Genomic DNA, 72,089 nt, shown 5'->3' on the forward strand with positions numbered 1-72,089 from the left:
ACTCGGCTTTAAATATTTCTACAATCTAATTTGAGATAAAAGTTAATAGGTAGATTTTCCATTAACATTGTGATTTCCTAATGTATTGTACTCAAGGGCTAATCATCCTCCATCTACAATACTTAGGGACTCGCCAACATTAGAAATGGCAGTAACATCTATATACTATCACATGTGTCTTGATTAAGGCACAAGCATTCACCCTTCAACATCCTTCATTTGTGATACTTTAACACAAGCATAAAGTTTGTTGTACAACAAAATCCTTGTAATTTGGAAATAAAAGCTAGCTAAACAATCTAAAAATGAGAATGTATTAGTTAAAAGAGACTAAAATTTTATCTAGATTTCATGTCTCTTGTTGTGGCTCAATGCTCTATTATGCTAGGATTGTGAGTGATTTTTGATATCTAAGGTTTACCTAGAATTTTGTTATATGATTGTTCAGTACACTTTTTGCAAGATATTGTTGATAAATATGACATATCCTAAGTCATATCCTATGGTTGTATGTATCTAAAGTAGAAGCATATTAAAGTGTCTCTAAGTTGAGGGTATCTCACTGGAGTATACCACTTGTAGTTGACTCTAAGAATGGAAGAAGGATAATGAAGGAGAAGATAGCAGGTAGCTCCTGACCACCTCTGCTTGCTCCATCTCTCAGACTCCCTCCACTTAAGCTTATCAATTGGTATCAGAGTGGGTTCAAGAATCTACTATTGTTGTTTGTCTACTTTAGCATCCTTACTTGAATCTGAATAGCCAATCATAACTTCTACTTGCTGTCTATGCAATCACTGTACCAATCGATGGAAAAATAGGCGTGACAATGCAGCAGGGTGCTGATAGTAGGTCTACAAGCTTCTCAAATAAGGGAACAACTCTTAATGGGATGTTATGCACCTCATCAGTTTTTGGCAGCAGTTTTTGGTAGATCAGTGGCAAATGGAGGGCATTTCCCCCTCAATTCTTTATATGAACCCATACCCAGGCGAGGTACAGCAAGTTGATTGAATCGCATTACAGTCTTTGTGTTCAAGCACGATTGGCAAATGCTAGCGTTTTTTAAACGGCTTAATTTGGGCCTCAAGTTCAGTTATATTGGTTACGTTCCTTGCCTCACTGTCCACTTCATCTTTCTCAACGACGAAAGCAAGAATAGTATAATCAGGCAAGCATAAAGTATGTATCACGCAGCATTGAAGGTGGATTGTGAAAGTAAGATGCAAATTCAATAGTCTATTGTCTGGAAAGGAATCGTATACTGAAGCAGAGCTAATTTGAGATAGGGAGCTCCAAGCTCCAACATGACAAGGCGGGCCGAAGCTGTTATCTGAGATAAAGGCAGTCGACTTGATTGGCAAGACTTCAGAAGGCGGCTAGAAGTAAGAGTGACCTGAGAAGTGGACGTTAAGCTAGCCAACAACCCCATCATGGTTGCACTGTTGTATGTGGTGAGTTCATTTTGCATGGAGTTGTTGCAGCTATTGATGAAGCTCTCATTTTGAAATGGGCTTAATCTTCAATGAGCTGTTGTTTTTGGTCACAGAAAAACGCATGTCTGTGGCAACATACATATATGCTCAATGCTGAGCTATGGCAGATGCTATAAGCTGGTTGGTTTGTTGTCACGAGTGGAAAAAGCTGGTTATGTGTGCAAAATCATGGATGCTCAATCAGAAAGGCATGCTACAATCAAAAGTAACTAACAAACAGCTACCCATCTTAGCAAACATACTACAACTCTACAGGTTGTGGGGATGAGTTGCTGTGGGCGACTTCATGGCTGTTACATGCAATCGGAGAGGAAAGATTTCTCACATTTCTTACAGGAAATGATGGCGAGATTTACGCAAAATGTAATGATGCATATGACAGTTTTTGGACACATTTATGATAGTCATATTGCTGGAATCTATTTTTTACATGCATTTTTGGGCCATTTTTTATGTTTTTTGGTCTCGAATTGGACCATTGATGTTCCGGATTTGGGCATGCTGTTGAATATCATTTGTGGACAGTTTGTATTGCTGGTTTTCCTAAATTTGCAGTAGCCATAATGTTTGACACGGCACAAATCACTCAGGTTGTGGGAAACAAATTGACTAAAGATAATTATAATGTTTGGTCTTATAGGATGGAGAATTTTTTGATAGGTAGAGGTCTATGGGACCTCATAACAAGTGATGATGAATGTCCAAAAGTTCTTGAACATCCAACTGAAGAGCAAAAGAAAGCGTACAAGGATTGGACAAGGAAGAACAACAAGGTTTTACATTGGATCTCCATATGTATTTTCAGAAGCCTTGATTCTTCATATAAAAAAGGCAAGTACTTGTAAGGAGGCATGGGAAATCATAGAAAAAATGTATGAAACATGTACATAGGCTCGTAAGATACAACTCAAGGAGAGATTACATGGTGCATGGAGAGGCAATCGCTGTATCAGTGACTATGTGGCAGAAATCAAGCGAATTGTAGAAGACCTTGCATCCATTAATGCACCTGTTGATGATGATGATTTAGTGTCAGTGACACTAAATGGACTTAGATTAGCTTTCAAATCTTTGGATACCTCTATTTCAGTTAGAGGAGGCTCTATGCCTAACTTTAAGGAACTTATTGGATTGTTACTTATAGAAGAAATCAAGCTGGGATTGAATGCATCTAGTAGTGGCAAAAATGCAGGTGTGGAGACAGTGTTTTCTATCACCAGAGAAGTCGTACTAGCTCATCTAGAGCTAGAGGCTCTTCACTTAGTCATGGTGATGATGGTCTTGCTCATGGAAGAGGTAACTTTGGTCCTAGTGATTTCATGCATAGAGGCAGGGAGAGATCTTTCCCTAGAGGTAGAGGACGGTCTAGTCCTTCACAGAGAGATGGCACTTGTCATTCTTGTGGGCAGTTTGGTCATTTTGAGAGGGATTGTTATCACAAAAAAAATGCTATGTCTACTAGTGGTCGTGGAAGGACCCAATATGGCCACTATGTAGGCACTTATGGTGGTACAAGTTATGGACCTAGAGGTGGATCGCCTAGAGGTTACCTATTTGCTATGGAGCATGTGCTTGGGAGCATGACTCACCCTCTTTGTTAGAATGACTAGTTTTTGAATTCAGGAGTTACAAACTACATGATTCATCATGTTGAGTGGTTTGATAGCAAGGAGCAAATGCAGAATGAGGAATATGTTGCCACTGGTGATGATACTTTACATAAAATCACTCATATTGGTAGTGTGCCATTCGTTACTAAAGATGGGATTGAGAACAAGCTTGGTGATGTACTTTATGTGCCCACAATAATTAAGAACTTAGCATTGGTTGGTCAAATGACAAATTAAGGTTTGTAGGTGAGATTCAATAAGTTTGGATGTTTCATTGAAGAGTTCCATAATGGAAGACTTGGCAAGGTGATTGCTCATGGTAAAAGGAAAGGGAGATTATTTGCTTTGGATGCAGGTACTCCAGTGATTCAAAACTCTATGTATGTTGAGAGAGGACATGGGCAAGATAAGGATGTGGAATTATGGCATAGAAGGATAGGTCATGTCAATTTGCAAAGATTGAAGCAAATGCAATCAAGACCAGACAGTTCGTGGTCTACCACATTTTGGATATGTGAATTTTAATCATGTATGTGAGGCTTGTCAATTTGGCAAGTAGTCCAGATTGCCATTTCCAAAGAGGGGGAGAATAAGCAGCTATCCTTTGGAAATGGTACACTCAGATATTTGGGGCCCATGTCAGAATGTTTCCATGAGTGGAAGATGTAGATTCTATATCACCTTCATTGATGATTTTAGCAGAATGACTTGGGTGTACTTTATGTAGCATAAAAGTGAAGCATTTGAAAAGTTTTTACAATTTAAATCTATGCTGAAAAGCAGTTTGGATGCTACATAAAATGTTTGAGGTCAAATAATGGTGGAGAGTACATGTCATATGAGTTTTGTGACTTCTTGAGAGATCATGGTATCAAAAGGCAATTGACATGTAGGTACACACCTCGGCAAAATGGTGTGGCTGAAAGGAAGAATCGGATCATTGCAGAGGCTGCAAGGGCAATGATGAACCAAATGAACATGCCATTGTCATATTGGGCAGAAGCAGTGCATAGTGCAGTTCACATTATGAATAGAACACCTACAACCTTGACTCATAATATGTCACCATATGAGAAAATGTATGGCAGGACACCCACTGTTGCATACCTTAGAGTCTTTGGATGTGTGTGTTATGTTCATGTTCCGGATGATTTGAGAAAGAAGATGGAACCAAAGGTTGTAAAATGCATTTTCCTTGGATATCCTGATGAGAAGAAGGGATACAAATGCTATGATCTAGTGAGTAAGGAAGTATACATAAGCAGGGATGTCAAATTCAGTGAATACGAATCATGGTACGAGCCCAAAATTGCAGTGGATGTTGATTTCTATGAAAGCAGTGATGATGATGGATATGGAAGGAAAATTTTAGCAAATAAGAAGGCTAAAAATCAGCATGTGGAAGATGCTTCAAGACCTCAAGAGAATGTGGAAAGCAGTGGCACTTACAGTCCATGGAGTGGTAGATTGAGAAGTGCACAAAGGAGTGCAGAAGTTGCGAAAGGAAAGAGACCTATGGCTAAAAGTTCAGAAGATGAATCTATAGATGATGAGTATGGCATTCCGCATGTTAAAACACTTGGCACTAGAAGTGCAAGAAAGTATGTTCCACCGCACGCTAGATCAATTGAGACACATGGTAGTGCACCTCAATTGAGAAGGTCAGAAAGGGTAAGGTATCCAGTTGATAGATTGACCTATAATGGGTTCATGAAGATGCATTATGCATACATGGTTTCTTATGTACAACATGTGGAGCCTACTTGCTTTGAAGAAGCAGTAGAGAGCAAAAAAAGGAGACAAGAAATGGATGAAGAGATGGATGCACTAAGGAAAATCAAGACTTAGGATTTGGTGAAATTACCTCATGGCAAGAAATCCATTGGATGTAAATGGGTTTATAAGGCCAAATGTAAGTCGGATGGTTCCCTTGAGAGGTATAAAGCAAGGCTAGGTGCAAAAGGATATGCACAAACTTATGGTTTGGACTATGAAGAAACATTCAATCCAATAGCTAAAATGATGACAATGAGATCGGTGATTGCCTTGGCTTCTATGGTTGGAAGCTTTATCAAATGGATGTGAAAAATGCATTTTTTAACAGTAACTTAGAAGAGGAAGTGTACATGGATCAGCTAGAGGGCTATGTAGATCCAAAATACCCACATTATGTATGTAGGTTGAAGAAGGCTTTATATGGATTGAAGGAAGCACCAAGAGTATGGTGTGATAGAATCGGAAAATTCTTATGCAGTATGGGATTTTAGTAGAGCAAAGCTGATTATTCACTTTATGTGAGGTATATAGAAGATGGTATGGTTGTTGTTGTCATCTATGCTGATGACCTCATTATTACAGGTACATTTGAGAAGGATATTGTTGAAGTCAAGCATGGGTTACATAAAGAGTTTGATATAAATGACCTTGATTTGTTGAGATACTTCTTGGGTATTGAGGTTATTGGCATCCCTCATGGTATATGGCTGATACAAAGGCAATATGCACTGGAGATGTTGGAAAAATATGGCATGACAGGATGCAAACTGATTGATACACCATTGGATCAAAATGTTAAGTTGATGGATGATGGATCTTATGTTCAGGATGTCACTATGTTTAGAAAGATGGTTGGTAGTCTTATCTCTTGACCATTACAAGACCAGACTTGAGTTATGTTGTTGGATTGATAAGTCAGTTTATGCAAAAACCATGCAAATCACATTTGGATATAGTGAGAAGAGTTCTTAGGTATGTGAAGAAGACAAATGGCTATGGCTTGTTTTATGAAAAAGGAATCAAGCCTACATTGTTTGGATACGCAGATGCAGACTGGGCAGGTAACTCTATGGATAGAAGATCTACTAGTGGCTATGCATTTTCATTTGATTCGGCCATGGTAAGTTGGAGCAGTAAGAAACAACCTACAGTTGCTCTATCAAGCATTGAAGCAGAGTATAGAGGCATTGCATTGGCAGCATGTGAGCAGACATGACTGAGATTGATCTTATATGACATGGGGATAGAGATTGATGGTGGAGTCATTATGTATTGTGACAATGTTAGCATCATTATGTTGGCAAAGAACCCAATCTACCATGCAAGGACAAAACACATAGAAGTGCACTATCACTTCATTAGAGAAAAAGTCATTGATGGAGATATTCACTTGGTCCATGTGAAAACAAATGACCAAGTTGCTAATATCTTTACCAAAGCATTAGGTAAAGATAAGTTTTACTTTAGGAGTGCACTTGGAGTCTTATGTGCGCAAGCTCATTCTAAGCTTGAGGGGGAGTGTTGATAAATATGACATATCCTAAGTCATATCCTATGGTTATATGTATCTAAAGTAGAAGCATATATAAAGTGTCTCTAAGTTGAGGGTATCTATCACTGGAGGATACCACTTGTAGTTGACTCTGAGAATGGAAGAAGGATAATGAAGGAGAAGATAGCATTTAGCCCCTAACCACCTGTGCTTACTCCATCTCTTGGACTCCCTCCACTGAATTTTATCACATCTGTGCTTTTATTATGTCTCAAATTTCACAGTCCTTGAACATGCATGTAAAAATTACAATTGGTACAAACCAACTTAGGTGTACATTCTTTGAGCCAATGCTTGATTTCATAACATTTAATATATCTATTGAAATCTTTGTGTTGCATATGTGTAAAATGTCACTACTGCACAATGGCCATTCTATGCTATTGAGATTAAGTACAATCATATACTCAAGGGTTCCATATTCTCAACTCGCCTTAGGCGATATGTATTTGGAATTGGGCGTACACCTCTAAAAAAGAAATCAACTAATTTCAACGTGGTAACATTTGAAAGAACTTATAAAACTCTCAACACTTTGCCATCACTACAATCAAAAGGATATACTTCTATAAACACAAGACAATTAGTTATGCATATATCATCAATTCGCTCATTCACAATGTGATACAAAGACTTACTCTTTGTAATGTTTTGTTGAATGGTTACTATAGGTATGACATGTATTTGTTCACGCAAGTTAGAATGACAATAGATAAGTCGTTTTAATAGCTTAGTGCTAAGTTTGTTTCACCAACACCTCTACTACAAGGTGAGAATTGGCCTTCCTTTGTTTGAGAGCTAAAAGGGGGGGACTAAAAGCCCAAAAGAGAGTTCATTTTTTCCCAATGGCAAATTGAATAAGATGCAATAGCTTTTTACTTGTTGCTTACCCACTTGCTTTTGCACTCTATCACCTTCACCTCAACCTTTGATTGAGTTCTCATAGCTGTGGGATAGCTTTGATACTATGTAAATAGACAAGAGGAGAGAGACATTAAGCAACCAAGATCACACATACACAATCAAGTGTCGAGCACAAAGAGTAGGGCTAAAGTCTTCTTCTTCTTCTTCTTCTTTCGTCATCTTCCACACAAAAAGACTTAGTCTACAACGATAAAATACTAATATTAATTATTGAAACATATGCATATGTGATTACTAACTATGAACTCGTGAATGATAGATGAGGTGGCACAATGAATGTGCCATAATCAAGAGTCAACTATGTGGGTGTAGTCCAACAATAGAATTACTAATATATTCTCCATGTTTATCACCTATTGCAGCTATGAGGAAAGACTTGCCATATCACCAAGGCGTGTAGTGAATGCCAACTCGTGGAGTTCGACATCTTAATGGAGTTTACTAGTTTAATTTGCATTAAATTAGTTTGTCAGTTGTTTGGCCAATTTCTCATGCACAACCTATTTATGGCTTCTACCACTCTATCCTCAATCATCATTAGTATTAGCCCTCCTTATCTTTCTCATTCCTTGCCTCCATCTATCACCCTTACTAACATTTGGTGCTTCTTGTAGGGATTGATAGGGTCTAGCCATGTATCTTCATGATCAATCATCTTTGTTCCTTTGATTCCATTTTATCTCTCTTGTCTCCACCTTATCTTCTCACTCTGACTTCTTATTCTTTTCCATTATGCACTCGTATAAGACTTGCCTAATACGAAGAAAAGGAAAGAAGGAACAATTACTTATAGAAACCCTTACTATGAAGGCATGATGGTTGCTATTGGTTTGAGCTACTAGAGAATAATTTAATAGAAGATATTGTGGATGCTTGCATGTGCAAATTGTCTAGATAAGCACTTGTTTTAAAGAGGAGGAGAATATTGAGAGAGAGAGAGAGAGAGAGAGAGAGAGAGAGAGAGAGAGAGAGAGGTTCACTTGCAGAAGCAATTGCTATGAAGGCATGTTCACTGTCATTGGTCCACCTTGCAAAGAGAAGATTCTCATGGAAGTTGTGCATATACTAGGAAGGAAGTACAATGTTCATAAAATTCGGGAACGATGTCTTTCTTTGGTGTTTATGGAAGCATGCAATAAAGCAACAAAGAAGGCCTGTATGAAAGATGCATACAATATTTGTAGACAACAAAGGTAAAGCCGACCATAATAAGAAGGGCAACATATGCATGAAGATAGTCCAGGTCTAGTAGTGATTTGAACTTGATTTGAGGGACGAGAAGAACAACATTTCAATAGTTGCATGCATAAAATGAGTCCATCGAAATTAATCACCCACATCATCATAGATACGTAAATAAGAGAGGCATACTCATGAACTCAATCGTGCATGAGATGAAAGCTCTTTGACAATTGATGAGATTGCTATGAGATGAAAGCTCCTTGACAATTGATGAAATTGCTAGGAGGCTATTGGATATGAGACATGTTAAGATTGAAGCTTAGATGTATTGAGAATGGCTGCTCCTGAAGGCTTCTTGTAGATGGCGAGACTAGGGATGCTTTGGACTCTACCATGGTCCCGAAAGATGGAAGCCTCCTTCAATGCAATCTTCAAAAGGGCTCCTCTTTGGGACCTCTTTGCTAAAAACAAGGAATCACTTGCTTTCGAAACATTCGAGCAGTTCGCCGTTTCCAGCGATAATCAGAAACTGTTCCACATGCCATAACCCGCTTTTTCTAGTCTTTGTAGAGAACTCTGGGAAATGGCTTCCTAGGAAACTGCCCCGGGTGAACAGGCCTCTGGTAGTCATAACTCAACTATGGTTAACGTTCAAACTGAACCACAGTTCACGTTGTGATGAGAAGCCGTTGTCCCATGACGAGGAAATGTCGCCGTCTCAAGAAAACCTGTCACCAGTGTTCCCCGCCATAGCCAAAAACCAAAAAGAAGAACGATCTTGAATTTCTGTCTGTCTGTCTGTCTGTCTGTCTGTCTGTCTCTGCGAATCGATAGTGCATTCTTTCCTGCTTTCTGTGCTTCCTGCCGTGACTAGAATATGGACCTCCTCCCTTCGTCTGCTCATCGACCGCCTCTGTAAATGGAGCATGCGGTTTACCCGATCTCCTTCTTCTGTCGCAATGCTCGCCTTTCCTTGCAGAAGGCCGCGCATGCTCGCAAGTCTCACATGGCCGCAGAAGAGCTGGAGCACCTGCGCAACTTCGAGTCCCTCGTGTCCGAGACCATACATGCGCACCCGGTCTACTCGGCCAAAAGAGGGGAAAAGGAAATCCTTGAGCTTGAGTTCTATCTCTCGGATGTCATCAAGCGCTTGGCAGAACTCAAAGGGGAACACCCGCCCGTCCGGTCTCCGTCCTCTCTCTCGCACCACGGCCAGGGTTTTGGCAGGTCCAAGAGACACAAGGACACCTTCAAGTCGCAGCCAGCCGCCGCTTCGGTGGACGACCCTCTGCAAATGCACAAGAAGTGTCTCAGACGCTCTAGAACAAGTAGACTGCAGCCGCATGGCTCGCCTTCGTCCTCTAATTCCTCATCCAAGAATGCGATTCCAGCTCTGCGAAAGGCTGCCACAGATCGCCATGGCAAGCCTAGGCCATCCTGCAGCAAGACCAGCACCCCTGTTGCTAGGTCACCCTTGCAGAGAGACATGTCAGTGCGATCAACAAATTTGCGGAAATGCAAGCACTCTGGTAGCGCTAAATCAAGATCTACATTGGATAAATATGTAGATGAAGTGGGACTGCCTTCTCGTGGCTTGGCCATGCAGGATGATGCCATCAACACATTAATGGAAGGCTTTGTTGTCCAGACTGACGAGTCCGAGAATACAGAGGAGGAGTTCAGTTCAAGTTCTTATCTTAAAGAGTTTGGCTGGCAAGGGCTGCTTAATGGGACGACAAAGCGAACACATGGTGTTGTAGACATTTCTAGTCATAAAAACACAACAGATGCTCATTGCGTCTCTGGAAGTTTAGATGGAGTAAAAGCTTCAGATGAAATTTCCAGAAATTTGAGAAGGACAGGAAAAGAGAAGGGAACTCTAGATGATTTGCATTGCCACTTTCAAGAACTTGCTTCTGCTGTGGAGCATTTTGGTCGTCAGAAAGGGGATGCAAATGGTAAAAGTGCTAGAGGTAGAGACTTAGGTAGTAAAAGTCCTGAAATGGAGGATTCTTTCGCAGGACTAGCTTTGAGTGAGAACTTGGAAGAGACACTTAAAAGGCTTGGAAATTTGCAGGACAGTTCTGAAGGTACTCAATCCTCAGCAAATGAGGAGAAGATCCAATCAAGGTCAAGCATATTTGGATTGGACACTCCTACAACGGGAGAATCAACTGATAGGTCACCTGCAGGGGAAGAGTTGGCAGCTAGTACTGGTACAAGCTTGAGAAGGGCCTTGCTGAGGAAAGGTTTATGCAGATCGGGAGAACTTGGAGTAGATATTCAGGGTTCTCAGGCATGGCCTGGCAGTTGTGGGAGCAGTAGTTGTGTAGATTATGAAAGTCTGGTTTCAAGCTCTGCTGTAAACGCTGTGAAAAGGACAAATCAAGACTACGGGATACACTTTCACAAAAACAGTCTCAGGCAAGTGCAAGATCAAACTGTTAGAATATCCAAGTTACAAGAGCAACAAACAGATATAAGCTTTTCAGATGGCAGGACGATGCATGATGGGGAGCTTCTTTCCCAGGAGGATGCACAAGATGATGAATCTGTACATGCAGCTGACAAGGAGCTAAGCATGAATGAAAAATCTGGGGGAAAAAGCATCAAGGCTAAGAAGGTGAAGTTTGAAGACTGCAGAGAAGAGAGAGCTTCTGAGAACGGCATGGAAAGGAATGACAAATCTTTAAGTGACAAGACCCAGCCTGAACTTGGAGGCAAAGGTCTCAACAGATACAGCACTGCAGGTACAGGTGATGCAGTGTCTCGATTAGAGAAATTTCAAGTGAAACACTTCCTAGGCAAGGAGGAACACACACAACACGTTGATGATGAGAATGATGAGGGAGAGCTAGACGGCAGGCCAGCTTTTCAAATCCCCAATACTTCTTTACTCTCACATGACATTAGATCTTCCTCTTTTTCATCTTCTGCTGCATGTGGTGCTGTTCCGTCTTTTTCCTGCACTGAGAAATTCAGAAGCCTAAGCCAAATTTCGCCACCCTGGGATTCATCACACGTCAGCAAGCTTGAATCCCAGTCTTTCAACCTCCCACCTGATGAGGCTGATTCTCAGTTCTATTTGCATCAGATGGATACTTTCGATAATCCACAACAGACGACATTTTGTAACCCTGTTTTTGATTTTGACTCCACTTTGAGCGGTAAAACTTTTCCAGAAAGCATTCAAAGACCAATGTTTGATACTTGTGATGTTGCTGGTGATGCATCCTTTCCTTACAAGATGTGCATATTCATCTAGTGACGCTTAATGACATGTTTTTTTGAGAGTGTATTTCCAGTCAACATTTGACTTTTGAATTTATGGTGTTTTGTGTTAACAGATGCAGGATTGAAGTCTGTACTTGGAGACTGCACATATGCTGCAAACCAAATCCAGGAACTCAAAGGAGAGAACAGTTTGAGAACAAATGATCCTTTTGAAGCAGATCATGAGTCTTTGGATGCTATTCATGAAATTAGCTTTGTGCCAAATGGCATTCGCAAGGAGTTTGTAGACTATTCTGCTTCTCAAATAGATTCAGTTCATCTTTTAGAGTTAAAAAAGAAGATGGAAAGTTTCCAGAAGATGCTTTATGATTTGAAGGAAACAGTGCAGTCCTGCTCAACCCAAATTCACGAGCAGGTTGATTTATGGCAGGGTAGATTGAAGGGGGTAGAAAGGGAGCTGGATATTGTAAAACTGGAAACAAGTTCTGAGCTTCTTGGCTTGAAAATGCTAATCAAGAACAAGGTTAACCTGAAGACAGGAAAATCTACTGAAGGGCATGATACTAGAGATTTTTCTAGCAGATTGACATCAAATAGTGTGATCATGGATGAGAAAACAGGTAGGAAACTGGATGAATGTGCTTCAAAAATTGACTCCCTTCAGAAGCAGGTGGACTCTTGGCTGTCAACTATGCCATCAGATATAGAAAAGGGAGTGGAACAAGCTGTGGCAGAATGCATGAAAGAGTTAAGCAGCACTCTGAGAAGCGATATTGAGAAATTAGAGCTACAAAGGCTTCGTGACTTCGGCAATCTAAAGAAGGAAATAGCACTCAAGCTTAATCTCCATGAAAATAAGGAGCAGTTAAACAAAAGAACAGAAAATCAATTGGACTTTATTGTTGAAGAAATGCTGGAGAAACAGCTGTCCCGCCTCGTGGAGAAGGTATCAGCAGGGAAGGAAAAGGTTACTGCAGAAATGAAAAATGAGCTTGCTGTTCTTCGTAGTGAAGTTGAGGCACTTCATGAAGGCAGAGCAGAAGTGCAAGGTCATATTGAAGTCATGACACGATTTGCAGAAGGAGTGAAGTTCAAATTAGATAAAGATGACATATATTTAGACGAGGACCATAGCATGTTAAGGAAGCAGCTGCAAGTGGTGAGAAAAGAGGGGATGCAAGTGAGATTTCTTGTTGAAGGGATGAAGAGAGAGACAGATGCAGAAGTTCAGGACATCAAGCTGGCTATTGAGAAATTGAAAGTTGAGGGTGCAGAGTTCAGAGATAAAATGATGGCTTTAAAAGACATGGAGGATTTGCTAACAGAAGAACAAGCAGATCTGAAGAAACTTGTGCAAAATATAGAGAAAGAGCAGAATCAAGGCCAGTCTGACATTGTGATGTTGAAAAAATTCAAGGATGAACTTGAGAGAGAGAGAAGCAACCTGAAGAGTGAAGCATTTTCAGAAGGGACCTCAATCATGGAAAAGGTAGAGGTCCTCTCTCAGCTTTACTTAGGTGGTCTAGAGGAGGCAAGGACAGAACTTCTGAACTTCAAGAATGAATGTGGAGATAGGCTGAAAGAACTGGAAAGCCTCTGTGACAAATCTATGAAGTCAACAAATGCTTCCCTTGTGAGGAGCCTGGAAAATAGAGTAATTGAACTTGAAAAGGAGCACAACTGTACTGAAGCTCTGGAAAGCAAGGCAGCCGACATCCTTGCCATTGCTGGACAACACAGAAAACTAGCTTCTGCTGCAGCTACGGATGCTGCTGCATCAGCTCATAAAGCTGAAGAGTCCCTTGCAGAATTACTGGGTTTTATTAGTTCTGAAATGAACAACACAAAACAGAAATACAGTAAGCTGGAAGAGAGCCTAATATCTGACAGGGAGACTTCTTCAACCATTCTGCTTGAAATGATGACCATAAGTGCAGACATCCGTAAGGAAAAGGATGTCTGTCTAGCTACAACTTCTGCAGCAAAGAAAAAAGGCCAAGAGTTAGTACAGGATATTGAAAATGACCTGGCCAAACTGAAGCTCAACCTTGCTGAAGTAGAGAAGGGCAAAGACTTTGTCGACAAACTGGCTACAGAGATATCTGAAATAGCAACAAAGGCGAAAGGTGTTTTGCATGAAATGATGGAATTGAGGAGGAAAAGTTTGGATCTTTCTGATGAAGTGTTGGCTGAGTTAACATACACAAAGAGGAGAAGCACAGAGCTTGCAGAAGAAGTGGTGGCTGAGATGGCCAACATCAAAAGGAAAAGTGTAGAGCTTTCTCAAGAGGTTGTTGCAGAGATAGCCAACACAAAAAGAAAAAGTTTGGAGCTTGGCCAGGAAGTTCTAGGAGAAATAACCAACACAAGAAGGAAGAGTATACAACTCCAAGAAGCAGCAGCAAATGAAATAGCATCCTTGCAATCAAAGGCAGAAGAGTTACTGACAGAAATTACCCGCACGAAAAGGAAAAGCATGCAGATTCAAGAAACTGCAGCCGCTAAAGCTGCTGCTTGGGCAGCCAGAGCTGAGGAGATAATCACAAACATCAATGACACAAGCCACAAGACTTTGCAGTGCAAGGAAAGTGCTGTAACTGAAGCAGCTGTGCTTGCTGGTAAGGCTGAGGAAGTAATCACAGACATGATGAATATGAGATGGAAGTCTATGCAACTTCATGAAAGTATGAATGAGGCAATTGGGAATGCTGTAAAGCTGGTCCAAGAGCAAAGTGAGAAAGAGATAGCTCGACTAAGAAATGTTATGGAAGGGGAGATAAGGAAAGCAAAATCTTTCAGTGAGGAGATTGAGCAGGTTAAGATGAACTCATGGACTCCTCCAAGCATGGGTGTATTGGTGTCAAAAGAGGAGTTCCTTCAGTTCGTGACACACACAGAATCCATATTGAAAGAATTAAGAGAATCTATGAAAGGATTGAGCTTTGATAAGCCAACTACTGTTGAAACATCAGCAATCAATTTTAGTGATGACCACGCTCAGGTGAAGCATGATGTCAAACATTTGTATGAAAGGGTTGAAACCATTGCAAGCATGCTGGAGGCCATTTTCCACCTTAATGTGAAGTCTGCTGGAGAGCAAAAACTTCAGGATTTACTACCTGAATGCTTACATCTAGGAGACAGGCTGTCAGTTCTGGAGCTAGAAAAGAAAATTATGAGTATGGAGACTGCACAAACTGAATTAGTTGGTAAGTTTGGAGAAATCCGTGGAAAAACAGAGGATTTGGAAAAGTTTATTGCAGTGTGGGTGCCAAAGTATGACACTGCTGCTAGAGTTTTGAATGAAGTTGAAGGCAGATTGGGAGCACTTGAAGCTAATTCAGAGAAAAGACTATCTGAGCAAAATGAAAAGGATACTTTCCTGAGCTTTTATAAGGATTTGACTGGTAAAAATCAGTCACTGGATGGAGAGAGAACAACTCGCAACATTGACACAAGGGACAAAGGGATGGTCAAATCGCTTGATTCAAGAGTGATCATCCTTGAAAGTCGAATAGAACATGTTGCTTCTGCAACATATACAAATCTGCGGTACAAACTTCAGCTCAAATACTGGAATTGAATTTTCGACAGAATGCAATGGGTTCATAACAGTTTTAAATGTACACCTTAGGTGCTCGATTCTTTTTATTTCTGGTTTCCTGATGTCTTGAATTGTTGAGTCTAAATGATAGACATCGTGGTCACCTTTTTATAACACAGTTGTTTGGCAGTGTGCCTCTTGGCTTCAATTCATCTAACTCTTGATGCCTTCCAGTTGGGTAGGTTCCAACAGAGGGAGGGAGGGAGGGAGGGAGGGAGGGAAGGAGGAATAATTTGCTCTGTTTATAAGGCAAACTGCTTGCCTGCTTGCAGTATACTTGATACAAAGGTTGAACATATCAGTGGCTGCTTGGAAACAGCTTTGGAAAGTGCTACAATGGCAGGGAAGAAATGTAATCTTCTGGGAGCTGAGCTAGTAAAAGTTTTTCGTATACTAGCCAACTCTGGTAAAGCAAGTCCTGAGAAGCCATCCCCAGGTTTAAAAACTAGTGAAAGCCGTTCTCATTACTCGAATTCACGTTTTGTAAAGCCTGACATGCTGTTAGGAAGGAGGAAAGATCAAACTTCAGCAACTCGAATGCATCAAAAGAAACCGCCACGAGGAGAAAATAAGCTGCCAAGTGTCAGTGGAACCAACAAGCTTCCAGAAATCAGTGGCCAAGGTGGTGCCTCAAAAGTTTCTGCATTGGAAGAGAGAGGCAAGTTCATCAGCAAGAGTGATGCATATGGTGATATGGGCAAAAAGTGCCAGCACACAGAGACACGATCTACTAAAAACATACATGCTGGTGCAAGGAAGTCAATCAGTGTTGTCCGTTGCAATTTTGAAACCTTTGAATCGGATGATGGTGGCTCAGAATGTGAACTTAGTACGGTCCAAAATGGGAGGAAAAACTCAGTTGAAAAATCAAATTTTGTTCAGCAGGATTTTAGTAAGATAGATGAGGCTGATGAGACTGTTAATTCTAGTCACTTGAATTCATTGAAGAACCCTCAGAAAGCTGATTTTCACATAGGTTCGGGAAAGATTCATGTGAATGTTAGTCACAGATCACATTTATTTTCCTAGAAAAAGCTTTTCCGCATTACTTTCCCAGAGCATACCTCATAAAGCCAATCTCTGATAACCAATGATTTTCAAGGCAACTTCTGCTGCAGGTAAGTAGTGCTTTGCCTGTTTTCTTCGATGTTCTACAGCTTGAAAGATTTGAATATTTATGAGATATGTTTTCCAGGTGGGAGGCCAAGACCTGAGGTATCTTGTGAGGCATATTTGTTATTCAGGAGTCCTCAATTCGTTGCTGCAGGTGAGCTCTTTTTCTGCCTATGATAAGTAAGAATTGATGTATTTGTATAGAATATATTTTAGTCTCTGGAGTGTTTGCATTACTAAAGTCAATCTCTGGTAACTAATAATTTTAAGGCAATGATAAGCAAAAATTGATGTCTTTGTATGGGATATATTTTAGACTTTGGAGTGTTTGCATTACTAAAGTCAACCTCTGACAACCAATAATTTCAAGGCAACTTCTGGTGCTGGACATAGTGTTTTGCCTAGTTTCTTTGCTGTTCTACAGCTTGAAATATTTGAGTTTTTATGAAATACTTTTTCCAGTTGGAGATCAACACCTGAGGCATTTTGTGAGGCACACTTGTCATCCAGGAGTCCTCAATTCATTGTTGCAGGTGGGTTCTTTTTCTGCCTATGAGGAGTAAGAATCGATGTATTTGTAAAGGATATATCTTAGTCTCTGGAGTGCTTGTATTACTTCTCAGATTTAGCAGGCATGTGCTGAATGTTGCTTATGCTGCATAACAAGTTCTTTAGATTAAGTGTATTGCAAATTCTTAGGCTGAGAGAGAGAAATAGATTACCTCCACATTATGACACAGAAGGAATCTTGCTGCAATTTTGACACATGTCCCGTTCTACATGAAATTTCCAACTCCTCCAGTTAGCTTCTGCAAACTCTGATTACGCGTCCTCCATACCATATCAGTGCCTTAGTCTTCAAAGTAGAATGAACAGTATCTGCAGCGCATTACTTGTTTTGTTTGCACCAATCACAACTCTTAACCTTTAAAATGTCTCATTGATTTGGACAAATGTCAAATACAAAGCCATGATGTACAGCATGTCATGTTTCAACCTTATAATCTATTCAAGGATATCTCATAACGAGCCTCAGTCTGAGTTAAACAAGGACGTTAGGAGCTCTGACCATCTTTGTCCATCAGTTTATTTGTCCCACACACTTTAGGTGGAGGTCCTTCTTGTGTGTCACCAGCCAGCTGTTTTCCCTTGTTCTGGGAAGGCATCATTGCCATGTGGCAGGGCAGACATCTTTGATTCAGGCGGGCAGCATTTTAGTGAAGCATTTTGCTCCAGGTGGCTGATTTGACCAGTCTGACCTGCATTAAATGCAGGTTGGCCAGTCTTCTGGTTGGCCACTTTTGTGGGCTCAGCCTACGTATAGCTGCCCCCAGTCCATCATGTCTTCAGTTCATCCAGATCATTGCTAGCCCTCATCAGTTTGTCATCATCAACATTCCTTGCCTCCATCTGGCACCCTCACTGATACTGCATGTGGGGGCTGACAGTTGCAGCCTTGTACCTTTAGTTTCTGTCAGTCTTGTCTCTTCGTTTCCATTGCATTCCTCTTTTCTCCATTTGTTAGTAGTTTAGTCAGCTCATGAGTGAGTTTGGGCATGTGCAGTTGTGGGCTGGGCATTGCAGACTATTTTAGGTACTTTTTATTGTAATTTGAGCTGAATATATAGTCATAAATTTCCAACTACATATTTATGCTGACCGACCTGTTATTTTGTTGGCATTATTTTATGACTATATATTCAGCTCCCTCCTCGGTTTGTATCATCATCATCCACTTGGAGATTCTTAGTGCATGTCTTGTTGGAGAGAGGGAGCTGGTGCTAGTGCACACGCAATCAGTGACTCATTGTCGTATGTGATTGTCTCATGTTTGGTATATGGATTCCATTTCTCGAGCATAGCTCTGAGTTCTCCCTTTGCAACATTCTTTTGTTTTCTTTTATTTATTTCCTCTCTTGTGTTGTGCAGTCTATCAAAACAGTCTTCTACGCCCATCGCTGCACCCACCTCTAACATGGTATCAGGCATCGGTGTTTGGGCTCTAGGTGCTGTTTTCTGCTGTGGATAGTCTGCCCTCACACCTATCTGCTATGCTGATCAGCCTCCTATTGTCTGTTGCAGCCTAGGCAACCTGTCCCTGCTGCAAATTGGCCTGATTTTCTGCCCTGATGCCTGCGCTTTATCTAGCAGCCTGTGTTTTTTTAATTTTTTGCATTAATTCAATGCTGATGACTGCATTTAATGCCTTATTTGTCCGTGTTTTGATCTGCAGCTGTTGTGTTTTCTGCATTCAATGCTTGTATAGGTTGGGTGGCAGGTTTTTTAGGCTTCCACGTCTTGACAATGTTTATTGACTGTTTTCACCTTGATTAATTTAGATTTTGCAGTCATTTTCTGAATTATGAAAGCATGGTTTGTGTAGAAGCGATTATGGTATGTGGTTTTTGGAGCTATTGACCGTCCTCAGTCTCCCACTCCTCTTCGTGATGATTGGGACCAGGACAACCATGAGGAAGTTTGAGCCCATGTGTATTCTACTCTTCTCCAATGTATCTCTAAAGAGGTTCTACCAACGGTCACCTCCTACAAGACAACTTCAATGGTATGGAAGAAGCTTGAGATGTTGTACAAGGCTTCCTCGACTATGCATGCAATGACTCTCTATGGCTAGATCCAGTAGATGAAGTTTGAGCCTAAGGATACTATCCAGTAATTCTTACTTCACACAAGTATAGGATCAGCTTTGGCACATGCAGTCCGCCCTTCTAGCGGCTCATCTTGTGGGTATTGTGCTCTACAAGCTCTCCCCAAAGTTTGATGGAGTAGCCAATGCTTTGTGGGCCTAGACATCATTGATGTCAATGAGCTTTATCTATACGTCTGTTAGCGGATATGTCAGCTCATGTGTGAGTATGTGCATGTAGAGGCTAGGGACATTATTTAGGATATTTTAGGCATTTTTTGTGGTCTTCATTTTGGTCATATTTAGCATTTATTGCTGGCTGACCAGCATTAAATGCTGGCCGACCTGATCATATTGAGGACATATTTTTGTCCTATATATTCAGGCTGCTCCTCCTGACTCAGTCACTCATTTGCCATCGCAAGTGTGAAGACTCTGTGGAGAGAGGAGCCAGTGCTGGTGCCCACGCAGCTAGTGACTCACTGCTGTATGCAACTATCTCGTGTTGGAAATATGGATTATATTTCTTGAGCACACATTTGAGTTCTCATCTGTATTGTGTTCTTTCTTTCCCTTTCACTTTTGTCTTGTGTTTCAGCAGTTTATTACAGCATATGTTCACGCTTCCATTGCTGCTCCACTTCTTGACATGGTATCAGATTTCAGGTTCTATGCTCCTGTGTTTTCTTTGCTGATTTCAGGACTGTTTTGACCATTGCTGATTAGGCGGCTGCTGCTCCAACCAGGTGACCTATTTTTCCTGCTTTTTTGCTGACGTCAACATTTGTACAGCTTGCGTTAGCCCCTCTCCTGCTTGCATGTCTCCAGCTTGCATTTTGGTGTTTTTGCATCTTCTCTTGGCTGAGCGATTGTATTATCAGGCCGTTTTTGCTATTTCAGCTAGTTTTTGGCTGATTTTTTGACTTTTCGCAGCAGATTTCTTCTTGTTTTGGTCAGATTTTGGTGAATACTACAAGTAAACTCTCATTTTATGCAATCTACACTTGTGGTTTGGCCGTGTTTTCTCTCCAAATGCTTTCTTTTCTCTACTTCTCTTCTAAATCCTCTACCGATGGCTCCTCCGTGCACATCCACTGATGATAAGTTACATGGATGTGATTATCTTACATGGAGTGCTGTGATAAAGGCTTGGTTTATATAGAAGCGGTTATGGTACGTGGTTTGCGGAGGTATTGAACATCCTTAGTGGCCTTCTCCTGTTTGAGCTGATTTTGATGAAGATACCCATGAGGAAGTAGTGTTTACATGGGATTCGGACGATGCTCGTGCTTACTTGACCTTGCTTCGGTGTATTTCCAAAGAAGTCCTACCGGCGGTTACCTCTTACAGGACATCTTCTGAAGTATGAACGAAGTTGTAGCTGATGTATGTGGCACCTTCCACCATGAGGGCAGTTACTCTTTATGGACAGCTCCAGCAAATTCCATTCGAGGCTAAAGATACTATCCAGTCCTTTTTACTTTGTGTGATCCAATTTCAGGACCAACTTCGGCAAATGCAGTTTGCCCTTCCAAAGGCTCATCTTATTGGACTCATACTCCTTCCTTTAGTGTTCGTTGATGTGGCGAATGCTTTGAGGGCGCAGACATCATCAACTTCTGTCAGTTTTACACATATGACCTTGATGCTGCTTAAGCAAGAGGTATCATTGCTGTTACAAGGGAGGCTTTTGTTAGGTTCTAGTGAGGCTCTTGTAGCTTCAAAGAGGGATAAAAAAAGAAGTCGAAGATCCATTGTTACCACTCTGGGAAGAAAGGTCATTTACGGAAGGATTGCAAAGAGTTAGCGACTTCCAAGAAGAATAAGAAGGAGAAGAAGGCGAAGCAAGATATAGACTCCTCCAATGAATGAGTCATCATCTGTCTCAGACTCAGACTCCGATCCTTCGACCAAGGAGAAGTCCAAGGTGTAGAAAGGATCAGCTTCTTCGGATTGCATGAAAGAATTGATGGCCTTTTTCTCAGCTGCTTTCTAGCGGTGGTGATGAATACATCCCTCACGACTCCCCAGTGCCAGAGAGTGAGTGTGAGAGGGTGGTGAGATGGGGTAGCTGTGCCTCATCTATACAGATGCACATGATCCAGAGAGGGACTTCCTTGATGCATCAATTGAAGTCTGGCAAGTTCAAATCCTGGAGTTAGGATTGACATTTAGGTTCATGATGGGCTATTTATTTGATAGAGAGCTTGGCTCCTAGTCTTGAGCTCACATGAGGAGACACTTTGGCAGTTTGGCCAAAGGTGGCGGGGAATCCATGGTCATGTATGCTACTGAGAGACATTGGGACCAACACAGAGATATGCTACGATCTTCTCTATTTTCAGGAGCTGGTACGATCGACCTCGACGTCAGGTTCTCTTCGAGGCACCTTGGTGGTGGCTTGATTACCCATTGCTCCGGTATCCATGGTTCTACTTGGTGGTTCTATGGTGTATGGTTTATGATTCATTCTCATTGTATCATTGTATTGTATCAGACCACCCATGATCTGAGAGAGGGTGTTAGTGGATATATTAGCTCATGTGTGAGTTTGTGCATGCAGAGGTTGGGTAGATTATGTAGGATATTTTAGGTATTTTTTGTGGTCTTCATTTTGGTCATATTTAGCATTTATTGTTAGCCAACCAGCATTAAATGCTGGCTGATCTGATCATATTGAGAACATATTTTTGTCCTATATATTCAGGCTCCTCCTTCTCACTCAGTCACTCATTAGCCATCACACGTCTAGAGATTCTGTGGAGAGAGGAGCCAATGCTGGTGCCCACGCCACCAATGACTCACTGTTGTATGTGACTGTCTCGTGTTGGATATATGAATTCCATTTTCCGAGCATACATCTGAGTTCTCATTTGTATTGTATTCTTTAGTGTTCTTTCTTTCCCTTTCTCTTTTGTCTTGTGTTTCAGCAGTTTATTATGGCGTATGTTCATGCTTCCATTGTTGCTCCACTTCTGACAATGTTTTTGATGCTGCTTGAGCATGACGTATCTTTGCAATTACAGGGAAGGCTTTCATCCTAGCATGTTGGCCAAGATGAGGCATTTGCAACTTCAGGAGGGGTAATAGGAAGAAGAAGTTGAAGGCCCAATGCTATCATTGTGGTAAGAAGGGATATTTGCACAAGGATTGTAAGGCCTAATCCATGGTGTCAAGAGGACATGAAATTTTGATGCTTTGCTTAGTATTTGATTAGAGAGTTAATCAAATGTGCAAATGTGACTGACACATATGAGGTGCAAGTCAATTATTTCAAAATATGGGACCTAGGACCCCGAGATACCAGCTAGTGCCAAAGGCAAAAGTTATAACAAGTTATACTTGACAAGTACTAGGTGTTATCTGGTGGTTAAAATTTGGCCTAGAACACTTACTTAGCCATAAGTGTTAGTGTGATATTAAGGAATTAGCATTAAGTAATTATTAGTTAATTAATCAATGCTAGTTCCAAGGCTCATGAGTGCTCAAGATGACTTGGGTGATAAATTGGTCTACCTAATTTAATTGTTGGATAGTCTGCTTGTTTTGTGAAGGTCTTGGGTTTGACCATCCCTTATCACTCTTCCATTTGAAGCACGGATACTCAATGGGACAAAAACTGATTTGAAACCCTCAATGTTAAATCTATTAAAACTACACAGCCCTAAAAAAAAGAAAAACAAAAAGCCCATAGTTGATTCCATCCGCCTTTGCAGGACTTGGTAGGCCACTGAGTAGCCGACGTGTATCCTTTGTCTGATGCCTTGGTCTCTCTGGGGTGATTACTTGGGCTCCCTTGGTAAGATAACCATCGCCTTTGTAGTCTTAGTAGGCCATTGGGCACCCGACGCACACCCTTTATCCGATACTCTAGTTGCTTTGGGATGGGACACCTTGGGGTAAAAGATATATTATAGTTTAAAAAAAGGGGCTTGGGTGGCCTTCTTCTAGTGGCACCGTTGTTCGGCTTGAGAGGGCTGTTAAGCTGAAAATGCATTAGCTTCACTTAAACATCCCCAAAACATGCTTAATTAAGGAAGAAACCTTGTTTATTTAAAAAGAATGCATTCTTAGAGAGTGTTTGTATCCCATAAGCACAAATCCATTTGGGGGGACCCAAACTTTCTATAAATAGGTATGTTGTGCTCCATTCAACCCTAATCTCGTTTTTGTAAGCTTCAGGTATTTTCAGCATGCTGCCCATACCTTGTTTGCGGAGGATATCGTAATCCAAGCTGTCCATTGCACTCTTCACTCATCTGGCGTCTATTTCCAGCCCTCCGTCACATCAGTTTGCTGTTGTTTTTAGTTAGGCGACTGTTGTTGTCTATCATCCAACTGTCGTACAGCTTGCCACGTCAACATATGGTTGCGTGTTTGTAGGCCCTAGGTGCCGCCCTACAGATTTTCTCTCTCCTCCAGTTGTCACCATCATCTTAGCTTGTTGCTGCTGTTTTCTCTCCTTCTAGTTGCGTTTTTAGTCTTTCTCTCTCTTGCATTGTCGTTTGCATCAAATCCAATTTTCCTTGGATGCGTTTGCTAGTATTCAACATCTAGAGACTGCCTTGCTGCGATTCGGGATCTGTTCGGAGTACGATACACTCTCCAACTCATTATCCCTGCCTTGATCCTTGAGATACAAGAGTTCGAGGTATAGTATTCATTCGCTGCATAGTGTGTTTGCTGTATGAGCATTGTATATTCAATAATCATATAACTTCATTCATTCTCTGTGCTCATTGTCTCTGAGTTACTCTAACCCTAATTGTGTTCTTGTATCAGTCTGTGCGTTGTCGTACAATGTTATTTGTGTTTCTAAGTTAGGGTATTTTCACTAGGAGTAAGTGATAGCAGCCCAAGGTTCTTTTGATGCAAATAATAGCATATAGGATGAGGCAGCATTGTTTGGTGATCCTAAGCTGTAGGTGACAATTTCCATGGCTATTTGAGCAAGGCAGCAGTAGTTTTTCAGTGTTTCTTGCAATGAAACACTGAAATTTCTCTCTCTATAGCATTCTCTCTCATCCCTAGTCATTTCTCCAGTTATCTCAGCATTTTCCAGTAGTTTGAGCTATTAGATTAAAAGATTTCAGTCAATCTCTGCTATAAACCTAATTTACAGTAGAAATTTAAGTTTGACAATCACCTCGAGATACATGTCAGAATTGAGGGCCTAGGACTTGAATTTTAGCTACCGAAATTAAGGAATTTCAGGGAGATTCAAGAGGCCAGCCAGTCAATATCAATTTTGGGTCTGAATTTCTCTTTCAAGGAGTAGGGTGAAGGCTAAATTGTAAGTAAACCAAGGGGCAAATTGGTTTGGAGGCTTGCTGGTTAGTTTTGACAACAAGAGGCACTTGGATTAGCGGAGGAGGTATGGGGATCTCAATTGTACTCCATCCATTTGTAATAAAAGTTTAAAAAAATACCACAAGGGACACCAGTTTTGAGGCCAATAGGGTGTCCAATGTTCAAGATTAAAGTGGTTAAGTGTGCATTTTCAGTTTATGTGAATTTTATGCTTATTGTAATCAGTACTTAATTAGGTTATTTACCATCCTATCCAAGGAGAAAGACATGATTCATGGTTCCATTGTTGGAATACCATAAATTCCCTCGAGTTGGTAGGCTCGAAACACTTAATTGAAGGTCAAAAGCTTTGCTCTAGTGCTGAAATTATATTTAATTGAGCATCATAGCAAGAATGCTTTCAGATAGTGAGATGGGATCAAGCAGGGATGATGCCTCTTGATCTGAAAACTCACAAAAGTGCTTGATCCTAGATAAGGCACGCAACATGGACAACAAGCTAATAATGTTGATTTAGACCAAAATGTGGGTCCTTCTAGGCCTTTAGAAGTTGCTGACTAGCAAGAACAAAAGGAATTTGATGACCATTTTAATGATCAATTGATGACAGCAGCTAAAATGTTTGTATAGTTGGCAAATTATCCTCAGTTCATGCACTTTTTTAATCCCTTAAAGGAGGGTAGTAAAGGCAAGAAGAGGAGATCGTCTTCAAGAACTTTGGGACAGTAAGATGCATTGAAGGAAGAGCCAATACAACAGCATGATGTTTCAAATGTGGGTAGTGAGCATAAGCAAATGGTGCCAATGGAGCAATTGATGTATATGCAAGGATAGCTTGGAAGTGCCAATCCAATAATTTTTGGAAAGCAGGGCATGCACGCAATGATGGGGCAACTAGGGTGTGGCACTAGTTTTCATGCTATGGTGGGCTTGGGGCCGTATATGGGGATGTATGGTACAACTTCTTATGGTATGCAGCAACCAATGCATGGTGTGCAAGGCCTAGTGTATCCAGGTATGGCTAGTAATATACATAATCCCATGTATAACAATATTGGCATGATGTTGGGGCACTAAGTGACAAGTTTGGCAACGCATATATGCAGTTCACTGTGTTTGGGACTTGTGGTATTAATGCTGATCATGCAAATGCATCGTATAGTGTTGGTCATGATGAAAAATGTTGCTAGTAATATATGAAATGTATGGGAAAATATATCTTGGTATGACTAGTAGTATGTAAATTTCCCTGCACAGTTACATTGCAATGGTCCAAAGTATACAAACAAGAATGTTTTCTAATGCGTTTGGTGCTCCTAGCATGTCACATATCCATGAGGGGGTGATCAACTAGATTCAATGTTGCATATTAGTTAAGTTGGAATTACAACAGTGTGAAAGTATAAAGCATCGCAATGCTTTAGGAGAAGAAATGTCTACAACCTAGTGGAGGTTTGAGACAAGTAAAGTTGAGATAAAGTTTTCATATGCTTCTTGGTGAAGCTTCAGCATTGTTTCACCAATAGATACAAAGTGCATAAAGGAGGATAACTTGGCAGACCATCCTTAGTTGTTGCAACTTTACCAAGATGCCTTTCAGTTACAATTGACTTTAGTTCACAGGCTCAGTCAGGTTCAGCAGAGCAAGGGTCCGGAGTATTGCTTGATGCTCAAGGGGGAGGTACCACTTTCACTTCACCAGTTGTGGACAACTCTCGTATGTAGTGGATCTCAGATTTATTCAATATGCATCTAAGGTACTATGCTGATAGTATGTCTGCCATGAGGTCACTACTCAGTGTACTAGTCACTATGAGATGTATGTAGATAAGTAAAAGTTTCACCCGAGCATTGAAATTATACTTTTGCATTAGTTTATGATTAGTTTGACATGAGTTTTTGCCTCATTTTTTAGATTAATTTTAGATTAGCTTTAGCTTTGTTTTTTATCAGTTCGAGGACCGTTTATGGTCACTTTTGGGGTTAATTTTGCATTAATTTTAGCTTTAGTTATTACTGATTAGTTTTTGCAATCAGTTTGTGATTACTTCTCAGATCAAAAAGTGATCATTTATAATCACTTGACACTCAATTTTCAATGGTTTACAGCTGGTTCCAAGAACAATAGCATGTTAGTAAATGCCATTGATAGTTTCAGCCATGGTTTATGTTGATAATATGCTTTACTATGGTTGTGGAGTCGGAACAATTGAGAGAGATGAGTTATGGATGTATCCAATGGGTTTCTAGCAACAGTTTTAGATCATTTTTCGGATTTATATTATGTATATGCTAGCTGAAAATTTTCAGCAAGTTTGGGGCACATGGCATGGTTGGACAACAATGGCCAATGTTATGATTGTGATGCCTTATGGAAATTCCAGTGCAGTATACTTTTCCTTTGACACAATGCAGTACAATCGAGGACGATTGCAAGGTTTTTAAGGGGAAGATCTGTCAAGAGGACGTAAAATTTTAAGATGCTTTACTCTTATTGATAGCATTTGATTAAGTTATTAATCAAATGTGCAAGGTTGTTTAGCACATGTGATACACATGGCAGTTATTTCATGGTAATAGGCCAAAGACCTCGAGGATGCAGTGGGTGTTAAAGGCAAAAGTTGGTATAGGTTATGTCTGACAGGTACTAGATGGTATCCGATGTCAGATTTTCGCCTAGATCAATTTATTGGCCACTAATGTCGGTGGTGACATTAAAGACTAGACATTAATTAATTAATTAATGCCAGTCTAAAGGCTAATAACTGCTTAGGGATACTTGGAAGACAAATTGGCTTAGCCAATTTAATTATTGGCTAGTTAAATTAATTTTTTGAGCACGAGTAATTGTTAAACTAATTTTCAAAATTAATATTCAAAAAATTAATTTAATAAGTTGAAAATGGGATTTGAAGGCTATCACTTGGCAAAACTTGTGCATGCAAGTGGAAAAAACATTTTTAGGGGACAGGTGGAAGTCTATTCCAGCCATTGTGAGAGAGGAGAAGATTGTTAGAAGAGAACAAGGAGAGGCTACTGATGTGATTTGCAGCCATCAAGGATCAGTCCTACAGCATGTGACAGCAGTTTGGGGCTCTCCAGGAGTAGGCGACAGTAGCCCAAGGTTCTTCTGGTGCAGATGATAGCATATAGGATGGGACAATAGTTTGTCTAGTGGTCCTAAGTTGTAGTAGATGATAGTTTCCATGTCTGTTTGAGTAGGGCAGCAGTAGTTTTTCAACGTTTCTCACGATGAAACTATGAAATTTCTCTCTCTATAGCACACTCTCTCATCCCCTAGCTATCTCTCAAGTTATCTTAGCATTTTTTAGTAGTTTGAGCCATTAGAGGAAGAGATTTTAGTCAATCTCTGCTATAAACCCTAATTTACAACAGAAATTGGGTTTGACAATCACCTTGAGATGCGCGCTCAAAATTGAGGGCCTAGGACTTGAATTCCAACAGTTGAAATTGAGGAATTTTAGGGAGATTCAAGAGACCAGCTAGCCAATATCAAATTTAGGACTCAATTTGTCTTTCAAGGAGTAGGGTGAAGGCCAATGCCCAAGCAAACCAAGGGGCAAATAGGTTTGGAGGCTTGCCGCTTAGTTTTGACAACAAGAGGCACTTGGATTAGCGGAGGAGGTCAGAGGATCTTAGTTGTACTCCATCCATTTGCAATAAAAGTTAAAAGAAATACCGCAAGAAGGGGTGCTAGTTTTGGGGCCAACAGGGTGTTCAATATCCAATAATAAAGTGGTAAAGTGTGCATTTTCAGTTTATGTGAATTTTATGCTTGCTATAATCAATACTTAATCAACTCATCTCTATTGCAATGTTGATGACAAGCGTAAAGGCCTTGACTATCTAATTTGAAGCTTACTTTGTTTAGAAGCGACTTTGGTACATCATTTCAAGATTTGCTTTGTATCCTTAAAAGCCATTTCCTCTTCCATTGAATTGGGATGAAGATATCTATGAGGAAGCAGTCCTTGACGAGGACAACGATGATGCCAAGGCATATTCCACTCTTTTTCGATGCATCTCAAAGGAAGTTTTACTAGCAGCCACCTCTTGTAGAACATCTCTAGAGGTGTGGGAGAAGCTCTAACTTACGTATGAGGCTTCTCAAAGCTCATCTTGTGGGAACTAATTGCCTCCGAAGTTTGATGGTATTGCTAATACCTTATGAGCTTAGACTTCGACAATACCTGTTAGTTTTGATCATATGACTTTGATGTTCCTTGAGCATGAGGCTACTTTGCATTTACAGTGGAGGTTACTATCTCAATTTTGGCAGCCATCCTTTGGATGTGTTGGTTGCTTTAGAGAGGGGTAACAAGCAAAAGAAGAAGAAATGTTAGTGCTATCATTGTGGCAAGCAGGGGGCATCTTCGCAAGCTTACTTATTGTTGTTAGTATGTTTCTTTGAGTTTGTGTATGTATAAGAGTTCTCTCTCTCTTTCTCTCACTCTCTCTATTCTTGCACCTCCATGGAGTTCCATTTGCCATAGCCTATTGTCCCTGTTTGTGAGCTTCATACCCAACACTTCCATCTGCCATAGCCTACTATCCATGCTTGTGAGCTTTATAGCCAATAGTGTTATGAGAGCCACCAATATTGCTAGGAATCTCCTCCCACTCCAACATGCTCAACACTAGTTGAGCTAATACCTCTTTATAGCTGTTGCTCTCCTTATCACAATTTGCCATGTGCACCAACTGTTTGGCTAAATTGTGGTCCAACCTGTCCATCTTTAGTAGCAACTACTAAAGAAGAAGAAGAGGAAGAAGGAGAAGAGGAGCACGAATAGATGTTGGCTTGGATGATGCCTTCACTTTGCCACATTTCTTGCTTGGCATCATGAACCTACTTGTGATAGATTTGCATCTGCCTGTTAGTCTTCAACCCATCGCTTCCGCTTGGCCACACCTTCCAACTGCATGCATGGTGATCTTGTGAGAGTGCACAACGAAAGGGAAACACAAACATGGAGAGAGAAAGGGAAGAGAAAGATTGCAATGAAAGAGATAATGAAATAAGAAAATGGAAGAAGAAAATCTGCATTGAACTCCAAAAGAATGTTGAATACAAAGAGGATTGATCATTCCTTGCATGTAGCCAAGGTGTTAGTGAGGACACTAGATCATGTTGATGATGGAAGGCAACACTAGAAGACAAAGGAGAATCCCTAAATGTCGGAGTGTGGTGAAACTTGCAAAAGATAATATATGAATGTGTAGCAATAGCCAATTACCCTGCCATATATAGCAAATGGCTGCAAAAAGTGGCCCACCTAATCATGCATGAGATGAAGATGCTAGTCAACCTGAATAAAATAACGTGGACGCACTCTAGATCTGCTAAAAAAGAAATCCACAAGCTGGAAAGTAACTCAGACAGTGTGAACACACATAAAACTGACAGGAAAAGAAATGCATGCTCTAAATAGAGCTGCCTTCTCCATCAAAACTGATGTCACCGTTTTGTCTCAGATTGAGGCTCACACGTAGGAGATGATTGTGCAAGATAAATATGATCGCTAATAGACCTATCCCAAGAGGTGTTGTCTATTGAGCTTAAAACTACATTACACTCTCTTTATTACAGCCCCAAAACTCAATTATTACCAAAATTTCTTAGAGAGTATTTGTGTCCCATAAGCCAAACCCTAATCTAGGAGAATCCACTCATCTATAAATACGAGGCAGCTTGTCCACTCAGCCCATCTCTTTTTGCAGATTGCTAGTGCCCTATTCTCTAGTGTTTACACCCCTTCTAGTGGATATCTCAGTTAGATTAGCTGTCCATCAGCATTTGCGGATCAGTCTACAGCCCTCTAGATCTTGTGTTTGCTGCTGGCAACAGTCTATAGCCTGCTAGTGGTAGTCTTGAGCCTTCGCTCTCTCTCAAAGGAGCTCTAGGACCTTATGTTTACTGCTTCAAGGTCATCCACTGCCTGCATTTGCAGCATATCTGCTGCTGCCATCATCATCAGGGGCAGCATACTACTGCGTTTGCAGTTTCCAGCTGTCACCTACATCTTCCATACATTTCTCAGCCTGCTGCCCACTATTCATGTTGGTCTAGTCATCTTTAGTCTAATCCAAAGTCTCTAGAGCTTTGTTTACTGCTGTTGATCACATCCGGGGGACTGCCTATTGCGTTTTGGGATCCCTACAAAGTATGATTCACTCTCTAGCACATGCTCTTTGCCTTGGTTCTTTAGAGACACAACAATTTGAGGTTTTGTATTCTCTCTGCATGGTGTCTTTATTGCATTGAGCATTGTATATATTCATCCATTATTCTTTCATCTTCTTTGTTCATTGTCTTTAGTTGCCCTAACTCTATTGAGTTCTTTTATCAGTTTGGGGTTTGTCATACGATTGTGTTTGTATTCTATGTTCAAGTATTTCTTTACATAGTATTAGAGCTAGATACTCTCTGAATAAACCTAGTCCCTTGATCAAGAAAGCTTGTAATTAGAACTAGGAATTTTTAGAGGGAAGATGGTTTCAAATACTTCCACACCGCTTTAGTCTCCGAAACATCCTATGTTGAGAATTGAATAGTTAGTGGGCTTCATAGCTTGCCTACTAAGGTTTGAACACTGGTGGAGAGTGTTTGACTATCATGGTGTCTATAGACCCTATGTGATTTCACGGGCCAAGTTTGACTTGATCCTAATGTATTAAGCCTAATAACAACTTGAAGGTAATATTGGTTAATCCCCTTTAGCTTCAATGCATAGAACTATTGATTTTACAGGAAGAAGGGAACTGCCATTCAGAATGGACCATCTTGTTGGAGAACTAGTACAAAGTACAAACTTATACTTTCTTCTATTTCATCTACTTGTGTGCTAGGTACACATGCTTTTAGTTTTGTATCAACACTTGTTGTTTCTACTTCCATGCAATATATTGGTGGTGGTTAAGAAGAAGGAACATTTTAAAATGTTCATCCAATTTTAAGTTTTTAAGAGGATCGGTATTTATATGTAGATGCAAGAAGAGGAGCATGTAAGAAAAGATCAAGTAAATCCTCTTGTTCCAATTTGTATCTGATAGCAATCTAGCATAAATTAGTTTCTTTTTTAAGGCAAGATAGGGCGATTCGCTTAGATCACCTAGTGACAATGTCAAGCCTCGTCAACAAGAAGTTCAATGGTGCCATTTCAGAGGAGCTAGGCAAGCTTATGATTTGATAAAGCTCATTGATTTCGAAATATTCAACGGTTTGTGGAGTGCCTTGTCAAAAGTGGATGCAACGATGGAAGCGTGGGAAACTACTGTAATAGATTGCTGAACACAAGAGAGAGAAAAGAGAAACACTGCAAGAGAACTTAGAAGAAAAGAGATGCTCGGGAAATGGAATCCATATACCAAGACATGAGACAGAAACTGGAACAACAAGAGTACCAAGAGATAGCATTCTCATTCCAACATAAATCTGAACACACCATTGCTCCAACATAACAATCGTTGATGAGTAGATAAAATTTGGATGCTGAGCATCAGAAGGAGGATATGGAGAGGCCATAATGAGATAGGGATTGACAAAAGATGAATAAAGCCATAATGAGATAGGGATTGACAAAAGATGAATAAAGGCAAGGGATCAACAAGAAGAAAGGTTGGGCAGAATACAACCCTCAAAAGTTCTACGAGTGCAAAAGTAGTAGATAAAGCACATAGAGCAAGAATCAATAGTAACTAGAGTGTAGTGAGAACACGACAACTGGATGCACACGAACCCTCGCTAAAGCTGAGCAATGTATCACAAGATAAAAAAATACAGCCAAATCCTGCAAAAACAGCCTCAAAATACTGTCGCCCAGCCCTGCACAGACACGAAAGAATGCAACGCAGATGCTGATGACAAAATCGCAAACTGAAACTGCATTAAATGCAGTTGACTGGCCCACAAATAGGTCGCCTCAGCCTGCAGCCACCAAAATGCTGATGAAGAAGGGTCAAAATCAGGTCCCGAGCCCTGAGATCAGTCCCAAAACAGCAAAAACGAAAATGATAGACTGCAAACGCTGAAGAAAAATGCAAAAAACAAGCCGAAAACTACCAGGATATGGTCGCCCAAGCTGTAATTCAGTCGCATCAGTCAGAATCAGGTAAGATCAGCAGCAGAAAATCGAAAATTCAGACCTGAAACAGTAGAAAACAGCAACAAAAACTTGATCCAAAATCTGAAACAATGTTAGAACCTGAAATCTGATACCATGTTAGAAGCGTGGAAAACTGTTGTAATAGACTGCTGAACACGAGAGAGAAAAGAGAAACACTGCAAGAGAACTCAGAAGAAAAGAGATGCTCGGGAAATGGAATCCATATACCAAGACATGAGACTGTAGAGAAGCAATGTAAATCATTGGCTAGGGGGCACTGGCACCTGCTCCCTCTCCCCAAGAACTATCAAGTGATGAATGAATGTGGAGGAGGGAGCTTGAGAATATATATATAGGCCAAATAAATGCCATAAAATATGATTGGTCGGCCACCATTAAATGCTGGCCGATTGGCTGCAAATAATGCAAAATCAAAGTAAATGCTGGCAAATAAAATGCCTAAAATATCTTTGGTGCCTAGTCTGCTGCACCACATACATAGACTCAGACATGAACTTACTAATCTGCTAACTATTCCATCCACTCCACACCTTTCAATCTCATCCTTCTCTTTTGTTGCATCTCCATCTAATTCACACTTGCATTTACATCAGCTTTCATTGTACCGTGTACATTCACACTTGCATTTACATCAGCTTTCACTGTACCGTGTAATTTCACACCTCACTAGGGGTATCTACAAATTTAGGCACAATTATTTATCTTAGGACCTCAGTTTTTCATATCTAGGTGGGGAGGCTTATCCTCCATCTGACACACTTTTAGGATTCTCTTCGCATAAGATACCCTCTAAGCAGCTCCATTCTTGAGTGTGGACTAGGTACAACGGTTTGTTCACATGGCCATTCTTGATGGACCTTCTAGTTATATGAACGTGACCCAACCGAAAGTCAATTAGGATTATCAGGTTCATGTCTCCTCCTTCGGCACCTTATGGAAATTCTAATCCCATTCCAGCCTATCCACTCTATCCTCCTTTTTATTCCCCTTATCCTTTTTACACGACACCTCAAAGTTCTCCTCCTCACCAGCCGAGCATACATTCATTGACAAGACTCATTTTAATGTGTCTAACTACACTACTTAGTCAAATTTGATGAGACATATTCTTGACTCATATAACTTGGAGAATATCATTCAGGGGACAAACCCCAACCAAACCCTTGCCTTACTTCATGCAAGGTTGTCCATTCTTGGAAAGCACGAAATGGCTCTGTCATTGTTGAGTTAATACAAGTGTCGTTTCCAAAATTCCACTCACAACTTTGGCATTTTGACCTTGCATCTGAGCACTATGTGGCTCGGGATAGGACCCATTGTATCAATCTCCACCATGAGCTCTAAGAATTCAAGATTCTAGATTGAGATGACCTTAAGGTGAAGTTGGTTAAATATCGGCGATTACTTGTTGAGTTCTCTACCACAGAAGCTCCTAATTCCCCTGACGACCAGGTCACATTGTTTCTAAACAAGCTTCCAAAGAAGTATTTTGATTTTACTCAAGTGATTTCATAGTCAACTATTTCCAAATTTTACGAATTTGAGTGTCAATTGTTATTGTATTACAATTGGTTGTTCGATCAATCTCATAACACTTACTCTTTAGAGGGGGCTTTTGTTACCACTTTTGGGAAGGAGCAACAAGGAAAAGTCGAGAAGGCTCAAAACCAAAACCAAAATCAAACTTAGAACAATGAATTACAAGGAAACACTCAATCATCTCTCAAACTAGGGTGACTGAATGTGCCTAAGAAAAATAGGTATTGCCAAAGGCTAGCCATTTTGATGTTGAGTGTCACTCAAAGGCTAGAGGCACACGATCAAAACCTAAAAATCGGATTGCCGCTCCTTAGTCTCCGAGTGTCACGAGGACGTGAAAATTTGATGCTTTGCTTATGTTCAATTGACATTTGATTAAAGGATTAATCAAATGTGCAATTAAAAGAAGATGCACATGTGTTGCACATGTGAGGTGCAAGCTACTTTTTCACAGTTGAAGGCCAAAGGACCCTGTGAAAAAGATGGGTGTCAAAGGCAAAAGTTGTAACAAGTTACACTTGCTAGATTCTAGGTGAATTTTGGTGTCAGTTTGCCCCTACGATCATTAATTGGCCATTAAGTGTTAGTGGTGACACTAGGGACTAGGCATTAATTAATGGATTGTTGAGTGTCACTCAAAGGCTAGAGGCACACGATCAAAACCTAAAAATCGGATTGCCGCTCCTTAGTCTCCGAGTGTCACGAGGACGTGAAAATTTGATGCTTTGCTTATGTTCAATTGACATTTGATTAAAGGATTAATCAAATGTGCAATTAAAAGATGCACATGTGTTGCACATGTGAGGTGCAAGCTACTTTTTCACAGTTGAAGGCCAAAGGACCCTGTGAAAAAGATGGTTGTCAAAGGCAAAAGTTGTAACAAGTTACACTTGTTAGATTCTAGGTGAATTTTGGTGTCAGTTTGCCCCTACGACCATTAATTGGCCATTAAGTGTCAGTGGTGACACTAGGGACTAGGCATTAATTAATGGATTAATGCTTGTCCAAGGGTCAATGCATGGGACCACTTTGGGTTGCAAATGGCCTAGCCAATTAATTTTTGGATGGGCAAGGTCAATTTTCTAGGCATGGATTAAGGGCTGAATTAATTTTCAGAATTAATTAATTCTGAAAATTAATTAAATGACTGAACCACTAGAGACTAGGCATTAATTAATGGATTAATGCTTGTCCAAGGGTCAATTAATGCATGGGACCACTTTGGGTTGCAAATGGCCTAGCCAATTAATTTTTGGATGGGCAAGGTCAATTTTCTAGGCATGGATTAAGGGCTGAATTAATTTTCAGAATTAATTAATTCTGAAAATTAATTAAATGACTGAAAATTGCTGAAAATGGATTATGAAAGCTGCCACTTGGTAAAAGTTTCCCATGCAAGTGGGGGAAAGGCTAAATAGGGCTGAAGGGAGAGGGAAATCTCGTTTTTTCATTTTGGAGCTGTTGGGAAGAGGTGTTGGACTGTTGCTGCCAGCTTTTGGGGCCAATTCCCAGCCATTGGAGTCCATTTTGGTGATGGAGATTGCATATTCTTGACCTTGGGAAGCTGGCAATTGCTGCTGATGCACTTTCTCTTGGAGATCACAGTCTCTGATGCTCCTATAGTTGGTGCATCCGTTTGGGGCTGGTACAGCAGGGCAGCAGCTGATTTTGATTAGTTCTTTGAGACAAATCTCAGAATTATCTCTCTACAACATTCTCTCATCTCCTTCAGCCTATGCTCAGTCATTCTCAGCAATTCTTAGCCATTTGGAGGAGATCTCAGCCATTTTTGGTGGGCTGATCTGTAATTTCTGCAGTAAACCCTAATTTACAGCAGAAATTAGGGTGTAGCAGTCACCTTGGGATCCGTGCCAGAGATTGAAGGCTCAAGGGACTGAAATCAGCAGTTGACAATTGAAGATTACCAAGGGATTTTAGGAGCCAGCCCATCCCAAACTGATTTGGGGTAGCATTTGGCCAGCCAAGGGTCAAATTGGAGAAGAAGTCTTGGGTGAATCAAGGGGCAAATGACGCAAAAGGCTTGCTGGTCATTTATGATAGAAAGAGCAATTGGTTAGTAGGAGGAGATTGAAGAATCTCAAGTTGTACTCCTTCCAGTTGAATGAAGCTAAAGAAATACCATAAGGGGCGCCAGTTTTGGGGCCAACAGGGAGTCTACTGTCTAAGAATGTTATGGTAAAGCGTGTATTTCATTTTATGTGCATTTATTTATTGCTGTAATTAATTCTTAAATCAGGTTATCACCACCCATTCTAAGAAGGAAGGCTGGTTTCACCGAGTAAACCCCAACAGGGGAGACAGGGTGATAGCAACCAAAATCAAGGGTAATGGAGATCTTAGACCTACATTGCCACTAGTTAGCCATCACGGTCGACACTATTCTTAACTCCAGGGGGGCATGTCTAAATGGTCTGTTGGAGCATCAATGGACTTTTGTCCTTAGGCTCACCTTGCCTCTGTAAAGATATATGAGATTGAGAGCTTAGTTCATATTTACAAGTTGCCCCTGATGAGACGACTATAGAGGCCCACTCTTCCTGACCAAATAGCTCTTTAGTTGCTTGGATTATGGATAGTGGAGCTACACATCGCATGATCCTGGTTCAAGATATTTTTTCTCATCGGAGCACCTACAAATGAGAATGTCCGATGTGGTAATAACTTCTCAGTCAAGATCTAGGGCCTAGGTCACATCAAGTTTGATATGGATACCAACCTTGATCTTGCTACATTGGATGATGTTTGCTATGTCCCTCGACTTGGGACGAACCTTTTATTGGTTTAGTAGCTTTGTCGATTGGGGTGAGCAGTCTTCTTTACTGCGACCACAGTCGAGGTACTTGATTTAGTGATTGCTCACCCCAAGTTATAGCCTAGTAACCGCTGTATGATGACCCATTTCCTCTCCCAGCTAACCATCAAAAGCTCTAAGTTTCATTGGTTTTATATCCTAGCTTCTACTCACAAATTGACAAATGAAGGGTGCATATGGCAATTTTTACTTAGGACACCTTGGGTATGACTCTCTTTACAAGTTGTCATGTTGTCAGATGTTGGATGGTCTTCCATGCCTGAAACTATCCAAGTATGTCTATAAAGCTTGTCATCTTGGGAAATAACACCACACTCCATTTTCTCAGTAGACCATATCAAGCCAAGGGGCCTCTTAGGTTGATTCACATAGACCTTTATGGGCCAACATCCACCATTGTCATTAATGGCGCATCGCACTTTGTTTTGACAGTGGATGACTTTTTGAGATATATGTGGATATACTTCTTAAGCATAAATATGACAACTTCGCATATTTCTCCATATGGGTGCATCTAGTGCAAAATCAGAGGGGTGTCTGTACAGGTTCCATGAGGAGTAATCATGATGGTGAGTTTGTCTCCCATGAGTTCTCGGAGTTCTTACATGAGCATGGCATTTCTTGCCAGCTCACATCTACCAACTCCCCTTTTAGAAAATGGAGTCGTTGAGAGTAGGAACTGAATAGTGTTGAACAGGGCATGCAAAGCTCCTCAAGTGCCATTTGGATTGAGGCTATCAATACTTGAGTGAACATCCCCAACTAGGGTGCATCTGGTGTGGAGAGCTATCGGCTACCTACTCCGTCGGACGAGTAGTGCATAGCTTGGGGTGTATCTCATGTGGAGCCTTTTTGTTGACACTCTAGTAGCCATGGCCACCACCTTGGAGGCTTTGTCTAGCCACTAGGTACTAGAGCCTACTACATCGCAATTAGAGGTATGGGAGCTCAATGGGGGCCTCATAGGATCTCACATCTAGAAGGCAAGCCACCAAAATGATTTTCAGTGACAAGAGCCTCTTAGTGCATGCCACCTTAGCAAAGCTTTGGTCATATATCATCCAGTTTCTCTGCAGCTGTTGGGAGCAAGTTGCAACTATAGGGAGACTCTCGACATTGATAGGAGCTTTGGCAGCATTTTCTTCACACTTGGAGTGGCCATGGCCTGTTCTTAACTTTTTAGGATGGCCATCCGCGGTAGTGCTATCCTCCCCCACCATCTTGCCTAGACCGCCTTGAGAGGCTTGTATATATGAGTGGATTTTGATTTGTAGACAGCTCCAGTTAGAGCTGTTGCGTATTTATATTTCCTTGTATGTTTCTTCCAAGTGACGTAATTAGCCACACCTTTTTTCGAAAAAAATTTGGGTAGCAGGCTATTTTGCTGTATTGTCCTCCAACCTTGCCCAATCAATCTATAACTCCTAGTTATCCAAAATGTTGGAAGATATGTCAGAAGAAAAAAACTCTGGACTCCCTACAAATTATTGTATCTTGGTAAAAGCTCTACACTCCCTTGGCTCTGTCCAAATTGGTTTTCTCAATGTTAAAGAGTAAACAAGCATGATTTGCTGAGACTATCCAAGCATCTTTGCCCAAATGGAAAGTCCAGCTAACAAGCTCACCATCTAATGCAAGCTTATCTGCCAACATCAACATTGGAGAAGTTATCAAAGCAAACAACAAAGGACGGAGAGAACACCCTGCCTTAAGGAATTAGTGAGAGCAATCTCTTCAAATTTACCCACTATGACTGCATGTGGGAAACCCACAATGGTCAACAACATTAATGGCATTCGTTATTGAGGTTCAAAGCCTAAAGCAGCCATAAATTGTCTATGGAAACATCAGCTAACGTGTCCATAAGCTTTCTCAATATCCAACTGAATCATGACCACTTCCCAACCATATGCACAATGATCAATCAATTCCCAGTTGACAGTTTATGATATGATGCACAAGTATAATTCTCCTCCCAATATATCAATTCTGCCTTGGATGAATGAACTTTGAAGCATTCTTTTGTAGCCTTTTAGCCAAAATCTACAAATTGGTCTCTAATGTTTCAATTCCAGCGAAGCAGACAAACCTTACAATCTGGCTTCTAGTAAGTCTGAAGCAAAGAACAGTTCATTAGGCTAACCGTCCAAACCTGGACTTTTTCTATGAGGAAGGTGAGACAAGACATACTCCACTTTCTCTTCAGCAGTGTCCGCATCCATAGTTGCAGCCCATTCACCTCTCTCTGCACCCAATTTGTTATCAACCAAAGGCAAGTGCATGACCTTGTCTACAGTTGTGTTAGACTGCTTACAGGATCGATGCATTTCATTTCATCAAAACATGCCAGTTTTCTGCATGTCATATCTAAACTGAACTTGCATACTTCACTATTAAATCAATGCTGAATTCTGAATTACTTAGCTATTCAAGTCAAACTATGATACTATCCTTTTACGGCAGGCAAAAAACGGTGAAACGAGAGCCAAGTTTGGAACCCATGTATGCATTATCGCTCCATGAGCCTTGTGAAAATATTGGACCGGTACCATATGTGCCTGTCCAAACCACAGAGTTGCTATAAACTTGGAACCTGCAGGTGGCAGCAGTACCCGTGATGCAGAGCCTGTTATCTGACTGCTGCACTGTCTGCGATAAGTTTGTCGAGTGAGTTTTCTTTCTCCAGAATTCTTAAGTCTTCTGCTTGTCTTTCTGGTGTTGCTCCTAGTTGCATAGTCAAATGAATATGTATGCTATTCTATTAGTGCAAATTCTTCTATATATAGCTATGTGTTAATCCTCATGAGGTCTGGTTTGTATGCGCCTTCCCAATTACAAATATACCTTCTGAAATTTCAGCTTTGGAATGTTTAGGGTTTCGGATTCCGCCTCGTGCAAAATGGACTTATCCATTTGCTACTAAAAGCCAGACTCACTCACAAATTGTCCGCAATCGATGCTAGAATGAGTGTCATGAGAGCTTGACATGAGCCTCTGAACGAAGCAGAACACTTGGGCGACTATGCTTCTGTGTAATGGTTCTCTATGAAAGATTACCCGCTAGCATGGTGCCGAAAAGTCTCTTGTGTTGGCTTTTCTGGCCAGGCGCATTGGCTGCCCAACTACAAACTCATCGTATGGCCGCTGGAGAAATTGTACGACACAGGCACACACCTTGCTTTTTACGGGGCCCGAGCCGACAATTACCACCCAACCATTCACCCTTTATGACAATAATATGCCAGTCATATTGGTGTAATAATAAGTGCGCCTGCCCCCTTTCACAAGCATATGTTTGTGCATGGTGGGCTGGGCCGGTCCTGGTGTTTAAGCATCATATGTAACCTCATTACTAGGGTAAAGGGGCCAATAGACTGTCATCTAACAATCCTCCATTATAATGTTTTTTTCCAAGTGAGTTAAATAAATGTTTTTTAATGGTCAAACTATTTATATTATATAGAGCTCAAAGAAAAAAATTAGGACATTTTGATATTTTTATCAAGTAGCCTTAGTTATAAATGAAAGGTTCGTAAAAGATGGACACTAAGGGGCCAATAGAGTGACACTCGAGGATGCATTACTTTAGGGTTTTACACAATCTAAAATATAAAAAAATTTACATGGCACAATTGTTTGACTTGAGCTCATTTGTAATTTTAAAAAATTCATATTATATTGTTAAGTGTCTAAAAAAGCCACATCTTTCTTGTAAAATTGTCACTCAATTGGGGGGGGGGGGGGTGTGTTTTCCTTTTGGAGCGTGCTACTTTATTGGCCCCTTTACCCTAGTGGGCCTTGGATACCGAGTGTTCGCTTGGTTTGTATTTTTGCAAAATATGGGTAACCATTATTGAACAAGTGGTGATTAGAACCATTGTCACTTATTAGGCCTATGTGTTCTATAAATAAGAAAAAGTACAATAATATGACACTTTAAAAATTCCACAAGAGGCCAAAAAGAGCAAACAAATCAACGAGAGAGAGAGAGAGAGAGAGAGAGAGAGAGAGAGAGAGAGAGAGAGAGAGAGAGAGAGAGAGAGAGAGCTTCTCAAGAAGACAAGTGCATGTGCTTTGGAGACTATGTATACTTCATTGTAATATTTCCACACGGGTGGAAGTGGGTTAGCATTAGCCATTTTTGTGCTTATTAGGAGTAATATATCAAAACATCGGTTGGTCACCACTTGGTTAGTCACCATGTTGGACTTCGTATTGGGGCCACTTGTAAAATTCCGTGGTCAAGGGTTTGAGCATCCCTTGATTACAAGTATCGATGTAAGCCTCGCATTTCAATTAATTCAAAAATCTATTCACATCCAATATGCCAAAACATGGGTGTTTGATGCAAATCAAATGCATAATTTATTGGAGATTACACATCTAGTTTCTTTGTGTTAAGAGCTTTTCAATGATATATAGTATAATAAGACATTTTGCATATGGATCATCTTTAAGTCTAGTTAACAAGTCTCAAATTTGTGCAATTAGCACTACCCATGGACATGTTATTTGGTAAAGTTTAACTTGCTTTCCCTCATTTGTGAATATGAATCTACCAATATATTCTAAGAGGTTAGGATATCATCTACAAGTATATATAGTCAAGTGATGTCTACATAGAAAAGTAAGTGATCAAAGATATTGCTCAACAAGATGGGTATATATGTTTGATTTTTAGGTTGCCATTTGTGAATATGAATCTACCAAGATATACTAGGTGTTAACCTTAAGAGACAATGAAGTATACAAAGCTAAAGTGGAAAAGATCCAATCAAAGTGCCAAAAACTATTTTTGGGAAGACAATTTTAAGAACTCGATTGAATTAACTTAAGCATCGCTCATTCATAAGGTGCAATAATAATTTAATCTTACTTATTACTTGCATATGAGATAACATTGTATTTTTGTGAGCATTAAGTGAGAGTCTCATGCAAAGAGAACATCATATTTTTGTGAACATTAAGGGAGAATCGGGCTCACTTCCACGAAATTGTAAATTGCTCTGAGTTACATTAGAATACTCGCAAATGTCGTGCTCCATTAAAAATGAAGTCATATTAGCATAGTGGTGGAAGAACCATATTCCACATGGAGAGAAAGAATTACAAGGCTCTCGTTGATCGAGCTGAAGCCAAAAGGTCAAGAGATGAATGTAAGAAGCATATTGATGTCTAAATGAATGGTGAACTACATCTAGGAGATTTGTTAATAGGTGAGCCATCCAAATTTTCTATACTTTGTGATGAAATTAGGTTTGGAGATGAAAATAGTGAGATACGAGGGTGTCATTGTTTATATTCTCAACATGAAACCAAGATTCATAATTTGAGGCAAATACTTTACCAAAACCATTGTGCTTGGGAGGCAAATATATATTAGACAACAAAAGACCATGTCAATGGGGGTAAAGACAAAGTTACAATCATTCGAGGGGCATCTAGAGAAGCTCAAATAGGAGGGGAAAAAAGGCAAAATTTATAGTCAAGATATTGGGGGGAGCAATAGTATCAAAGAGGATGAATGACACATTTGGATGGATGCAATAGTAAAGGCTTGGGTAAAAGAACATCTATTTAATAAGTATTTTATCTTTCAACTTAAGTTTGACATTTTCTTTCATAGCCTCCAACATGTTGTATTCCTATGTTGCACCATTTGATGAAGGCATGGTATATCCTTTGTTGATAATTGGGGATCAATGTCAATATGAGACACCAAAGGTATGGAGATGTCCATTACCAATGAATAACTCTTTTCTTTGTCATTAGAAGATGTGGTAGCATTCTAATAAAAGTATGTAATAGACTTAAAAAACATTATAGAAGATTCAAATTTCTTAATGTGAACTTTTCCATTGGTATCATAATAGTATATAATGTACATGTCATTTTAATCACATAACTTTGCAAAGAATTTGATCAAACAACCTTTTCTTTTTTCTATTTTCAACTTCCTCATCTTTAATTTATCATTTTAGCAACATAGCATTTTCTTCATTGTATATGAAGTATCTATCTAGTATCGCTTTTGCAATGGGGATTCTTCGAAGGACTAATAGCCAAGGAATAAGATTTAAAGCATAGGAAATATCCACTTCTTTAACATTTGAAGCTTGGATAATAGCCAAAAGTCCTAATTGTTGCGCTTTTTAATAACCGTAATTGTCTCTCTATTTGGAGGTATATGGGAAACCCAAAAATCAAGATATAGTTTTGAGCACCTACAGTGGTGGTAAGATGGGCTCGTTTGAGACTTGGCATGATAAATCTTCAAAAGGCTTATATTAAGCCTCATCAAATAATTAGAAATGCAAAATTCACCTTGTCAAATTAGCCCTTATGCCACCAAAATGAGTTAGAAGATGATCATCATTATAAACCAGTGCATGTTAAATTAGCGATTTTTCATGTTAGAATTTTACAAGAATTTAAAGAATCTATGATATTGTGTCTAAGAAAGAGAACACATTGGAGTCATTCACAAAGTTCTCCTTTTCACAAGACTTTGCAATCATACCCATACACTAGTCCTCCCTAAGCCTTGTGAATTTCTCATCATCATTTAGCAATTAGAAGGAATTCCTTCCCAATCATAGGAAGGAGGGAAGATTTGCTTGAGTGAGTGACTCAATAGCCTTTGGGGTGTCTTTTCTACCAGTTTTTCCATAAGATTTATCTCTTTAATATTTGCTATCTCAAGTTTCCTTAACATAGCATTCTTCTTTTCAATAAGCCATAACTCCTCAATATCTATCCACCACTAACATATTTAATATATTTGCTATCTCAAGTTTCCTCAACATAGCATTCTTCTTTTCAATAAGCCAAAACTCCTCAATATCCTTGCCCACTGACATATTTAACATATTCAATTCTTTTGTAGTAGAGCTAGCTTCTAATATGTGAAGTTTGGTTGGTTTACATGGTTCTTCTTAGTAGGCCAAGAAGCATACAAATATATAGTAGAATCCATACAACTCACACTTATATTTTGTTGAAAAACACGGGATCTAGAGCATGACAATGATTATGGAGGATGGAAGATGAAGACAGCTCATGATGACATGACAAGGACTGGACTTGACAAAGATAGAGACTTAGACTAGACTAACTGGCAATAACAAAGACACTAAACTGAAAAGAGAAAGCATCATGATATTGCATTCATCTCATATGAAAAAGTGGTAGTCAAGTACCATGCTTTATAGTTGCTAGATGGGTAGCAGTCTCCCTCTCTGCGCCTATGGGATAAAGTAGCTTGCATATCCTTAGCCTAAACTGCCTCATACAAAGAGGCTATAGTAGGTATGATTGCAAATATCTCAACACCCCTCCTCAATCACAACCAGAAAGTACAAAGTGTATAGAGGCTTTAGTGAGAGCAACACTTGCAAAGTGTGGGCACACCATAAACATCGCAAAACACCAAAGGTTGTCCGCAGAATAGGCTAATGTGGGTACCACAAACATGGTGGACATCCAGAGGCTGTAACAGGGGCCTCACAAAGTGTACAGAGGATGTAGTACAAGGGTACATGAGGAGTTTACAAGCTTATGATAGAAGCATTTGGGCTAGGCATTATAAAGCTGAAAAAAGTCTAGTAAAAAATAGGGTTAAGGGATGTCAGACCCTTGCAGTTTTCAATATTTCTTTTCGCATAGATCTTCAATTTATTGTAGGTCTTCTTGTCGATGCAATCTAGCTTGCTCTTTTTGATCTTGTACTTGTTCTTCACTTTGCTCTTTTGGTCCTCTTCTTTTAGGTCCTCCTGGTGTGCTTCTTCATTGACTTTGCTTGCAACAATTGCATCAACCCTCATGTTCATGTCCCCCTCAAGCAAAGATATCATTATCTTTGAGGAAGCGGAAATGACTTCAAACTCTTGCACTATCTCCAAGGTAGAAGGAATGTCTTCAAGTTCTTCAAATGAATACATTGATTGCTCTTTGGTGTAGACAACTTCATGTCCTCCTGCAAGTGGGTCAAACAAGTCTTCTATGTAATGCACATGAGCAACAAGAGTAATGTTACTCTTCGTTGGAAGTAGCTGTATAAAAATTTTCTTATTTGACATTCCCATGATAGGATATTAGCTCCAAATGACTAGCAAAGAGTTGATCTTGAATGTGCTAAAGAGCACAAGTGCCAAGAAGCACTAGCTTAGTATCAAGAGATACTATATTGATGAGCTTGGTGTTGATGCTGATTCTTCTTGCTTGATGACTCCTTGATGATTTGATGATTTGATCCTTGATGATTTGATGTGAACCCTTCAATGCTCAAGTCCCCTCCTTGCTAGTAAATTAGTTTGGAGAGAGAGAGGCAAGATCTCCAATGAGAAGAGTGGGAAGAGTGAGGTTGAAAAAGAGCTTGAGCTCCTTGTTGAGCTTGAGATCTTGAAATCTTAAAAAATCCTCAAAGAATTGTCCTCCTTGTTGATTAATCAATGGCATTGAGTAGATGAGAGTTGCAAGGGATCCCTGAGCCTTCCAACTGGCAAAGATAAGCAAACAAAGTGAGAAATGAAGCTTAGTTAACTTTGGCTATGGTGGACTGTGATTAGGGTTTTTGGCTAACTGAATTTCTGCTTGTTGCAACAGTGCGTACACATGATCTTATGACGAAATATTTGATGAAGATGAAGCTTATGTAGTAAGCTTCCAAAGCTCTATAGCCACAGGGTAAACTGTGGTGGATGCTAGCAGCATAGAGCATACGGACAAAGATAGGCGCAAATTCATCAGCAAGTTGGAATGTCCACAATGCTGCCTTCTGATGTGCGTAATGTTGGGATTTGTCGTGATGGAGTGCAGTGCCCTAAAGAAAAACTTCGTAGAAGAAATTGACTTAAGATGTGGCTTGTAGATAGAGTTGTGAAAGCTCCAAGTACATCAGGTCTTGTTGGCTATGGAGGTAACATAGAATAGAAGTTGACAGAGTTAACAATGCTAAGCTACAGATGGCCTAATGTTGAGCTCTGAGATGACAGAGGGGAGCTCCAGGAGCAAGAGCATAGATCTCCAGAAGGAAGCACATCAAGATCTTTTCTCGTTGAAGAGATCTAAGAGCTTAAAGCAGGGTGGCTATGGATGCCAAGCAGGGGAGTGAGAAGAAGTGGGAGATGAGGTCCTAAGTTAGGGACAGAGCTCAAGCCAAGCTACATGATAGTACAAGAGAGCTGGAGATGCAGTGGCATGCTCGACCATGCTCTGATACCATGTTGAAAAACATAGGATCTAGATCATGACACTGATTATGGAGGATGGAAGATGAAGACACAGCTCATGATGACATGACAAAGACTGGACTTGACAAAGACAAAGACTTAGACTAGACTAACTGATATTGCATTCATCTCATATGAAAAAGTGGTAGTCAAGTACAATGCTTTATAGTTGCTAGATGGGTAGCAGTTTCCCTCTCTGTGCTGCCTATGGGATAAAGTAGCTTGCATATCCTTAGCCTAAACTGCCTCATACAAAGAGGCTATAGTAGGTGTGATTGCAAATATCTCAACATATTTAGGGAATGAAAAATCCAATGTTGCTTTGCAAACTTGAGGAAGCTTATGTAGCTTTTTCTTTATAATCCTCCTTTGATTGTTGAATCTTCCTTAAAATGGATAGTGCATGAAAGCCTTGGACCTTGTAATTGCCTTTTCAATCTCCATCATTTCCTTGAAGATTTGGAAATCCTCATGGAAGTATAAGATATTTAATAATATGACATCCTATGTGTTGAATGATGCATTGAAGATTTTCTTGGCATTGTGAAAACAACAAGTTTGTTCAACTTTGTAAAGGAAGAAAAACACTTTCTTAGCTGTTCACAAACATAAATACTAGAAAAATCAAGAGAAGTAACCCAAATTAGATAGCATTTCCATTCTTTTTTAGATATATTTAGCTTCATATTTATTACAATTACATGATTTTTCAAAGGAGATACATGAAGGGGATACAAAGTGCCATGTTTGGATCCTTTAGCAACAACAAATGATTCTTTGTAGAATTTCCATGATTGACTCCCAAAAGTAGTAGAGCATCCCAAGTCATTCAACTGACTAGTAGATATCAAGGTCTTTGTAATCTTAGGTATATGACATACATTCTAAAGAGTAAAGATAGATTTGCTATGAAAAGCAAACTGCAATAATTGAAAGGTGGAGTAAGAGTGAAAGCATAAGTGAAAGCGAGAAATGAACAAGAGTTATGGAGGCTCAAGAAAACAAAGAGCAAGATGGTGTGTGGGAACTCCAATAGTCACAATGTGTGACATGCCTTCCCTCATTCTATTATCATATAAAGAATAAAGAATAAAGTGGTAGTGATGGGCATTGCTACTTGCATTGAATAGGTGTGCAAGTAGTAAGTAACAGTAAATGTACATGGCTAGGTATAAGCAACGTTTAATCCCCAACAACCTCCCATTTAAAAGTGCATGTGTCTAAGTGTAGATAAAACAAGAAAAATATGATAAATTATAATGTGTACATGTAAGTACTACAATATGAGAAATGTATGTCATCTCATCCTACACCCATCGTCTTCTAATAAAGGAAGGCATAACATTCCACTAGGAAACTCTTAGTGAGCAAATGTGTAGGATTCTCATCAATCGAAATCTTAATGACATCTATCTGCTTGTCCTTAACCACCTCTCTGATGAAGTGATAATAGACCTCAATGCACTTACTCTTCACATAAAAGGCCAAATTTTATGCCAACAACTGAATGGTGCTCATAGGGTTTGAATACATTGTAAGAGTCATAGTCATACCAAGGTCAGTAACAACTAGATAGCCTAACCATAGGGCCTCCTTGTAAGCCTTAGTGGGCTACATTATACTTAGCCTCTGTACTAGACAAAGCTATGCATTTTTACACCTTGGATATCCAAGAAACAACATCTCTAGCAAAGATGAAGACATATCCAAGAATGAACTTCTTTCTAATCTACATGCCCTATATAATCAAAGTCTATGTAGCCCACGACTCCAGTATCCTAGCCACCATAACAAATGCATATATATGCAATTCCCTTTAGTTATCTCATGATATCCTTCATAGCATCCCAACGTTTCCTACTAAGTGTTGCCATATAGTGAGCTACAACTCCCATTACAAATGCTATATCAGGTCTAATGGTTATCATGACACACATTAAGCTACCCACCATGGATGCATATGAGATCTTGACCATCTCGGCCCTCTCATCATTTGACGGATCTTCACATGATAAGGTAATGGAAATCCAATATACTCACTACCTTGCATAAGGAACCGCTCAAGGACTTTATGAATATACTCCTTCTATGACAAGTAGAGGAGTCTCTTAGAGTAACTGTGCTAAATGTGCATACCAAGTATGTGAGACACATGCCCCATATTCTTTATCCCAAATCTCTTTTTGTACTAAGTCTTCAAAGTATTCAGCTCATCATGAGCACTCCTAGCAATTAGCACATCCTCAATTTATAGCACCAAAACGATAAGGGTACCATTGCGGGTCTTCTTCGTATAAAGGCACATATCCATATCACTATGAGAGTAATCCAATGAATGCATAAAGGTATCAAACTTATGATACCATTCCCTAGGTGTCTATTTAAGTCCATCAAGACTTTTCTTCAACTTGCATACTAGGTGTTCCTTGCCCTTTTTCTCAAAGCCCTTAGGCCACTACATATAGATATCCTCATGTAAGTCCCCACAAAGAAAAGCCACTTTCACATCCATTTGGCACAATTCTAGATCCATTTGTGCAACCAAGGCCAATATCAAGTGTAGGGTAGTCATCTTGACCACCATAGGAGAGAATATCTCATCAAAATCAACTCCCTTCTCTTCCTTAAATCCCTTAACAATCAATTTGGCCTGATATGCTAGCTTAGCGTGACCATGGGTACTCTTCAACTTGTATACACTTTTGCATGGCTACATGTTTCCCATCAAGTAAAGAAACCAAATCCCATGTATCATTTTTTTGTAATGAATCATACTTAGACTATTGCATGGTCCTCTCCCAAGAGTAACTATCACCTTTGTGAATAGCCCCCTCATAAGTGGGAAGCTCACCAACATTTGTCACCATGACATAATGCATAGAGGGCTCAAAATGATCAGGAGGATTTGAGGCTCTAGTGGAGCATTTGAAGTCTAGCTATGTGGCCTATGTTGCTTGTCCTCTTTGTCCAACATCGTGATCTTGCATAGCAAGCAAATATTGTGCCACTACATCATTAGCTGTTGCATTAGGCTATCTAACTAAGGGCTAATTGTAATGTAAATGGAGGCTCCTTTTGAAAGATTACCTTGCCTATCTCAACTACTTGCTCTGATCTCATATGCATATTTTTCTCATGGATAACCTTCCAAGCATATGAATCACATAGATAACATCCCATCTCACTTGCATCAATGTATTCAAGAAAGATGTATTCAATGGACTTTGGATCCATCTTATTGCATTCGTCTTTAAGAATATGACAGAGAGAGCCTCACATCCAAAGACATACAAGTATGCAAATGAGGGAGGTTTATTAGACCATACCTCCTTTGTAGCTCTACCACCAAGAGCAATGCATGGGAATCTATTAATCAAATGAATTATAGTAGTAATTGCCTCAATCCAAAACACCATTCTGGTGTGGGGTATATGGGGTGGTTAACTAATGCTTAATGCCCCTCGCATCACAAAATTGCTCAAAAGCATGTGAGACATATTCAACTCCATTGTCAAATTTTAGGCATTTTAGCCTATGCCTAGACTGGTTCTCAACCATAGCAAGAAAGCTCCATTGTCAAATTGTAGGCATTTCAGCCTATGCCTAGACTGGTTCTCAACCATAGTGAGAAAGTGTCGAAATATGTAACTAATATCTATGAATTTTGCTTAATAGATTAGCCCCAAATTTTATGTGAATAATCATCAATAAACATCACAAAATACTTAGCACTACCTACTGATTGATAGGGCATGGGACCACAAGCATTTGAATGAACAAGAGCTAAAGGCTCATCCACACGTATAAAGCCTGACTTTTTATGAGAGTTATGTGTTTGCTTGTCATATAAATGATGATCACAAGAGTCAAAACATGAGTAGTCAAGAGGTAGCAAATACTGCAAACAAGTGAGTACTTTCCTTCCTTCAAGGGACATATGCCCAAGATGACGATGCCAACGAGATATATAAGGAAGTTCACATGGCCAAAACATGATCAATGTAGACATATACAAGCAAGGGATACATGCTGCCAACCTTAGCATCTCTAGCAAAAACAAGACTAGCATGAATGATCTTCCATGTAAAATCACTAAAAGAGACATGATACGTATCATTATCTAACAATTGAGTGAAGATAAGCCTTTTAGTCAAAGCTAGGATATGAGTAAGATTGAGGCAATACACAGTTGTCCACAAGAAGTAGGAAGCACTAGAGTGCTAAATATAAGTGTCTACTCTCAAAAGAACTACTCAAAATCGATTTTCACATGGATTTCCATAAAATTGTAGTAAATAAACATGTAACTATAAGAAAACATGCAAAAGAGTAAGCTCCACTACTAGGAAAATCCAGGTATTACATGGGATGTATAATGCAAGTAACAATATAGCATAAATCATTGAGTAACAAAGATGGTCAAACATCCAAGGTGTAAGGTACATAGATGTACAATGCATGCTAAACATGTATCCACCACTAACAACCCATTGATAATAAGCAGTAAAAGTTTTCCAAATTAAAGATAAATCAGCCCGTAGTTATAAACCTCTACAATGATAGTATATACATAAACCAAAAGAGCATAGGAGAGTCTCCCATTAACTCAAACGAACAAGCTTTGTGTAAAACATACCAAGTATTCCACTAGAGAAAATCTAAAGTATCCAAAATAGCTAAGGAAGCTCAAAGCATAAAGTTCATAGCATCTGGTACCCAAAGTACATCATGTAAACATTCGGGAGCATAAACTTGCAATATGTCTTCAAGCCTACAAAGTGGAAATCATTGAAGCAAATAACCACTATCCAAATGCAATCCACCAAGCTCAAATCCAAGATGTAGAGCTTAACATAAGCATATCCAATGCACATTATAATCCTTGACCTATTTTGTAGTTTCTAAGCAACCTGTGTAATACTGCAAACAAAGGCAAAACAGGTTGTGCAATACTTGCAAGTAAAAACCAAAGCTTGAAATAGCCTCAAATTGAAAAATGGTGTAGCGTAAGCCTTATAGGTTCTCCCAGAGAAATTTTCAACCTCTTCTTGCATGTCAAATCTCATCCAAAACAAAGATCATGTAGATTTTTGTTAGTGGCCCTAGCTAGAGACTCCCTCCTCTTTGATACCAATTGCTAGAGCTATAAGAAGAATGGAATTGCATATATACATATATATATATATACATATATATATATATACATATATATATATATACATATATATATATATACATATATATATATATACATATATATATATATATACATATATATATATATAGAGGGAGAGAGAGAATGCTATGTTTATGGTGCCTCCAATAGCACCTTATTGTCTTATCACACAAAGAATAAAGAATAAGTGTGTACATATATAGTTAGGGTTAGTGAGTGAGATGGGTAGCGAACCACATTGGCCTTTACCCCAAAAACCACGCCTAAACCCTCTATTGATGTGGAATGCACTACAACAAGGAGAAATAACAAAATGGTCAGTCGTGAGAGGATAGAGAAACTTCGATTACTCCAATCAATAATTACCACATAAGCTCTAGTTGAAGAGGTCGATGTATTCCCTCCATTTTTAGAGGGACTATATCAACTCTCAGTCATTAGTGGTCTTAGAAGCTTCCCAAAATCGACTCTCGCTTCCACATGGGGCCTTCATCAACTTGCCTAGGTCTATAGACCTATCCCAGCTCTATATATAACAAGGAGTATCCTCATGAGATGATGGGGGGAGAGGGAATTATTCTTCCCGTTATTGACTGGCACAACTTGATTAGGCTTGAATATTCAAAGCTTTGTTTCTTTGTGACCTAGACATGTTGGAGTAGAGAAAGGAGCATCACTGGTTATTGTTGCTATGAATGATGGAAAATGTTAGAATATAACACTTCTCATTCTTTTGATGTCCACATTGTGGGTGGCTTGCCATAATGACTATGGAGGAGAAAATAACATCTCTCTTGAAGGAAGGGGGAGGGCTATATATAGCCCTAGGATGCCTTTATGTGATAGGGTGATATTGCCACCTACGGAGAAGAAGGAGGTGGAAGATGATTTGCAAGATCAACACATAGGTGAGGGTATGCTTCTACTAAGGTGGAAGTAGGAGATTTTGTTCCCTTTTTTTGTTTGGGGGGAGGGGGAATCTCTAATGTACCTACCACATGTAGAGCATGGTGAGTGCATGTGTCACTACCATGTAGCTATTAAGAAGGGCTAGGGGCATGAATACTATGACACTATGAATGTATGGTAGGTAGGAGTGGGGAGGCTACCAACCCATATGAAGATGGTGGGGTCTATAAGGGGGGGGGGGGGGACGATGATGGGCAACTTATTACAATCTAACTAATTATTGCAACTTACCAAACTAACTTACTAATAAGTATTCATACTTACCAAATTTATTAAAATCTATCATGCCTATAACCTACTAATAGATTTGAGTTAGTTATCTAACTAACTAACTAACGTACTAGTATAGTCAATCTTATTACTAAGGCTATCATGCTAGTCTTAGTTTATCACAAACTATTCTAGTCCAACTAATTTAACCTTTAAATCGATGGTGGAATGTAAGATATTTGGGGAAAGTATTTGAGTACCTTTCAAGGGAAAATGCTATAATACATTTTGCAAACATTATCTTCCTCTCAAAAGGCACATGAGGGTGACACCAAAACATCTTCCCTTGGAAAGCTTGGGAACAACAATGTATAGATGAATTCGTGATTGTAACTTATAAAAAGAACCTACTTTTGATAGTGCAATATAGGCAAATAGTGCAAGTTATCAATAGATGGTAAAAATCCATAATCTAAAGATAATGCATTCCAAATGATAGATATAATAGAACTATAGTAATGAAATCTTTTCTATAACATGGTTGCCTTTGTCTCACAAATTGTGTGGTGTGGGGACTTGCTTGAGTTGTTGCACCAAACACATACCATACACACAAGAGGAAGCTCACTCAAGAATACAAGAAGAGAGATGCAGGCCAACTTTTTTTATTGCTGGTTACTTCTTCTTCTTTCACACACTTTTCATTATACATCAAGTATAGATAAGATACAACATAAAAGAAAAGTGGCATACTAAGTCAAACAGTGTATAATAGACTATTCTAATTGATTGGCGCTATAACTATGCCAGCTATAGATATGTATAGTAAATCAAATATAACAAGTGATACATCAATGGCCATGTAAGAGTCATAATGACCACCGACGTGCTAAGTATAGACATACAGATCCATCTACCATGCAGTTTATCATCAATGTCTTTACTTATTGAGCTTGCTAACTTAACAATCCCTCTCAAGTTCAATAGCATCGTTGCAACTCCAAGTAAGATGCTTCGAAACTTCCAAAGCTTCTCTCCACCTGATGCATTCACATGAAGATGCTAGCTATTTAATCCTATATGTTGACATATATACCAAGTCGATCTCACCTACAAGTATATTCTCTCTCACAAAATGGTATGTGTTTTGTTCTAGCATGGAACATAGGGTTCTAGCTAATTGAATGCTATTCATGTTATCACAATGAGTGACAACTGGACTATCTACTTGCACATCCAAATTACCCAATAACTTTGGCGACCATACCACCTCACATGCTACCATTGTAGCACCTCTACACTCAACCTCTGTACTTGATAAAGTAACTCTAGGTTTCTTTTTGTTGCTCCACGTAACTATTGCACTACTACTAAGGGAAAACATGAATCTACTAGTAGATCTTCTATTAGATATGCTACTAGCCCAATCTGTGTCTGTGTATCCAGATACATGTATATCCTTACCTATCTCATAAAAAAGTCCATAATGCAAAGTGGACTTCATATACCTCAATATGCATCTAACTACATCAAATGAGACTTTCTAGGCATTTGCATAAATTAACTAACAATAGTAATAGCATAGCTCAAGTCTGGCCCTGTGATAGTCATGTAAAACAAGTTCCCTACTATCATCCTAAACATAATAGAGTTTTCTATCTCATCCCCAACATCAGTACTCAACTTCACATTTTTCTTCAACAGCACTAAAAGAGGCTTATATGTTGTTATACCATACTTGGACAATATGTCCAAGCCATATTACCTTTGGAAAAACCTTATACTGCCATCACATCTGATCACCTCAATACCAAGAAAGTACCTCAACTTACTTAAATCCTTTATCTCAAACTTATTCTTCAAATGATCCTTGACTTTAGCAATCCCACTATCACTATCACATGTAATAATCAAGTCATCCACATAGATGACTATGATAACCAAATTTACATCTTCCTTTCTAATATAAAATGAGTGATTAGTATCAAAAACATAAAAACTAATGTTGACAAGATACTCTACAATCTTGTTAGACCATGCTCTAGGTGTTTACTTTAGCCCATAGAGTGACTTCTTTAACCTGCAGGCATATGTGGGATACTCTAAATCCTCATAACTTATTGGCTACTCCATATACAATTTTTCTTGCAATTCACCATGCAAGAAGGAATTCTTTGTATCCATTTGACACAAACTCCAACCTTTTGTTGTTGCCAAAGCAATCACACATCTAAGATTTGAAGCAGCATGATGGTGAATGGAGCCCCAAGAGGAACACCAAGGAAAAGGGAATTCTTTTTGCAAGAAAATCTATCTTGTAGCATCAACAAGCTTGTTTATTATGTTTTATATGATCACAATGAAGAAAAGAACATTAGGCACAACAAATCTTCATGCAGCATCATGTAGATCTCCCACGGTTTTGATAGAATCAACCATATTCTTCAATATCTTCATAAAATCCATCAATAGAACAAAGAAAGCAAAAGAATACACCATCTTTGAATGGAAATACATCACATAGTATTCATCTTCAATATCTTCATAGTCTTCTCTCTCAATCTCTCATATACAATCACTCTGTTTGAGTAAAATTGGCTATCTCTGACTCTCCCTCTCTCTCTTCATCAATAATACATCATATCCTCACTACAATCTCTCAAAATCACTCTCAATAATCCTTCTTAGGTCGTGGATACCCCTCCCAAGAGGTATGTCTGATATGAAGAGTCACCAGAGCCACTACAGTGTCCTTTCATAGCTCACTACTGTCACTTCACTCTAGTCTTCACTTGAGTCTTCAGCAGCTACTTCTTTCACTTCTTTCAGCTCTTTTGCACTTGTATTAACCTCTTTCCAAGGCTAGAAAACTTTCCCAAGCTACACTCTCATCCATCAGAACAGATACAGAAGCATACAGAACAGTCATAGAACAGTACCAGAACAGCTACAGTACAGAACAGAATAGAGACAGAACAGAGACAGAAGACCTACAGAAGGTTACACAAGGTCATCAAAACCACATAACTCATTCTTAAACCATTCCAAACTTTCACAAACCATTCAATAATCTTTCTCAAGATCTCAATCTTCATCAATCAATACTCCATCCCTCCTTACAGAAGACAATCAGAACAAAACAGAACCTATCAGAACCTATCAGAACATCATAGAACCACTAATAAACATCATGAACTTCCAAAACACAATCGATATCATCCAAAACACTCTCAAACCACTTCCAAATCAATCAATCATCTCATAAAATCAACCATTCAGCTCTAAAAAACAACAAAAATCAGCCAAAAAACAAGTCATTTCAACACTCAACATATCCCCACACTTAATAAGGAAGCGTCCTCGCGACCCAGGAAAAAGGGAATATAAGTTCAAGGAAAAGCTCAACTTTAATCTTCAATTATCTTTTCAAAAAGAATCCATCCATTACGACCCCAACTTATAACCTGTATCTGATATAAAAATACAAAGAAAGGAAAACCCGTTTTACAGTAACGCTTCTTATCAAACTAAAAATCACAACAAATTTGTAAAGGATATAAGAGTTTTCTTCTTCTTCATTTGCATCAGCTTCAACTCTCCATCCACGACTCCATCACCACAATTCTCCAAAATGTAGCTCGCATACGAAATCCAATAGGAAACCACCACGTTCGTTTTACATAAATGAACTCACAACACAAACACTAATACAACACAACCATCTGAATAACTCCTCCAAAAAGAGAGATTTTCATTAAAAAGCTTCCACCATACATTGGAAAGGTATCAATGAAGATGATCCCTCTTGAAAGATTGATGTTGTCGGAAACGATCCATAGACAAGGATTCATCTACAAAGGTTTTGGGAGGATTTTGAAAAAACTGAAGACAGCACATCCTTTCCAACAGGACCAGGTATCTGCTAGGCAAACAAAGGGCATGAAAATACAATATATCCAGCTGTTGGGAATCAATGCTCACATTGACATTCATGCACAACTTTGGAATAGGCTTGGAATCATTATGAGAGTGCCTATGCATATACGCCAGGTACCAAGCAAAGTGAGCAGTTAATCTCACTAAGGGATCTGCAGACTGTGAATACTGCTGAGCAAAATGAACATAGTTCTGATAAGCTTGACTGGAAGCTGTTCATTCTCCTGGAATTACTGGCCAATTGATTTGAGGTCCTGTAAGGGAATCATCCGAACTCCATCCCCTTCTTCTGGAAATCTGATTATCAAACCCATCACAATCACTAACCAACTGAGGTGGTTGAGATATAGAAGTGTTAGGAGAGGGTAATGGAATAAGGAAAAGTGGATGAAGTGAGGGATAGGAAAAATCATAAAAGGAAGAAAAGGTTAAAGAAGGAGTGGCAGAAATTTGTAAGGAATCACTAAGAAAGGGTGTTAAGTGATAAATAGGAAATGTGGAGGGTACATGAATGGATGGAGAAGGACAGGGTGGAGAAGGGGAAAATACCCTATCCTCAATAAAGGAACAGTATGTGAAAATGGGAACTTGAGGAAAAGATGAAGGTTGGAAAATAAGGGGTAAAATAGTTGTGGAATTAGATTGACAAAGGGAAAGATACAGATCATATCGGTGAGCCATTTGTTGGTAATAGGGGAGGGTAGGAAGAACAAAAGGTCCTAAGAGAGATCGTCTATGATAGGCATCAAAGAAGGTAGCATCAAACGGATTATGTTTTGAAAGATAGGCTAAGAGATCCATCCTCAGTTGATTAGTACTCTGGGCAGAGGTAGGAGTTGTGTTTTGTCTTTGATTCAGGACCACAGAATCAATCATGGGATGCCAGGAATTATCATGACAATCAGCCACTTTGGAGGAGTAACTCTGGAACATGTCAGCTATGCGCAACTCCAAATGGTTGACATACAAAACAGCCTGTAAGACCACATCCCCCACATACCATGCCATATCCAACTCATCTGGAATTAACAAGTCTCCTCGTAGATACATGTATGACATCAACATGGTATCTGGCGTGACAGAATCTTCAAACACCATCCTTTCTACCTTTGTCAACAACTCAGCAGACCAAGCCCCACTCCATCCATCCTCTGGAAGAGGTAAATCCATCGTGGAAAGCTTCATGTAGAAGACCAACTTCTGTAAGTGGTAGTGGACAAAGAAAGAATGGTCTGGTAGAACATATTCCTGAAACTGCTCAAATGTAGACCATAACAAGTCCATTCTGGATTGCAATCTTTCCACTTTATCTTGGAATAGAGGACACAAAGTAGCCTGTCTCTGAAGAGCAGCCAAATCCTGCTGTGAAAGAGAAGGAATCAAGGGAACATTAGGGCTTGGAGGAACAGAGCGTGACTGTGCCAGTTGATCTTGCAACTGCTGGATTTGGGAGGCTTGGGATGCCACTGTGTCATTAGCTGTCTGTAAAGTGGAAAGTTTGTCATCTAAGATAGCTTGGAACTCCCGTGCTTCTCTGGACATCCTCTCCTTCTCCTTGGAAAGGCTAGTAACCTGGGATTGAGCCTCTAGTAACTAGAGCTTCAAAGAAGAGATCTCATCGCTTTGGGTGGCAACCAGTTGGGTTTGTTGTTCCATTTGCTTAAACAAATCTAACTCGGATGTTGCCTTATGCAATTGGATTTGTTGTTCCATTTGCTTAAACAAATCTAACTCGGATTTTGCTAGGGTATCCTTAGCAAAAGCTAACTCGGATGTTGCCTTATGCAATTGGTCCTTAGACTGCATGAGTTCTTCATAAAAGGACGCGTATAGCTGTTGAACACAGGCTGTCACTGACAATTCAATGGAGCTTTGAATATCTTTACAGAGGAAAGGAATTGCATCTCCTTAGACTAGACTGTTCAGGGAGGGAACTGATATGTCCAATGATCCTTCGCAATGTGCTCTGAATAGGTTATTACAAGTGAGATACCCAAGGAGTTCACTACCAGAGGTAGCAGGAATGGGCACTGAAGGAAGTACTGAAGGAGCTTTATCCGCTACCCTCTTCAAGCGTTTGCGCTGGATGACCAGGGGAGGCGGAGAATCATCATCCTCTATGTCAATAGGTTCTGACTCATCTGAAGGTGGAGGAGGAGGTACTGGATCTGATGGAGGAGGTGGAGGCACAGTCTTCTGTAAACTTGAATAGGTCAAGAAGGCAGACAAATATGATCCATATGTGACATTGGTAACATTACCCCTGGTGACTTTGATGAAATGTTGATCCATTTTAGTGAGGAGGTAAGTGCTCCAATCAATAGCAACTCCTTTCAGCACCATCCTGGAAGCTGTAAAAAGCTCTTTGGACAAATATTGGGATGGCGTTTTGGCAGGCATAAACCTGTCCTGGAGAAACTAACAGATCATCTTCCATACGGGATCAGTGATCATAGAAAAGGAAACTCCTGAAGAGTTGATCACCTTCTTAACATCCAGCATTTCCCTTGTCTGCTTTTGAACAGCTTCAGAATCTCTTCATTAGAGAAAAGTTGACGAGTGGTCACAAAAGGTTCACCTTTGGAGGGAAGAGACAGAGCCTTCCCTAGGCCTCGAGGTGTCAAAGTCATAGAAATTCCCTGGACTAGTCCTGTCTTCTTGCTGTAGGAGGCCAGAAAGTTATCACATAACGACGGATCCTCGGGAAGCAACGAAAAAGAAGTAGCCACAAAAGCAACAAGTCCCGCCTTCGTGAGAGGCTCAAAAGTAAGTAGGGAAGAGTAATCCCTACTAACTAATGGGACGTACTGGATAGGGGGAGGAGCATGAGAAGGCGCCATTCAGATGGTTACACACACACACCACAAACACAGACAATCAAGGAGAATGCCTGCAAAGCAACATATAAAAATCCAAGGATAAGATAACAACCAAAACAAGAAAACGTGACTCGACCAACTAACCCCAAGCAAACCACAGCCTAGAAAAAAATTCGACATGACCTCGAGACAAATGCGACCGAAAGCTTCATGCTATGCAACAGACAAACACCCAGAACCCCGTATCAGGCAATAAAAGAGAAAAACTGCATACCGTACCCGTAACCGTATCAAAGACAGTAAACCAAAACAATACCACATCCGACACATATCAAGACTACATCGTTGATAAACCAGTGTTTAACCATGGAAATAACTCTAATAACTGCGCATACCCATCCCACGAAACGGGTTCGTTAAAAAGGGGAATTAAGTGCAGTGAGGGGGAATTAATTTACTGAAGGGTTGATTTTAAGAAATTATTAAGAAATGGGTGAAGTTTTATTTAGTGATAAACCTTAGCAAGAAAACGGTGGTTCCTTCTTATAAATTTAAGTACCAATTATTAGGTGAAAACGGTGCTTTAATTCGAATCCCGGACTTCGATACCCAGACTGGGTCTCTAAATGCAAGTTCATTGATTACAAATTAAGGTGATGTGGAGCGCTTTTTTGCCAGCGCGTGCTCATGTGACGGTTGGTTCATTTTAATTAAAAAGTAAAGTGCCTCTGTAGCGCACGTAGCGCGTGCTAAGTGAACGGCGGGTTTATTTTAATTAAAAAGTATGTGTGTGTAGCGCGAATGCACGTGCCATGGTGGTATTTAGGTTTCATTGTTTTTATTATTTGTTTGTTTGTTTTGTTGTTAGTTGTGGTTTGCGTGTGTTTTTTGTTTTGTTTTTAATTTTTGAATTAACCGTGAGTTTTGGGGTAGTTGAAAAAATAATAAATAAAAGGGAAAATACCTAGTAGTGGGTGTATGGAAATGCAAAGAATGCGCTCTTCTCAATCCAAAAATATCTGGATTTTTTCTAGACGGTTAGTTGGCGTTTGGATGAAAAAGGTGTTGTTTATATTTTGTTTTTGTTTTGGTTTAATTTGCGAGGAATTTAGGTGTGAAAGGGAATATTATGACAGCTGAGAAAAATATGCCAAAAATAAATAAAAATGTTAAGAAAAGTGTTAGGAAATTTTCAAAAATTAATTGGGAAATTTTTAGCATTTTTAATGAATTTTTATCATATTTTTGGATATTTTGAAAGATTTTGGAATTTTAAAAATAGGCAAAAATATTTTGTCTGAAATTTATAGGTTTAGAAAAATATGGCCATAGGGTGCAAAAATAAAAGAAAAATTTTCTAGATTTTTCTGTAATTTTTTTAAATTTAAAAGTGATTTTTAAGGATTTGTTTGTATTTTTCAATGTTTGTGTTTGTTTTTTGTTTTGTTTGTTTTGAAAAAAAATTGTAAAAGGGTTTGCGGGTGTGTGAATTAAAAATCTGGGAAAATACCCAGCAATAGGCTGCGTGGCAGCAACCAACGATCAAAATCCCGGAGCCGCGTACGAACAACCACACGAGCAACTACAAGCTCCCACGCGCGCGTACACACCCGCATGCGTGTCGACGTCTCGAAGGAAATCCGACGTGTGAATGGGGCGGTGGACAAGGTGCCGCGTGTCGGGGGGTTAAGGAGGGGTCAGGTGCTGCGAGGTTGCTGGGGTAGGACAACGGACTTACAGAAGGATAGGGGGGGTGGGTGTGTGCAAAGGTGGAGGGAAAGAGGGCCTGGTGAGTGGTGGGGGGTGTGCGTGTGGGAATGGGGTATGAAAGGGGGCTAGTGTGGAGTAAGAGAGGTAGTGGGTGCGGGGGGCATGAACAAGGATTAAGGGAGGTGGTGGGGTTATGTGTGGGTTGGGGGAAGGGTAGGGGGGTGGGTGGGAAAGGGGTTTAGTGGGGGGGGGGGTTAATGGGGGTGGGGTTATGAGGGGTAGGAAGGGGGGCTAGTGGGTGGGTGTAGGGTGGAATGGGTGGGAAGGGGGGTTAGTGTCAGAGTGCAGCAGTGCGGAAGCGTAAGACTGAGAGAGAGAGAACGCAGAGAGAGAAGGGAGAGAAAGAGACAGTGGACGATGAAGATCTGTTGTATAAAGAATGTTGAATACAAAGATATGCAGATATATACAAGGGCGCAGTGCGCTGGATTGCGTGTCTCCACCTCGACGATAGAGAAGTGTGTACAATTGCTGAGAATGTCGGGTATAAATAGCTGACAACCGGGGCAAAAGAGGGAGCCAGAAAATAGGGCGCAAACAGGACAGGTCGGCTGCATTAAATGCAGCCGACTGGGCTGCAGGCAGTCGGACTGCCACGTGGCAGTCCGATTGCACAGTCCGACTGTGCAGACTGCCTGCCTGCCTGGCTATGATCTCTAACACCCCCTCTCAGAGCCTGGGCAGGGTAGAAGCCTGAGGGATTTGGAATGTCTCCGAAGTAGAGCCTGAGGAAGTGCCTTCGTAAACAAATCCGCAAGATTGTCCTCCGTCTTGCAATACTCCACAGTGATGGTCTGATCCAGAAGCTTTTCTCGGATGAAGTGGTACTGGATCTCAATGTGCTTCGTCCGGGCATGAAAAACAGGGTTCCTTGCCAAGGAAATGCAACTCTCATTGTCACATCGCAGCAATGTAGGACGAGTCTGGGGACACCCAAGCTCCTCCAATAATCTCCGAAGCCATACAACCTCGCATGTGGTGAAAGACACGGCCTGATACTCCGCCTCAGTAGACGAAAGGGCTACCGTGGGTTGCTTCTTGCTACTCCATGAAATAACACCTGCACCCAAAGTAAAACAGTAACCTGTAGTAGACCGCCTGTGGTCCACGTCACTGGCCCAATCCGAGTCGCTCCAACCTGCAAGTACAAGATCTGACCCATCTGTCCTTGCGGGGTAATGAATCCCTAAATCAGACATCCCCCTCAGATACCGAAGTATCCTCTGAGCAGCCTGCCAATGCACCGTCTTAGGTTCACTCATGAACCCTGCCAAGAGCCCAACAGCAAAACATAGATCAACCCTGGTGAGAAGCCAAATCAAAGATCCAATCAACTGTTGATAGCGGGACGCATCCGCCAAAGGAGAAGCTGAATGGGAAGTGGCCTTCCAGTTCGGATCCATAGGAGTAGAGAGGGCCCGACAATCTTCCATCTCAAAAGACACCAAGAGCTCCTGTACATATCTCTGTTGAGAGATAAAGATCCCCCTCTGAGACTGATAAATCTCATGGCCCAAAACGAAATGGAGTAGACCCAAATCCGTCATCTCGAACGTCCGATGTAAAGCTGACTTCGTCTCCTGGACCTGCTGTGCATCATCACCTGTGACAATCAAATCATCAACATATAATACAAACAGCACACAACCATCCTCGGAAGTGTGAACATACAGCTGCGGATCGGCCTTGGACCGCCGATATCCCAACTGAGACTGGAGGAACGAATCAATCTTCTCGTTCCATGCACGCGGGGCCTGCTTGAGGCCATACAAGGCCTTCTTCAACCTGTAGACTTTCCCATCTGAAGATCCAAAGCTAGGAGGCTACTCAACATAGATCTCCTCCTTCAAATCACCATTCAGGAAGGCCAACTTCACATCCAACTGATAAACAGGCCATCTCCTATGGCCAGCCAAAGCAAGAACAGCTCTAATGGTCGCCATACGAGCTGTGGGGGCAAAAGTGTCATGACAGTCAATACCTGGGCGCTGTGCAAAACCTTTAGCAACAAGGCGAGCCTTGTGCTGATCCAAAGTACCATCACTGAGGTATTTGGTCTTGAAGACCCACTTGACTCCAATCACCTTCTTCTTCGGGGGGCGGGGCACGAGTGACCAAGTGCCATTCCTCTCAATAGCCTCCAACTCGGCTTCCATAGCTTTCTTCCATGGTGCGGACTGTAAAGCCTCCTTCACGGAGGTGGGCTCTCGATCCTGCATAACACGGGTCATCAAACAATAGTTGGAGCAAACAAGCTCCCAAGAATGTGCCTGGTGCCTCCGTGACCGCCGCGGACCATCCTGCGGTCCCCACTCCTCAGGAACCCCCTCGATCCCTGAATCACGGAGTGTGTCACGGGCCTAGCGAGGAGGAGGCCAAACCTCCCCTCGTCGTTCTCCATCAGCAGAAGACTCTGGAATATCCACCGGTGGTAACTCCTCAGAGGTGTCCGGTGGAACAGTAGACTCTGGGTCAGAAACAGAATCATAATCAAAAGGCACAGGCTCCAATGGAACTGTAGAAGAAGCCCAACTCTCCCCTGGATCTCCAAGAACGGGATGTTCCTCACCCGTTGAAGTAGCCGGAACCTCCACAAACGGCACATCACGGCTAGTGTACACATCCCGCTTGACGGGATCATACAGTTGGTAGCCTTGGGACTGGGAGTTGTAGCCAACAAAGACCTGTTTTCGGGAAGCCGCTTCAAATTTATCACGGTGAGCCTTGGGAATGTGAACATAGGCATCACACCCAAAGACTCGAAAGTAAGAAACATCTGGCTTCGTCCCAAAATAAGCCTCAAATGGGGTCATCCCTTCCACGGCCGAGGTAGGGGGATCGATTAAGGATGTGGACTGCAGTAGCCACAGCCTCGGCCCACAGAACCTGAGGGGTCTGTCGGTGCTCCATCATGGTGCGCGCCATCTCGATCACACTACAGTTCTTCCGTTCAAGAATACCATTTTCTTGAGGAGTATTGGTGTTGGCAAACTCCTGGTGAATTCCTCTATCTGCACAAAACCGAGCAAACTCATTAGACACAAATTCACCTCCCTTGTCGGATCGCAAGGTCTTCAACTTCCGGCCTGATCGGTTCTCCTCAAAGAGAAGCCAATCCTTGAAGTGCGAGAAAGCTTCTGACTTTAATGCCAAAAAATAGGCCCATGTCATCCTGCTATAGTCATCCACGATCAGCATGAAGTACGAGCTCCCACGCAGGGACTCATTCCTCATAGGGCCACATAGATCCGTAGATACTAGCTCCATCGGTGAAGTAGACCGCCGCGAAGCTGTGTGGGGAATGGCATCCCTATGCTACGTCCCCCGTATGCAGGAGACACATGGTTGTTGGCTCACCACTATATCCGGCAACCCTCGAACAAGCTGTCCACGTGACGCCCTCCGAAGATAGTCATAGTTTAGGTGACCAAACCGAGCATGCCATAACTCTGACGGTGACTGTGAGGTAAGAAGAAGAGTAGAGAGGGCGGTGGAAGACTTCAATTTGTAAATGCCGTTCTCCTCATATCCGGATGAGAGAACCTTCCTTGATCCACGATCAAGGACTCGCACCGTAGTACTGTCAAACTCCACCAAAAGACCAAGGGAGATGGTAACCTAATCCTGGTACATGCAAAACCTCTGAGGTATGGGTACCACCTCGTCCATCCGAAATAAGCTGCATCTTACCCCGACCTGCAACAGAAATGGAAGAGCTGTCTCCAATGGGAATCTGCCCACGCGAGGGTCGCAGCTGGGCAACACCATCTGATGAAGGAGTCATGTGCCGTGAGGCACCACTATCAACAATCCACTCTCGAGCTTGGGGAGCCGTCATCGCAGCATCAGAAGCATTTGGTGAAGCGTCCTCAATGACAGCTAGATGAAGAAATGCAGCTGATGAGGGTGCAGCCACCACTCCAGAATCCTTGGTATCCTTCGTATCTTTGTCAAGGCAATCCTTCTTCCAATGGCCACTCTTTCCACAAATATGGCATGTGGAGTCTTGGTCCTTGTCCTTCTCCTTGTCCTTTTTGGACTTGTTATCCCCCTTCTTCTTCTTTTGGTCATCCCCTTCTTCTGAGAGGCTTTTTCTGTCCCTTTAACTGTTTCTCTTGGTCCAAAACCATAGGAACCAACTCTTCCCACCGAAGAGTAGACTCTCGCCCCGAAGCAATAAGGGCAGAGTAAAATGTACCGAATTGTGGTGGCAACTGCGACAATAGTGTGATCGCCATGTCTTCGGAGGAAATTGGCTTCTTCGAATTCTGAACCTGCATCTGTAGCTGCCTTAGCTTGTTAATGTGCTCTCGGAGCGAAGAAGACTTATTTACGGACAAGGTCCGCATCTGTACCTCCAAAGAAACCCTCTTCATTAGGGTCATCCGATTGTACATCTGATCAAGCTCCAGCCATATCTCCCGAGCCACCGTCAAGTGCTCGATGTGAGCGATCATGGCTGTAGTGCATGATAGAAAGAGAAAGGATCGAATCCTGGCATTCAGTTTGTCCCAATGAGACTGGGTCTTGGCCAACTCCGCATGAGCATCGGAAGAGAGTTTGGACTCATCTCTTATCGAGGGCCGGTCAATCTCCTCCTGTACCAACTCTGCCAAATCATAGGACTCAAGAATGGCCAACATCATGACGCGCCAAATGCGGTAGTTGTCGCCGTCGAGCTTCTGATTTGCAGGAAGAGCCGGTAAGACAGGCACCTTCCGGTCCATAATCACCTGGAACTCCAAGTCCATCTCTGTAGACATCTTCACCTGCAATGCCGTCTCAAATGCAAAAGCAGCCTCCTCTGACTGGGAAAACTCAGCCTGCTAAGGCTCTTCCGCGTCTTGAAGCTTCTTCACCCACCGGAGGCGATGAAAAAGCAAAACCTGCACTTGTAGGCTGAAAACTCAAACTTCCTTCGCGTCAAACAACAGTAAACAACAGCAAATCCACCACTGTACTCCTTTCCTGTGCGCCCACACTCGTTTCAGCCTTATTCCAAGGCGCAACCCTCCTGTCTGCCCTTAAACGCAAAAAACACAAATTTGTGTCGCGATGGAGTCCGCTACAGTCTGCACTATCTGCTGTCTGAAATCTGTGAAAGAGACAGAATCTGCGTGTCACCGGTCTGTAATCTGCGAGCAGAGAAGTGTGTAAGACTGCTGAGAATGTCGGGTATAAATAGCCGACAACCGGGGCAAAAGAGGGCGCCAGAAAATAGGGCGCAAACAGGACATGTCGGCTGCATTAAATGTAGCCGACTGGGCTGCAGGCAGTCGGATTGCCACGTGGCAGTCCGACTACACAGTCCGACTGTGCAGACTGCCTGCATGCCTGGCTATGATCTCTAATAGTTAGTGGGGGGTGGGTGTGTTTGTTTGCTGGGGGGGGGAAGGGGGGTTTAGATAGGGTAATGGGGGGGGGGGGGGGGTGTGTAATACGTGGTGTGCAGGTGGCAGGGAGGTGAAGGCGGGTCAACGGCGGATGGCGGGGACACAGGGCCACGCGTCGGCAACCGGCGAGGTAGGGCAGTACGATGGCGGTGCGAGGTGGAGGCGAGCGCGCAGGCGAAGGTAGCTGGCGCAGAGGCGACGTGGAGGAGGGCGGGCGTCATTGGCCGTCGGCGCGACAGACGACGTCACGGGGCTGGAGGGCGCTGCAAAGGCGGCGCGACGGCGGTGTCCACGTCGGCCGGCGGGCTGCACAGCAGGGGTCACGGTGGAGGGCGGCGTGCAACGAGGAGGGAGGAGGCCACGAAGGCGGGCAAGGCGCCAGGAGGGTGGCAGGAGGCGTCGCCAGCGAGGAGGGAGGAAGACGGGCAGAGGCAGGAGCAGGGCACGGAGGAGAGGAGTGAGGGTGGAGAGGAGGAGGGCAGGCGAGAGAGGAGGGACGGAGGAGAAGAGTAGGGGAAGAAGAAGAAATGGAGGGGAGGAAGGAGCAAATGGAGGGGAAGAAGGAGCAGATGGAGGAGGAGGGAATGGAGGAGGAGAGGAGGGCAGGAACACGCAGGGAAGGGAGAGGGAGAGGTAGTTGGGGGAGGGAAGGGATTCGGGACAGAGAAGGGTAAGGTTAGGGGGATAGGAAAGGGCATTGGGGGAAAGGGTGGGAGGGTATGGGCAGGGGCCCATGGGATGGGGGGTGTCCAAGGGATGGGATGGGGAATGGGCAGGGTAGGGTAGGGGTTAGGGGTAATGTTAGGACCCAAAAAGGAGGCGTATCCCCGTCTTGCACGCGTGCGCGCAACGGGGTAAAAAAAATTTGCCGTGACGGGATTGAAAGGGCGCCGGAACGTCGCGACGGGGCATGTGGAGGCGACTGAGGCGCGTTAAAACACGTAAAATTGAAAAAGGGCGCATTCACGCGCAAGACGGGCGCGCGAAAACACATAAAAATAAAGAAAAATTAATAACTCCCAATCGGATCGTCAAAACGAAATGGCGTAAAAACAAAAAGGGGGTGGGACGACAGGGGAAAAACAAGGAAAATGTGTGACGGAGGTTCCGGGGGGGTAAAGGGTGGTCACGTGCAAAAAACACAAAAACGCAAGTAAAAATTAATATCGGGAGATCCGTGCATCGGAATGAGGTGCAGAAAAAAGAAAAACTGTGCAGAAAGACGTGCCCAACAATCCTATCACATCAAAACATAGTTTCGACTGAGATAAGATGCGTTCATGTGGGAAAAACCCAAAAAACAAACCCGAAAACGGGATTGAAAATTAATATCGGACGAACCGTTCACCGGAATGACATGCAGTAAAAAGGAAAAATGTCCGCAGGAAAGAATGACACAGGATGGTTATGTTAAACCGCAGTTCCGATGGAAGGAGGAGGGGTTCACATGTGAAAGACTCCAAAAAGATGCCTGAAAACTCATTTAAAAATTAATAAGTAAAAACCCGGAAGTCGAAAAAGGGTGGAGGAAAAAGGAAAAAGGTGGGAGAAGGCACGGGGGACATGGATGTCAAATCAAATTGGAATTCCGATGCAAATAGGGCAGATTCACATGGAAAAATGTCAAAAAGACGCACGAAAAAGTCGTAAAAAACCGGAAAATTAATATTGGATAAACCATGTATTGGAATGACTTGGAGTAAAAAGGAAAAATGTCAGGGGATAACTAATTGTTAGGGCTATGACATCAGATAACGGTTCCGAAGCAAGCAAAGCGCGTTCACATGGAAAATCGGCTAATTTGCGCAAAATGCTTCAAAAATTAATAACTCAAAAACCGTGCACCGGAACACGGGTAGGTAAAACATAAAAATGGTCAGTTCAAAGAGAGGAATAGGGCTATAAGGTTGGATTTGGACTTCGGTGAACGTAGGGTGTATTCACATAGCAGGACCTCAAAATCAGGGAATGAAGGAAAACTGCAAGGGAACAACCCCAAGGGTGGGTGGAAAATGAATGATCGGGTGGAAAGGGACCCAATTAGGGTAACAGCAAGTCATGGCATACATGCATGAGCAGGTTGAGGCATATGCAAAAGGATATACAATGTAGACGCGTAGGGACGCGTCCCCACACTTAAGACCTCAATGGATAGGGTTAACCGAGCAACAGGGACCTAGGACCATGCCATAGACCATCCACTAACGTCCCCACACTTAAAACATGAACACCACTGAAAAACAACAGTTGTAGGGTTAGAAAAACTTGGCCCATTTTGTCAAGAAGCAAGGTTGAGTGTCGATGGCACGTCCTGTGTTGTTGTCGGCTACTGCTGGAGGTACCAAGGCATCTTCTCGGCACATGTCTGTCATGGCAGGGACCATGTGGCAGCACCCAGGGAGGTAACTGATTGAAGGAATCGCAGGAAATTCATTGTCGATGATGAGAAATGTTCCACTCAACTCACAGTCACTCAAATGGAATGAAAGAACAGTCACTCGCCCCATGACTAATATCACTCAAGGAAAAATGATTAAAACCCATATCTCGTACCCGATTGAGAAATCGACAAGGAAATGGGGCAAAGGAAGTATGCCAGGGTGCACAGTTGATGGTGCAGTAGTGCGTCCAACCCGTCTGGCATAAGTGCAAGGAGGAAGGCAAGGGAGCCTTACAGTGCAGTGTATAGAACAGGGTGATGTGTCTTGTGATGACGGCAAAGACCCATCCCGTGGGTGCATAAGGAAACGGGAACATACCTGACTCCAAGTGTTGTAACGTCCCTCAATCTCACCTCTCGATAATTGATTGAAGAAACTCCAGTCACACTCAACCCACCCTCTGTCTCACGCTCTGTTGATAGATACAGGAGGGCAACCATGTCCTGAAACCCATTGATGTAATCCTCACAGTCACTTGTGCAAAGGTTGTATGCCTTGTGCGCATTTGATGGTGCAATGGTGCATCCCTCCCTGTGCCGGCATACGGTGCGAGAAGGAAGGCCAGGGAGCCTTATAGTGCAGTGCACAAGAACAAATCGTGCTTTGTGCATTGAGAGGCCCATCTCGTCTGGCATAAGTGCAACACTTCATTCACACTTCTCACCTCTCATTTGATTTGAAGGGAAAAGACTGGTCACTCGTCCCACCCTTTGTCGCACTCTTTGTTGATCGATATAGAGGGCAACCCAGACTCACGTCCCCATCCGGTTAGGATGAAGCTCAGATCACTCAAGGGGTTGTCGATGAAGATCGCGTCGTCAGTTGTTGAAGAGGCGTACCCAGGGAGGTAGCCATCAAATCAAACGTTGTGTTAAATAGGACATGTCGTCTACGAGATGACAGGTAGACACTTTGTAGAGAGACCCACGACACAGCGTACCAAGGGAGGCAGCTTTGGAATTGGATCCCGGGGATATCAATTAATGAATCCGCTTTCTGGACTACTGGGTGTTGCCACCTTTTCCACAGCCAGCTTCTCGCCCAAGGGTGTTTACCACCTTTTCTTGGAACGAGGCGTGCTATGACAGGGAATTGCTTCCTTTTCCCTCATAACAGATTTGTTTTTTTTTTTCTTTGTTTGTTTGTTTGTTTTTTTTTTTTGTTTTCCCCTATTCCCGAGGGTGTTTCCACCTTTTCTCGAAGAATAGGTCGGCATGACAGGGACCTAAGTCCTTTTCTCCCATGACCGATATGTTTTTTTTTTCTTTTTTCTTTTTTTTTTCATTTGTTTTTCTCTTCGAATTGAGCAAGGGAATGGTAGAAAGCCCATTTGTCAAAACCAACCTTGCCACTGTCGCTGGTGGAAAATAGAGGATAAGAGATCAAGGCTAGAAGGTAGGGTTGAGGGGACAGAGGGTTGCGTCCACCTCATCAGGAGTGGCTGAAGAACGGCTATCAGAAGTAGTAGCATAAGAAGTACAGTGCCGTGCCAATGAGGAAAAAGATCAAGTGACCGTAATTGTCAAGATCCCCAAGGAGGAAAGTACTTCTTCAGGCGATATCCATTGATAAGAAAGGGATCATCAGAGGCATCAACGGTCTGCACTTGGACAGAGCCATCAGGGTTGACGGCAAGTACCTTATATGGGCCCATCCACCGTTGTTGGAGCTTGCCAGGAAACTTGCCAAATCGTGAATCATAGGCTAGGACCAAATCACCTTCTTTGAACTCCTTGTGCTTGATGAAGCTATCATGGTAAGCCTTGCGTCGAGCTTGTGTGGCTTCCATGCACTGGAGAGCCATCCTACAAATTTCGTTCAAACATTCCAGGTGCAAGAGACGGCGTTGCAGTGAATCATCGTCCCCCAAACGCTCTTTGATAGCCACTCTCAAAGAGGGTAATTCCAGTTCAACAGGGAAAACAGCTTCTGTACCATATACCTGCTGGAAAGGTGTCTGTCCTGTTGCTGCTTTATGGGAGGTTTTGTACGCCTAGAGGGCCTCTGTAAGTCGATCATCCCAATCACGACGATGGGCGGCAATTATTCTTGTCAGAATCGAGCAGAGGATGCGATTGGTGACTTCGACTTGGCCATTGGCTCTGGGGTAATAAGGAGTGGACTTGCGATGGCGGATCTTATACAACTCTGTCAACTCTTCCATGACTTTGTTAAGGAAATGAGTGCCTCTATCACTTACCAGCTCTAAGGGACTGCCAAAACGGGTGATGATATTCTCGTACATGAACAGGGCCACGCTGTTACCATCGTCCCGCTTTAGGGCTTTAGCTTCACACCACTTTGTGACATAGTCCGTACATACCAGGATGTATCTATTCTGTTTCCTTCTGGTGGGAGGGTCGATTGGACCTAAGAAGTCGATGCCCCACTTCTCAAACGGCTTCAGGGGAAGGATAGGTTGCAATGGCATGGCACTTGTCTTCGTGGGTTTCCCCATTCTTTGACAAGCATCACATCTTTTACAGTAATCATAGGCATCCTTGTGGATTGTAGGCCACCAATAACCTGCTAGCAGAGCCTTCCTAGCTGTAGCTTCTCTTGCAAAGTGGCCTCCACATGGCTCGTCATGGCAAGCCTTCAGAATAATCCCAATCTCATTTCCTGCAACACATCTTCTGAGCACTTCATCTTTGCCTTTCTTATACAGTGCGCCACCTAGCAGGGTGTAGGGGACTGATTCTAGTATAAGCTTCTTCCTTTCTCGACTAGAAATACCAGGAAGACACTGTTGGGTTGCCAGCAGATTGGCAATGTCTGCATACCAGGGAGTTACAGTTTCTACCAAGAATAGGGAAGCATCAGGGAGGTCTGGATTATCCTGCTCCTCGTCTGCAGTTTGTGGGATACACGACAGATGATTAGCCAGAACATGGGAACGACCAGGCTTAGTAATCACCTCAAAGTCGAACTCCTGAAATATAAGGAGCCATCTCATCATTCGTCCTTTCACATCTGCTTTGTTCATCAAGAAGGACACGGCCTCATGATCCACATAAAATTTAATGTGGGTGGATAGGAGGTAATGGCGGAACTTCTCTAGGGCAAACACCATTGCCAAGCACTCCAGCTCTGTCACTGTATAGTTTCGTTCCCTATCAGTGACTTTTCGGCTTGCATAATAGATCGGTTGTCCAGCTTCGAGGAACCCTTCTGGCAGAGA

General features: G+C 41.3%; 1 protein-coding gene across 5 annotated transcripts; it reads left to right on the forward strand.

The window, feature by feature from the left end:
• The first annotated feature begins 9,209 nt into the window (after positions 1-9,209).
• LOC148027483 (uncharacterized) lies at positions 9,210-40,559 on the forward strand. Of its 5 annotated transcripts, none has more exons than XM_087689199.1 (7): positions 9,210-11,764; positions 11,888-15,326; positions 15,651-16,496; positions 16,574-16,645; positions 16,954-17,024; positions 39,428-39,631; positions 39,839-40,558. In XM_087689199.1, exons 1-3 carry the CDS (start codon positions 9,460-9,462, stop codon positions 16,405-16,407), a joined length of 6,501 nt encoding a protein of 2,166 aa, XP_087545325.1. In that variant the 5' UTR covers positions 9,210-9,459; the 3' UTR covers positions 16,408-16,496; positions 16,574-16,645; positions 16,954-17,024; positions 39,428-39,631; positions 39,839-40,558. The 5 variants fall into 5 exon arrangements, with proteins under 5 accessions (XP_087545325.1, XP_087545326.1, XP_087545327.1 ...); XM_087689202.1 differs by having other exon boundaries at positions 9,211-11,296; positions 39,839-40,557; XM_087689203.1 differs by having other exon boundaries at positions 9,211-11,290; positions 39,839-40,557.
• The last annotated feature ends 31,530 nt before the right edge of the window (positions 40,560-72,089 follow it).

Source organism: Lygodium microphyllum, chromosome 12 (assembly GCF_053477565.2).
Source record: "Lygodium microphyllum isolate KBCC chromosome 12, Lygodium_microphyllum_v1.1.10, whole genome shotgun sequence".
NCBI lineage: Eukaryota > Viridiplantae > Streptophyta > Polypodiopsida > Schizaeales > Lygodiaceae > Lygodium > Lygodium microphyllum.

Coding starts and splice junctions, on each gene's coding strand:
- LOC148027483 (XM_087689200.1), top strand. CDS start 9,460: ATGGAGCATGCGGTTTACCCGATCTCCTTCTTCTGTCGCAATGCTCGC. Junction 11,765..11,887: donor TGATACTTGTGATGTTGCTG/GTGATGCATCCT, acceptor TTGTGTTAACAG/ATGCAGGATTGAAGTCTGTA. Junction 15,327..15,650: donor GCAACATATACAAATCTGCG/GTACAAACTTCA, acceptor GCCTGCTTGCAG/TATACTTGATACAAAGGTTG.